General features: G+C 40.3%; 4 protein-coding genes and 1 long non-coding RNA gene across 5 annotated transcripts; 3 read left to right on the top strand and 2 right to left on the bottom strand.

Annotated features, from left to right (window-relative positions):
* Positions 1-11821: 11821 nt before the first annotated feature.
* On the top strand, positions 11822-17589 carry LOC143845782 (uncharacterized). Its single transcript, XM_077354195.1, has 3 exons — positions 11822-11978; positions 12186-12256; positions 17008-17589. Exon 3 carries the CDS (start codon positions 17020-17022, stop codon positions 17461-17463), a length of 444 nt encoding a protein of 147 aa, XP_077210310.1. The 5' UTR covers positions 11822-11978; positions 12186-12256; positions 17008-17019; the 3' UTR covers positions 17464-17589.
* Positions 17590-23940: 6351 nt separating this feature from the next.
* On the bottom strand, positions 23941-29554 carry LOC143845504 (uncharacterized). The gene is made up of 4 exons (XR_013234446.1): positions 29417-29554; positions 29122-29196; positions 28884-28934; positions 23941-24532 (listed from the first exon to the last, which is right to left on the bottom strand). It is a non-coding gene; the product is annotated as an uncharacterized LOC143845504 (long non-coding RNA).
* On the bottom strand, positions 29285-39634 carry LOC143845503 (casein kinase 1-like protein 3). Its single transcript, XM_077353881.1, has 15 exons — positions 39445-39634; positions 39303-39343; positions 38175-38244; positions 37936-38084; positions 37333-37428; positions 37184-37254; positions 36495-36556; positions 36353-36416; positions 35378-35462; positions 35146-35272; positions 34601-34683; positions 34411-34468; positions 33146-33261; positions 30110-30310; positions 29285-29644 (listed from the first exon to the last, which is right to left on the bottom strand). Exons 1-14 carry the CDS (start codon positions 39518-39520, stop codon positions 30113-30115), a joined length of 1296 nt encoding a protein of 431 aa, XP_077209996.1. The 5' UTR covers positions 39521-39634; the 3' UTR covers positions 29285-29644; positions 30110-30112.
* A 6513-nt stretch (positions 39635-46147) lies between these two features.
* LOC143891870 (uncharacterized) lies at positions 46148-49027 on the top strand. Its single transcript, XM_077396374.1, has one exon. The coding sequence runs from the start codon at positions 46148-46150 to the stop codon at positions 49025-49027; it is 2880 nt and encodes a 959-aa protein (XP_077252489.1).
* Positions 49028-49062: 35 nt separating this feature from the next.
* On the top strand, positions 49063-54024 carry LOC143891871 (uncharacterized). Its single transcript, XM_077396375.1, has 8 exons — positions 49063-49464; positions 50167-50270; positions 50364-50626; positions 50732-51256; positions 51344-51961; positions 52097-52235; positions 52374-52791; positions 53902-54024. Exons 1-8 carry the CDS (start codon positions 49063-49065, stop codon positions 54022-54024), a joined length of 2592 nt encoding a protein of 863 aa, XP_077252490.1.
* The last annotated feature ends 18065 nt before the right edge of the window (positions 54025-72089 follow it).

Here is a 72089-nt window from a genome sequence, read left to right on the forward strand (position 1 = left end):
GCTTACAGGATGAGTTTTGCATATTTTTACATTAAATTCACATTTAATCTTGATTAAACCATTAAATGTCCAGATTGCACAATTAACACATAAACTAGTAGAAATGTAACTCTAAATTCTATGAAATTTCTACAGAAATACTATATGAATCAAAATAGCATGCAGTGAGCTTTTCATGAATTGTAGAAATTATTTACGACCAATTTCGGATTTTACAATTTCTAGACCAGATTATAAATTAACACTACATCCCATATTAAAACAGATCCAAATAATACGAAACTTTTACAGTAACAAGTAATATGGAAGATAAGACTACTGTAAAAAATATATGAATTTTAATGATGATCTGATGTTAGTAAAAATTCTCCTAAAATCTGATAAGTTTCAAAGCAAATATTAAATAATATACCAAATAAACTCCAAAAATCTTTATAAATTCATGGTAAAATGTATCAGTAACATATTATTTTCCCACGAAATTTCATTAATTTTAGAATCTGTTTGGTATATAATTTAATTTTTCTTCGTCAAAAGATGTTTTTTTTGAAGAGTTTTTCATTTTTAAAACACAATTTGCGGAAAAAATCAGAAAAATTCGGAAAAATACAGAAATATTTTGAGAACAATGCACCTACCTGTGGTGAAGATCTCTGCCCAATCCAAAAAAATATAAAAAATCCTGCCGCCGCCGATCCGCTCCGCCGTCTTTCGCTTTCTCTAGAGTGTTTAGAGGGAGTGATTGAGGGAGTGAAGAGATAATGGAAGAAGAATATTAGGGAGAGGGATGGAAGAATATATTGAGGAAAGGGATTGGAGGGAGTGATTAGAAGAGATAATGGAAGAGAAAGAGATAATGGAAGATAAATTTCTTTTTTTTTTCCTCCTCTCTTATGGATGGGAAGGGAGATATATATAGGGAGAGAAAGAGAGAGAGAGAGATATGTTGGTGGAGAGCTCATCATGTTGTCCCTCTTAGTGGAGAATCCATCATTATTGTTCTTAGTGGAGGGCCCATCATGTTTCTTAGTGGAGAGTCCATCATTATTGCTCTTAGTGGAGGGCCCATCATGTTTCTTAGTAGAGAGTCCATCATTATTGCTCTTACTGGAGGGCCCATCATGTTTCTTAGTGGAGAGTCCATCATTATTGCTCTTAGTGGAGGGCCCATCATGTTTCTTAGTGGAGAGTCCATCATTATTGCTCTTAGTGGAGGGCCCATCATGTTGTCTTAGTGGAGAGCTACCATCATTGCTCTTCATAAGAGGCCTCACAAGAGGCCCCACTGAGGCCCCACAACGCGGGCCCCACAATGTGGGCCCTCGGTTGATTCGATTTTAAACAAATGTTCAATGCGAGTCCAAATTTAATCAAAATGCATCATGCGGCCCCACCAAATGGGTCCAACTTTCTCGATCCAAATTTAATCGAAGCACCCAATGCGGGCCCACCAAACGGGTCCCAATTCTCTCTGGTTTAGATTTTTCTGAATAATCCTTCTCAACATTTAGCGGGAAAATACGAAACACGACGGAAACGACCAAAAATATTTAGAAATGTAACAAACGGATGCGGGAAAGAAAGACATTGGAAAACCGACGGAAAACAAACCCTAATTTCTTTATCGATTAAGGTAGAGCAAAATGGGGTGTCTACACTAAAAATCAGACCCATGTCCGCAAATTTGCGGGTGGGTCGGGTCGACCCGCGGGCATGGGTCGCTTTTGCCAGGTCTAGTATACTCTTTCTCTGTAGTTAGATGGGTCCCACGTTACATGGTTGAATGAAATGGTCCCGATTAATTTATTTTGTGGTGGGGTTCACTACATGCCTATGATCCAATCCATACGTTCAATGGGCCCGGCATAAATAGAGTGGCACGTAATCAGAGGGTAGGGTCTGAAATGGAAGAATCTTGATATATTTGATGGTTGGGATAAAACAAAAACACAGGATTTTCGGGGCATGGCCTGTTTACATTGGGCCCCAACAAAATTCTCTTTTGGGTGGACGCCACTGCATTTGGAAAATCATGACGAACTTATACGAACATTATTTTCTACATGTAAAGGGTAGACAGTTTATGAGAACATAAGAACGTTGTTTATTTATATATAGAGTGAAGGGAACAATCCGAAACATATTTACAGGCAATACACATGTGCTCAAAAAAGAACTGTACACCAGCACGACGCATAATAACCATATCTAAGTAGAAGAGGAAGTTGAGCCGACAGAACTTGTTGACGCTACTGGATACCCTTGAACGCTGGTCTCCTCTTGCCCATGTTGTGTGCACCTACTAGTAGCAAGTAAATACCCATGAAGGGCAACATCTGCCTCCTGCCTCGTCCCATATGAGCGGTAACAAGCTCCGCTAAACTTGTTCACCTGAAGATGGCAGTCCTGCCAATTGTCAAAAACCCCAACTTGCCTTCCCTTGAAAACCACGTAGAACTTCTGTTTTGCCATTCACCTACAGGAACGCACAATAAGATTACAAGTAAACAATAGTTTCCATAGACATGCAACAGAGAAAGGGTTCATAAACATAACCAAATTAAAAGAATGTTGAAAGACTTGAAGCACAATTAACCTCCATAAGCATTTTGCTCATCTAAGTAGCCACCACCTAGAAACACTTAGATCAGTAGAAGACTCACCTTTGCTGCACTTTCGCAGGAAGCCATTTGACATACGATTACTCTCCATCACAGAGTAGCCACATGATATGAATTAAATAACAATTGTCACAAGTACCCCATGTGATTGTTCTGTAAATTACATGGTAACATCTACGACAATGTTTTATAAAGCATGGTCATTAAAGCAGGAGGCGTAGATAACACTTACATCAGTAGAAGGAAATTTAATAACAATTGTTTTGCAAATTAACATGCCAACCATATTGTCTAAGTTCAACCAGAGTACCCAAATAAAACCATAGAAGCAACCACAACCACAGCACAACAGTAACACAACTGATGTCCGAAGGAGATCAGTCACTCTACTCACTCCCTCCCAACTGACCGGGTCCGAAAGAACTTGGCGACATACATTTCTCGGAGGTCCTTCGGACGGCGAACAAACGATCGCCCCTCTGCCAGGTGTGTGCTCAGATAGTCATATATGTCAGCGAGCGCTGCACGATCAAGACCATCAATTTGTTCCAGTGCCTCCATGATCTGGTCACACATAATGTTCTCCTTCTCATTATGCTCTTTAAGAACAGCGGTATTCTCTTTAATAGCAACCGCAACCTCGGAGACACTGGCGGCGAAAGTGTTTATAGTCGAATTCAGATCAGTAGAACCTCGCCTCTTGCGTCTACTAGGACCACCTTCCCTACTTCCCTCCTCGCCCATACTCGTGTCCATTGGACTTGGTGCCTGACGAGAGGTCGACCTACGAATATTTGGCCTACTCGATGAAGTGTGTGTCATAGGGGTCGGCATCTGAGGAGCACTGAAATCCTGAGAATGTTCACCCAAACAGTCATCATGGGAGAGGAACTCTGTGAAGCAATCGTCTTCGGTAGGTGGCATTTGAGGAGTGTAGAATTCCTCGACAACTGGCCGTGGCGGATCCCTGTTATTTCTCCGAAATCCCCCATCTGCGATGTCCTTCCCAAATATTTCAACCCAGTCATCATATAGCTCATAAGGTTTCTTGAAGAATTTACCTGTATCGGGGTTATCCTACACATTAAAGGAGACTATATCAATTAACAAATATATTGACTGGTGGGAAGGGAAAGGTTTAAGTAGTGTAGTTAGGCACTTCTTACCCTCACATAAGCCTCACCAACGTCATTCGTAACCGTGAGCCTCTTCAACTGACAGTCCCAGCCGAACCCACTCCTGTTTACTAAGCCATGCAGGATCTTAAATATTTTCTTCATTTGTTTGACATGATTCTCGACCTGTGTGCGCTTCATATGGACGCCGAAAGTCTCATTCACAACAATCGTACAGTATACATAGGCACTCTCTTTGAATCCGTTGAGGCATGTCTGCCCCTCCGCACATTGATGTTTCAATGCTGCAAGTAAGACCTTATCCATCTCTGTTGACCATCTCGCATTCTTACCTTTATCGGTGTCAGCTTCGGCATCCATAACCTGAAAAGATATCAGTTGGGCAAAATGCAAGAAAACAGAACATGATCAATGCTTTTACAATGTTCTCATAACCATGATTTTCGAATTGCAGCGGCTCATCTTGTCATTCTGTATTACCACAATTGATTCACCAACCCATGCTCACCAACAGGCATACAGATTAGGCAAGCACGCATGACTATAATATAATTTCAATACAACAATTACCTAACAGCCAACAGCCAACAGCGAACAATATATCGTATTAGAAGATACAGAGTTCTGTATAAGTTGATTATTCCATAGCCTTCACATAGAATATGTTATTAGCTTGCCCTCTTCTTTCCCTGTATCGTAAAGAATGAGACATTTGACAGACGAGAGGAGTAGTAATATTTTCATTACAAGCTAAAAAATTACCCTAGCATTAAAGTCCAACTGTCATAGCTCCAACTATCAGATGTTAGAAACAACTAAAAAAAACTAAACCAGTCAGATGAATTGTTGAAGACGCCTACATTATCCCTTGATTTCAAATTGGGAAGCAACATTCCCAATGAAGAAAGAGATTTCTTCTAATGCATTCTATTCTAACTAGAAAACTCCTCATTCTACGAAAGCACAAAGGTGACAAACGGCAGTAGAAGAAAGTCCCATTGTTTTGTCCGAATGAAAGACTCTTGGGGTTTTAGTGCATAACAATCCTCTCATTCTCTAGCAATTTCACCTTTTGCTGAACTGTAACTCTAGTCAGAACTAGAAAAAATATTAATGTAACCAGGATTTTTTTATCAGAGATAAAAAATAAACTTTCACCCATCCTATCAGCCAACCCCAAACTAATAAGCATTGCCCAAAAGTGAAACAATATGATGCACAGTTTTTCTTTTTCTTTTTCTGGAAAAGAGATATAATATTAAGAAAGAAAGAACAATGAAAAGAGTAAAAGCCATAGGGGTACACAAACAGCCACATGAGCAACCAAGATACTACAAAATCAGCTCTCATTCCACAACAGACACAATATGGGCATTCAGTCTGCAACTTTCAGGTTCATATACGTTAGGCCCCATTTATGTGAGATGAGTTCTGATGATTTTGGCACCTGTGTCAGATTCGACCCTCGTACCCGTACCCATGCAACATAGGGCCCCATTGCTAAACATGCAATCTACAACTTACTCAGTGCACATAGGGGACCATGATCACATCGATTTGGGAAAAAAATGACTCATTTATATTTTTCATCAGGTAGTGTCCATAATCTTGAGGAAGGATGATCCACTGATCAATGAAACCTTTCACCATTCAAAAAAGGATAATAACTTTTTTGAGGAACTCATCAAACAAGAGGAATTTAGTCCTATTTTCATTAATCAATTAAAAGGATCCAGTAGTTGATTTCCTGTAAGATACAATTCCTACATTAGGATAAATCTACTACAAAAGCCTTCATGGGATGCATGAACCAATTTTATTGACAAAACATCCCATGGCCAGTCAATCAACAATGTTCTCACTGTGCTGTACAATTAACATGAGCAATCCAAAATCCAGATAAATATGACAGGAATGGTTCATGAAATGATTCCCTTCAAAGCCCCAGAGGCCCAGAGTGCCTTTCAGCATAAACTCCTTTAAAACTGAACATTGTTATTACTCTCATGGCATATTCCCCTAGGGGGTGAAAAACCCAACATCCAATAAGGCTAGAGCACAATCATACTGTTTGGTGGCTCCTGTCTAAGGTGTGGTTTGCAGTTCAATAAAAGATTTTCTAGATTTTGATGTGATAAATGGAAACAGTGCGACAGGTTCGAAAACACTTACACTTCAAGGTTACAAATGACACAATTCCTCTCCATGGTAACATCCAAATTTGAAACAATAAATAGACTAAAAGAGCATAATTCAGGGCCTACCAAAATAAGGACACTGAACATTAGATGCACGATTTGTAGAGTACACTAACATGTGCCAGTCCTAGAATAAAAATGACCTAGGGGAACAGTGAATAAATGTCTCTCAAATGACCTAGGGGAACAGTGAATAAATGTCTCTCAATCGAGAAAATGAGTGGCAAACTTTTCTCAGCTCTCCATTCACCATTTTCATTACTCTCAAAGCCTAATATGTGCTTTAGATACATGATTTGGACAGCACAACAACATGCACCAGTCCTCTAGAACTACAAGGACCTAGGGGAACCGTGAATAAACTTCTCTTTAACTTTATTCAAAGTAATGAATTGGCCAACTCTTCTTTGCTCGCCATTCACCATTCTCCCTACTCCCAAAACCTGACATGTAATGAATAATAGGAAGCTACTTTAACAACAATTCAAGTTTGTTACCAACAAACAGAAGCAAAACCTAAGATGGATAACATTTGTACAAAGCCCATTAAATCTTTTAACAAACAAGACAGTAGCCAAACATACAACATAACATAGGCTCCATATAACAAGGTAAAAAGGATAAAACTATTCAAAGTAAAAACAAGATTTGCAAAGTTTGTTTAGTAGACCTTATACGTGGCATACGAAAATATGTGCCATACAATCCAACCTCAGCCACCATACATGAACCATACAAATTTCAGAAACAAGAACCATATCAAGCAGAGGGTGTATAATCTCTCCACATAGCTGAACATATTTCTGTCCTAATTCTATCTCCTTCTATCCCATCCTGAGCTCTACTTAGCCATGGCTCCCTACGCAGTTCTTCCTCATGTAATTCCTCCTCATCTTCTGCTCGTCCACCTTGCCTACTTGTGGAGGCTAATTCACTATCGCCAGACGCAGCGAATTCACGATCGACAACACCAAGAAGCCCATCCCGAGGCATTACGCCTCTAATGAAGTTGTGAATACAACAACAGGCTATCACTAAATCAACCTGTTTGGGGAAGGGGTACATTGGTTCCCCGTGGAGCACGGCGAAACGCTTCTTAAGCACACCAAATGCACGTTCAATTACATTTCGGGCTGAAGAATGCCTATGATTGAATAGTTCGTCAGCGGTCCGTGGCCTGTTGGTTCGAAATTCATTCGGATGATACCTCGTCTTACGGAACGGGGTGATGAAATGACTGAGCAAGGGAAACCCGGCATCCACAAGATAATACTTCCCAGGGTGGCAGATAATTCCCCTCTCGTTAGCAAGCGTTTCCGCCAACAGTCTCGAGTCAGACGCAGATCCTTCCCAACCAGCTTCGACGAATGTGAATTTTAAGTCAAAATCACATGCAGCTAGTACATTCTGGCTAGTCCACCCCTTACGACATAAAAATCGACCTCGCGTATCAAATGGCACTTTAGCCGGAATATGTGTCCCATCGACTGCCCCAATGCAATTCTATCATATAGGAAGGAAAAATGTTACTGCCATAGTCTACACGAAAGGCATAATTATAAGGCTACAAAGTCAATACATTGAAGTAAGGATACAATCTTCCATTCGCTCTAATCTGTGCCGGTGTATCCTGTGGTGGAGGTTTTATGAGTACGTCTGACAAACTCATAATTGCGTCGAGAACCTTACTGAAATATCGACTAACAGTTTCCCCTGATCTTCTAAAATATGCTTTCATACAGCGGTTCCTCAGGTCATGTGAGATGATGTGTAAGAAAATCGCGAACTGCTCTTCCACTGAGCAGTGGAGCGTATCAGTTAGCCGCCCGGTACCCTTTAATATATGGACAAATCTTGTGAAACATTCGACATTCATTCGAAGGAGATCATGGCAGTGCTCGTCTGTTCGCAGAGCGTAGGGGAGAAATGTACGTGGGGTGAGATAGGTGTTCTCATAAGGAGAACATTGAAAGAACGCTTGTTGTTCTTCGATCACTGCCGCCAAGGCTACAGCGGAACCAGCTGCAACCAAAGCGCACCCCTGTATCGCCAAATTCATTCCACCATCATCTCCATTACCATCGTCTTCGGTTGGTAGTAAGCTCATTGCAAATGAATAAGTATACTCAAGCAATGAGAAATGAATGTATCTATTAATGAAACAAGGATGTAAGTATGGGTCAGTATTCCATTTCAAAAAAAACAGTATGGGTCAGTATTATGAGTGGAAGATTCACTCTACAAGGATGTATCTATTCATGAAAGAAGGATGTAAGTATGGGACCCGTATTATGACTGGAAGATTCACTCTAGAAGGATGTAAATAGAATATACAATATTCAAAACTCAAATGTCTCTCACTAACCCCATGAACTGATTTTTAGGTACCAACATGGGTTAGTCAACAATATTAGCTTCTCATTATTCTCCAATGGGAAAAGTTTATTTGAGTCTTCAATGAAGCCATTGAGGGTTAGTGATTAGTAACTGTGTGACGTATATATCCAATAATTAGAGAGTAAATGTTTTTTTAATTTTGAACACTGCTCACCCAAAAAATCCTATTTTGTTTGTGGAGAAAAAACTTATATAGATAGCATCCTGTCCATAGAAGGAAATTATCTCTTCCGTCATCAAATTCATGCATTCTTAAACCAGGACATATTTGGACAATCAAACTACCTTACTGAACCATGCATTCGTTGCCCTTAATTACAATCTAATAAGATTGATAACAGATTATGACAGATTCAAGCAGAAAATGACATCAGATTCCTTCAACGCACATTCCAGAAGCATATAATGACAGATTGAAGCACATAATGAGAAGAGAAATTGAGATTGGGTTCTACCCATTCAGAAAAAAAACCCATTAAATTGAAGCAGCAAATGCTTAATAATTCTCATCAAGCTCTACCGTTTGAGGACATTCTCATCTTCTTACCCTAACATAATATTTTTCCACTATGATTTCTAACCAGAAAATGACAGATTCAACAAGGGTTCTACCTGTTGAAGATTTGCTCGAGCTCGCTTTCCTCTTCGGTGGGTCGATTTTGTCGAATATAATGGGCTAGAAGCTGTGCTCTCCTCCTCAAATGCAGCAGCAGATCTCTTCCCTTTCCCTTCCATACACTTGAAAATTTGTTCATCAACTATCTTCTTCTTATACAACCGTAGGACGTACGACGACCACGAATTTGTTCAGGTGAGACCTCTGTTTTGCAGGATTCGTTGTAGATATTGTTCTCTGCTTAATTTTTGTGGCTACAGACTATGGTGGGAAAGAGCTTCTGATATGGAAGGGACGGGTTAATCAGAGGGTAGGGTTTCATTGTGGTGAGGAGAAGAAGCCAAAAACATGGAGGGGACAGATTATTCGAGAGAGACGAGTGGGTTTTTTGATTGTGGTGAGGAGAAGAAGCCAAGAACATGGAGGGGACAGATTATTCGAGAGAGACGAGTGGGTTTTTCTACCCTCTGGGTTTTCTCCTCCATCGATCGTCAGAATGGGTTTTGCTGCCCTTCTGGGTTTTCACGGGTAAAAAAAGCGAGCAAATTTTCGTCCCGTCGTCCCCCTTAAAACCCACCAACCAAACATGGGTTTTGTGCGGAAAACCCTCGACTCTCCCCGGGTAAAAAAAAAACCCGTGAACCAAACAGAGCATTAGAGTCCAAGCTTTCTAATGAATAGATTTCTGTTAAGAGTATAAAACATTAGAAACGCCTTTCTCCAACAGCTTAAGCTTTTGGAATAACTGGTAGTTTCGCATGGTACCAAGGCAAATACCTGGGTTCAAACCTCCTTTATAGCAAAATCCACATGCAATGGACCACGTGTAGACCGACCCTAAAAAGAGGAGCCACACATGAGGGGGAGTGTTAAAGTATAAAAGATTAAAAACACCTATCTCCAACAGCTGAAGCTTTTGGAGTAACTGGTAGTTTCACAATTTCCAATAAAAGATTCAGACCATAGATCACCTCCATCACTACCAGATGCTCATTATTGATCATTGTGCTCTGTGTAGGAGCGGGTGAATCGGTGGATCATATGTTCGTTCATTGTAGGTATGCCATGGAGGTCTGGAGAGAATACCGGACTTGTTTGGGATCTTTTGGGTGTTCACGACCTCCTTGAAGGATTTTCTAGACAACTTATTTTTTATATCGTGGACTAACAAGGGAAGGATTTTATGGAAGATGGTTTTGATGGCTTTCATCTGGATCATTTGGAAAGAGATAAATGCGCATAATTTTAGAATGTAGTCAAGAGTGCTCACATATCTTTCTCAATGAACCTATTTTTAGTCATCTCCAGTGCTAAATCCCTTTCCTAGTTTCAGCACCAAGATGGAATCCCCTTGACCCCGGATGGGTAAAATTAAATTTTGATGGATCTGTCTTGGGCAGCTCGAATCAGGCAGGCATTGGAGGGCTCCTAAGATTCAAACGAGGTGTGAGTAAAAGGTGTTCTTCAGAGTGTAGACTTATGGTGGGGAGAGGTGTCTCATTGTGAAAGGTGACTTTCTAAACGTTATAAGTTGGTTGAAAGATTCAAACGAGGTGGGGAGAGCTCTCTCCCTCCTTGGTAATTCTCAGAATTTATTGACGAGATCCTTGATCGTGGGGTAGGTTTCTCTCCAACATAGGAAGATCACAAACGGAGAATTGGATCGGTTAGCTCGTGAGGGAGTGTCCCAAGCAGTTTTACATCATGTTTTGATAAAAGTCTCACAGCCTCAACTGATCAATCCCATGCATTGGGTGGAGCCCATCATTTTATTTCATCACCTCATCATATGATTGGCGGTGATAAATTCATCCCCTCTAAGGATGAATTGACCCCTTTTTACCGGTTGTTTAGTGCAACACCTACACTTTGCAGTTGTACATTACAATCCTCTCTCTCTCTCTCTCTCCAGTGAACTTTTGGACAGCCGTGCATGAGTAGCCCAAAATTACCATGTGGCCCACATTGTTTGGGTGATCCAAACCATTCATTTGTTGGCCTGACGTAGGCAGGGATGCCCAGAAGGTGGCTAGAAAATCTTCTTAATTGAACCATTGAACCCCCCCATCCATAGAGGATTCTATACTCTGTCATCCATTTTAAACCTTCACAAATCGGACAGTTAGGATCATCCTATCAAGAACATTTTCAGGCACAACCTATCTACTTCCCACAAATTAATGGTTTGGAACACCCAAATAATATGGGCCCCACTGTATTTCTGGGTTGCACACGACCGTGCACCATATAATATATTTCTCACCCAACAGGTTATGGATGCCACTCGGGTCGGGTTGGGTCATGTTAAGGCCAACCCGACTTGAGCCAAGGAAGCCCTTTTTCCCAACCCGAAACCGATCCAACCTGACGAGGTTCAACCAGACTCGAGGAACCCTTTTTTCCAACCTGAACCCAACCCGAGTTTTTAAGCATATTATAAAAAAAAATCCCATAAAAAACGTCGAGTTTCACTTGGGTCAGATTGCCCAAACCCGAACCCAATCCGACTCTTTTTCGGGTTGGACCCGAGCCGAGTTGCACCCCTAGAACTAAAACCAATATAGTGTTTTTTTTTTTTTTTTTGTATTTTTTTTTATAACGTAGGATGTCCCCCACCCCCTTCGGGAGTAGGAGTAGTCCCCACGGAGACACTCAACGACCCACTCACCACGTGTATCAGGTCCGTCGGGGCCGGATTCTAACACTCGTCAACAGAGAGCAAACTAGTATAGTGTTTGATTAAAGTGGTCTAATGACTGCCACAGCACGTTTGTCACCCACCAGAAGTCAAGTCAAAGTGCAAAAGCAGAGTAAAATCCAAGAGTCCGAAAAGTGGTCAAGTAAGATAACCATCGGAAGCATCATCGCCGAACCTCTAACGCACGCTCTATTCCGTGCAACACTTCACCCAGGTACGAGAGAGATAGCAGCAGTCCCCCGCCCAACGCTCAACTTAAATGCTCGCGTGCCTCTCCAGCGTGTATTATTATCAATCTAATCCTACACCAAGGTGAGCTGCAACACATCTTTCTTATCACCATCATCATGCATTTAACGTCTCCCTCGTCCTCGTACATGCGCGCGTGCCTCGCGCAGTTAAGTAGAGAGGCGGTAAAGGACCTATTCATTAGACACTTTGTGTTTCCGTATTATGGGTTGAAATGACCTACTACTACTACTCCTACTCCTACTCGTTATGATTTATTTTGTCAAACAGATGGTGGTCATGCCAGTTTAATCTTTGCAACAACAGACACAGGACCCTCTTCACACCTTCTTGACAAACAGGTACACTTTCTTCATCTTCCTCTTCCTCTTCTTATCTGTAAGTATGGATTCACAAATTTGTGTGCTTTTCTTTTGTGGGCTTTCATCCAACTCTGCTAAACCTTATTTAGATTAAATCATATGCCTGCATGCATTACCCTCTCTTCTTTTTTCTTCTTTTACGATCTGCTGCTGTCACTTACAAGTTCTTATTCTTTCCTCTTTAAATCTTTGGTATTTCGTATTTGTAACCTTGTGAAAAGATTTTGAGTTCTTTATTATGGGTTTTGTTTCTCTACACACCCTAAACTCATGTAGATACCTACCATCTTCGCCATTCATCTTGTGTGACCATTGGATTGATGGCCTAGCTCTTGAATTGAATGGCCTATTATGGTAGGCCCCACTGGATACTCAATTGTAAAACATTGTTTCCTTTTTTAATGAGCAGTAAGGAAAGTTAAGGATCAGACGGTAGGCTCATTTGTGTGTGTGTGAATTTTATGGTAGGTCCCACTGGACCCACCGGATGGAATGCCCCATGTGGCATTTAATTCAATAAGTGCATCATTCCCCTTTGAGTAACACACAGACAAAGAAGGGGAATGATATCAGCACAACCTTGTTTTGATATTTTCACTATGACGTCTTGGCTTTTAGTTTTTACTTTTTAAAGAGCTCTCAGAAGGTTATTACAGTTCCCAACAAGCTCTCACAAACCAATTAAAAAAGAAAACACAAGCTGGGACTGTGCAATTATTAAAACATGGTTGTGCTGATATCTTTTCCCAAAAATTAAAGAAAAAAACAAAATCAAGTTCTTTATTTTGATTTAGATATAATTTGATAATATTGGCATAAGTGCTTCAAATTTTAATCTAATGAGCTTTGGCATCTTAGAAAAAACAGGTATAATTACCATTAGCTATTGACATTTGCACTAACATGTTATGATAATCACACTAACTCATCTTGTCTTTTATTATCTAAACAATTGGCAATGGTTATTATAGTTCCCAAAAAGCTCTCACAAACTAATTAAATAAGAAAAGACAAGCACAGTTTGTGCAATTATTAAAACATGGCAGTGATAATATCAGCGGCCTTACCGTAAATTAACGTCTTGAGTAAAGATTGCTTAAGAAATGCCCAACTCTAGGGACATTTTCGTCCATCGCCCTAGTCGGACATAGTTGGAAATTTGGAAAATTGAATGGGTAATTAAGTAAATCTACCTTAAATCTAGGGTTAACAGCTATAAATACCCTCTAATCTCTAGAAAAACTATAGAAAGAGAGAGAACTGAAGGAAAAACCCTAGAAGGAGAAGTTGCTGCTGAGAGCGATTTCTAGCGAAGGAAGCTCGGATTTAAGGTAAGATATTAATTCTTGATCACTAATAGCGGTTATTAATGGTAGATTTTGTTAAAGATCTGTAAAATCAATGATGTAATGGTAAGATCTTCAAGGTGTGACCCAACTTTCATCGTTGGCTTCCCTTCGGAAGGATTTCCAACGATTTTTACGGATTCGTAGGGATCTTTCATTGTAAAGATTCCCGTGAAAGATCGTTTAGGGTCACTTAGTCGAAGAAGGGTGGAAGAGTATTGAATACAAGGATTTTAGGGTGATTTTTCCTTGAAGAAAGTTGAGGGTTTTTGGGTGAAAAACCATAAAAATCGGGGGACCTGCGGGATCTGGAAAAACTTCCCAATCGCCGCATGCATGACCGTGGGACCGCGACATTGATCGCTTTTGGGAGATTTGATCCCAGGGAGATTTTGGAGGTTGTTTTAGGTTCCTATTAACCCTATGATGTATGTTAGACATCGATTTAGCACTCTTAATGTCTATTAGGAGTTGGATCATCCCGATTGTCACATTTTCACTTGTGAAAGAAGTTGATCAACATTCATGCTACGTACTTATCTCTTACCAGGGTTTTCGAACCCATGTTGTTTTACATGTTATTGTGTTTTCATGATTACGTTCAAATGTTGTATTTTGATATATATTCATGAAATCGTGTTTTATAAGAAATCATGTTTCTTGGCATATTGTACTTCTGAAAATTGGATCAAGCATGTGCGCATGTTTCTGGGGTGGGAAGATTTATTGTTTTCATGATACTGTTGATTCCATGGAATTAATTTGGCCTTTGGGTCGTGGTTTTGACCATGGTTTAAAATTTTGGTTTCGGTAACCGTTTCGGACATTCGGAAAACCAAAATTTCGAGGTACTCCCGTTTGAAATTCCGAACAGAAATTCCGAAATTTCGTCCGAAATTTGGTAAATGGCGAAATATTTAATTTCACCAAATACCGGTTTCGGTCCCCACCGAAATTTAAAACCATGGTTTTGACCATGTGTTTTATTAGACGTCATGTTCTTGGTATAGTTCTCGTGTTACCTTTGGTATCGTTACCTGCCAGTGGAGTTGTGGCTCTAGTACGTGGTCATGTAGATCGGTCGAATGCGCAGTCTTGAGAGAGTTTCATTCTGGTTGGATAGTCTATTCTTATGTTGGTGGTCAGCAGGGGTCATTCCCTCGCCCGAAGGCAGTTACAGAGCTAAGGGCTTCATCACTTATATTTGTTTATGGTTGGTGATTCCTTCTTTCGTAACATGTCTCTCTAGTACTATGCATTCTTTCCTGTCTGGCCCAAAAAAATGATCAATTTTCTATGCAGATCGAGACATGTATCATTTTTTTTTTTCAATGTCTCTTTCCCTTAACTTGAGTTGGGTAATTTCCGGATCCCGAAAACAAATTAGTGGAGCCATGCTGGTACGACAGTATATGTGTTAAAAAGCTCAATCACTCCCTTACAAAAAAAAAAATAGGGCCGAACTTCTAAAAAGCAGCCCACCCACTTCCATGGAACAATATCGTGGCAACGTAGACCTAAGTGGTAATATTGGATCTTGGTCAACTATCACAAGTACGGCTGGCGAAAACAACGACAACAAAAAACCGGACAAGTAACCCTCTCGTCCTTCCTCATGATTAGCCGTCGACGTCAAGGTAACCGTCCTTTGAAACAATTTGGTATTGCTCCGGGATCAGAATACAAATAATGAATCCATAGCACATGGAGTCATCTCATTATCTTTGTGTCAAGAAAAATATGGTGGACTCGCTAATCTTTCTATTAGTTGATGAAAGAGCAGAGTCCCGTGTTTTTAATAAACAGTCGTTACTCCCTGGAATGTGACGCTTTCCTAATCCAAAGATAGGAGAGCACCCCTTCTCCTGAAGTTACGGGGTCATTTTGCTGAGTTTCTTCGCCTTGCCTCACCTCTCCCCTTACCATGGCCAAACACATGCGAAACTGATTCCCTTTCTTAGGGTGATTTACATGCCCTATTTGACCATGGCCTTTTCCCGTGGTACCTTGGGTACCAATACCTGTCAGCTGGGGCTGCAGCACTGACCGTAGTAAAGCCTAAGCGATATAATGGGTCACGGTGTATTCTTGGGTGCTTGTTGCATTGTGGTTTAACTTACTGTTGGAAAAAGTTGTTCTGTTTCTCTTTCTATGAAATATGTTTTTGATACATGTATGTCTATAATGATTCTTCATGCTTATGATCATGTTTTACTTGCATACTTGATCTACCTATTATAGTGATTTGGTGCTTAGTGGGCGTATATATATATATATATATATATATATATATATATATATAGAGAGAGAGAGAGAGAGAGAGAGAGAGAGGAATATGTTCGTGCGCTCAAGCTCTAATAAGGAATAGTGCGCTTGAGTGCACCAATCATATGGGTCCCACAATTTCTGTGAGGATCCAAACCATTCATTTGCAAGGGCCTATCATAGATAGGGTGTGTACCAAAAATCAGCGCCATTGAATCATCCTAACCTCTCCAAAAGTGGAGGGCAAAAATGGGCAGATTTGTGGTCTGTCCATTTTGACCTCCACAAATGGATGGGTTAGGATGATCCTATGGAGCTGATTTTTTGTACACACCCTATCTATGTAAGGCCCTTTCTAATGAATGCTTTGGATCATCCTAACAATGTGGGCCTCAATGGTTTTTGAGCTCAAGCTCACGAATATGTTCCAACGCTCAAGCTCACAATCTTTTTCCTCATATATATATATATATCTGTGTGTGTGTGTTTTTTTTTTCCAGATCATGAGGAATAAACATGACATATGACGCAGGATTTGGAGTAACGGGGTATAGTTTATAAGACCGTTTTCATATTCATTTTATTTAGAAACTTTAGCACATATACTTTATTCGTTATTTTGTTTACTGTTGACAACTATTAGTTGAAGTTATTTGTGATGGATAGATGTAAGACTTAGCAGCATTTACTTTGGAATAAAACTTTTTGCTCTGCATAGCTGTTTTGTGGAATAGGTGATGAAATTGATCTTCTTGGCCTGGTGTGCACATGCGGGTGAGAGATAGGCGCATGACGTTGTCGCAGACCCTGGTCTGGAGCGTGACAACTTTAAAAAAAACCATGGAAAATAAAATTCCAGGGTCTAGTAGGTTTCCAATATTCCTTGAAAAATACGGAAATTTTCCAATAAATAATTCAAGTGTACCCAAACAGCCCTTAGTTGTGTAGTTTCCTTATTCTCATTTCCTACTATATTTGGGTAACTAATTTCCCTTCCTTCCTGCCGTTTTCTAAGCAAAATTACAAACTTTGAACATCTTCGTAACGTCTGGCTTTTGCGTTTTTTCATTTGTTTTTAAATAATCATTACTTCATCACTTGCATTTTATTTCTTGGCAGGAATCTGTGACAATGGAAGCAAAGGGATATGTGTTCTTCGACTCTTCTAGCTCTTCCGTTACAGCTTTCAACCCAAAATCCGATACCCATTTCCAAAATCCAGATCATTTGAAGGTTTTGGGAGTACAGGCCCTTGAAAAAGCAAAGGCTTTTAGATCCCATTCTATGGGAATCTCTGTGGAGCATTTGCAGAGCTCGGAAAGTGAAGGCTCAGTTGCAACTGCTGACATTTCTGAAGAAAATTCTTATTGCAGGACTAGTGATATTCAGAGTCCCAATGGGGAGAAAGGAGAGGATGAGTTGATGGATGATATTTTCTTGTATGATGAGGGTGTGAAGAAGAAGCTGGAGGTGTTAGCGAGGATGGTTGGCGTTGAAAGTGGTCAGCCTGTGGAGATTTTGACCCAAGTTGTTAGGGTTTTGAAGGACTTAGAGGAGAAGAGGAGGAAATGCTGATTTGAAGAAAAATAAGGCTTTGATGTTGTCAACGTTATATGGTTGAGAACATTTTATTAATAGGGGACTCTTTTAAATTTGATAATATTTTCTCATGGATTGTATTCCTTTATATGGATGGCAACTGGCAACTGCCTTTTTGGCTTTTGGAAAGTGAAGAACCATTTAAAAGTCTTCTTGTTTCGGCAACTCCTCTTTTCATTTCTTTCATTAGACCCGTCGTCTCCTTGTTTTTCTCCCTGTCACATACTAAGCTTTCCTCTCTATGTTTATTGTTTTCTAGGGGCGTGTTTCTTCTCATGGTGCCGGTTTTCAACCAGTGTATGCATAGCTACTTTTTATTTAGGCTCCGCTTCTATCGACGTAAAACAATTTTTATGCTCAGTTTACTTCGCAAGAAGCAGACCTAGAGAAAAGAGTGAAGTTTTTGAGCTTTTCTTCTGTGCGTGTGTGAACACATTGTGAGGGTTTTCATTTTTCATTTGAAGAGAGCTTACAAGTTGCGGGTTTTTCTTCTTCTCAAGTTCTTCTCAGATTTTATGTGTGATTCTTTGTAGATGGAGTTATTGTGTTGCCGCCTTTGATAATGAAGAAACAAGAGATTTGCACCCTCCTCTAATCTAATGAAGAAAGAAGAGACTTGCACCCTCCTCTAATCACGTAAATGTACCATGTACCTGTATATATATATATATATATATATATATATATATATAATTTTTTATTTTTTATTTTTTTTTTTCATGACTTGTATTTCTCTGCCTAAGATTTATTTTTTAACCATGTTCTTTTGTATTGACTCCATATCTGAGATAACTACAATCAAAGACTTGATAGAACAAATTTTCCATTTTGAAAACTAAAGCTAGATTGCGACATTAGTGAAGGAAGTTTATAGCATAACTGTTGCAGAAAAAGAAAAGAAATTGATAATGATGAAAGGTGATAAGTTTGAAAAATATTGGTCGATGGTGGACCTTTTTCTTACATTGGACAATTTGATATTATTCAATGTTTCTTTCAGAGAAAACTGAAGGGTTTGTAGGACGATTTGAGAACAGTTATTCGGAAAGCCATTCGTAAATCAAATCTTTCTGTGTCAATTATTCTGATTTTTAAGGATAAAAGAGAGCATCTTTGAAGAACACCTATTAGCTTTTTGGTTGCACAAACGCTCGGCATTCATTGGAATTTCAAATGCCACGCATCGATGTTTAGTTGCCGATATTACATTGAAGTTATTGGTAGAAGAATGGTGGAAGAGGTTTGCCTTTTCTTCCTTTCTCTTCCCTATGTCTCTCTTCACTCTCTTCTTTTGGTAGTGACACCCCTACTTTTTCCACTACTCTTCGAGAGAACTGCCATGCAACCAGACACTACTTACCACTATTCCAACATTCTTCTAGACAGACCAAATGCTTGTCTCCTTATTTTACTTTGTTCGATGCCCTGACTCATGAGATGGTTTGTTAATAAATTTGAGCCAACTTAAGTTTATTGAGATGAACCCAGTCGTAGTGTCATTTCCTACTAAAGAAACAGAGAAATTCTGGTAAAAGACCTTCAAGTGATGCAATGTTCATGTGGAGTAGATCCAATGAGAGGAAACTTAATGAAATAGGCACAAGCAAATCTAAGTCCAAAAGGTGAAAATGGGGAAGTTTGCAGATTGAAAAAAAAAATGTGGTGGTCAGAAAAACTAAATTAGTTTCCACTGATTCTCAAAGGTATTTTGGTAGAAGGTAAAGATTTTAATTTATCTAAAAAGGATGTGATTTCTGTGTTAAATGTCGTATGTGTTAAAAGTCTAGGTTCTCAACTATGATGCTTTATGACACCCCGTAAGAAGCAGTTCAACAAATACGGTTCGTATAAGGATAATTTCATCTATATAAGCATCAGCAGTGAACATCAAGCAGTAGGAATTAGATATGTGAAGATAAAGGTGTTCAGTAAATGTGTGAATACCCTATCTGATGTTGGACATGTACTATGTTTACACAAGAGCATTCTATCATTTAAAATTTTTGATAAGCCTGTGTTAAAACTAGGGCTGCAACAGGGTCGGGTTGGGTCGGGTTTTTCAAAACCCTAGCCCAACCTTGGATCCCATTATCTCAGCCCTGGCTCGCCCTGACCCTGAGTCAAGGCCAAAAAACCTCAACCCATTGCCCGCCCTACAGGGCTCAGCGAGGCCCTGGCCCGCCCTGATTGGGCCGGGCTGGCCCTGATTGACCCTAGTGAAAATATCTGTTAAGAGTTCCAAAAATAAAGCAACTACATATCATATAGAACAAAATGATCAATAAACAGAGAAGGGGAACAAAATAAGACAATATGAAATCAACAACATGACAGGCAGCAGAGACTATTAACAATAATAATATAAAGAAACATCAATCCAAGATAATAGAAAACATTAGCAAAAGAAACATGCACAAATGGTTCAATTCTATAATAAAAAACTTAGGGTTGGGCTGGGTCAAGGTGACGCGAGGCATTAACCCGACCCTGAGTCAGGGCCTAAAAAATGAACCCTGACCCGCTCTCAGGGTTTGAAAATCCAGCCCAAACCGGGTCAGGGCTGACACAGCCAAACTTGCACCCCTAGTTAAAACCATTCTTGGTGACAATAAATTGGACGTGGCTAAAGGTAGTAGTTGTGGCAATGAAAACTAGTCAATCGATATAAGCTAATTGGAGAGAAATTAGTAAAAGAAGCTATTGTTGGATGGCTCGAGATGGAGCCTTCAATGGTGTGGCACCTACTTTAGTCTTGATAGACATATTACGTGACTTAAACTTTCATAAGTTTTTGCAGGAATTTGTATGTGGTAAATATGACATACGCTATCAGCCTACTAAAGCACTACGACACTAAAAATTAGTCTTGCTTTAAAAACGACAAAGCAATTATTTTGGTGTTTGTTTGGAAAGGGATCAATATTAACCCGGGAAATGAAAGGGGAGTGGGAAGGGTGAATCTCAACTGTGTAAACCTTAACATATGCCTCGGCCTAGGAGGAGATGACTGTATCCCAATCTTTTCCGTTACTTTCGAAACCACATGATATAGAAATCTCAATTAATATATGAGATTTCATTAACCCCGTTGCTGTTCTCTTCCATTCCCTTCTCCCACCCACCAGAAACAAGCCAATATTTTATTTTTATTTTTTGAATGATGAGAAATCAGCCGATAATCGATTGAAGATAACTGGAATCCGATAATCGGTTTGGATGCAGATAGTTACCTTGTAAATTAGTGGTATATTAGTCAACATGGAGGAGACAAACATTTGTAATGTGTGATCTGTCTAGGATTTACCTGGTATAAGAGTGATAAGTAGCAGTTGGTTGCCAATCTCATAAGAGTAATGAGAGGGGCGTGCCTTTAGGAATATATACAAAGAGAATATATATATATATATATATATATATATATATATATATATATATATATAGAGAGAGAGAGAGAGAGAGAGAGAGAGAGAGCAAAAGGAGAGTGATAAATCGCCCCCATATATCTTAAATCGACCCCCTATGTGTTTCTCCTATTTCTCTCTCTAACCCTGAGGAGAGGAGAGGAAAGAGAGAGAGAGAGAGAGAGGGGGATTTAAGATATTTGGGGCGTAGATTTAACACAGCCCAAAGCAAAATTCCATTTCAAATTTCCTCTCTTTTTTTTTTTTTGAGGAAAATGGCAAGGTATAAATAGGGAACATGAGTGTCAGTCACTAGACAAGCAATAATTAGCTTTGAATCTTTTTTTTCTTTTTTTTTATGGGTGGCTAGCTTTGAATCTTGTCTGGTAGTCTCTAGGTATTGTAGTGCTAAATTGGCTACAAAACACCATAAAAGTCACCAAAAAAGCACTTTTCTACTTGGGACATCCTTGAGGATGCCATGCATGTGGCAACCAAACGGGCCTAAAAAGGATTCAATTAGTTTAATAGTTCTTATGCCATAGTCGCAAGAGTCAAAAGCAGAGTCAAAAGCGAGTGCAGAAGGCAGAAGTGATACGAGAAACAAGAGATTTGGAAAAGGGAAAAGAACAGGTGCAGCAGAGAAAAGCTTATAAGAAAGTGGAGAGACCATAAACGGAACGTCATAGAAAATCGAATGTAATAAGCCCCATTCAAAGTGAAAAAAAAAATTATACAAAAACTAAGATTATAGTAAGTTAGCGAGAAAAGGTTCACACAGGTAAGGATTACAAATAACAAAGAAGATTTCGCTACTTATTAGAATTACAAGTTTTAAGGATTTATGTCTCACAGTTCATGTAGATTAAAATATTTAGAAAAAGATCTACAAAAATTTAATTTGAAAATTACGATGAGTTTTTAAGTTTTAAATAAACTCAATTTTTTTTTCAAAATACGCCCCTACAACATCAACATTATAAAATGGAGAAAACTCTCTTCTAATAAAAAAAATAATCTCCTAAATAGAAAATGTACTCTTAATTAGGAGGAAGCATGGGGACTCGTTAGGAAGCAAGCTTTCCATCCATCTAAACAGTTTCTGATTACAATGACTGCTTAACAAAGACTATGCCCGAACCTCCACGGAGGCCTACGTTCGGGCTATTCACGTTGGCATGAGCATATTTAAGGAGCAGGTGGAAGGTAAAATAGAGGTGGAAGGTGATTCGTCAAATGTGATTTCTTGGGTTCAAGGTAAGAGTGTAGGTCCTTGGAGATTAGCTAGGTTTATGGATGAAATTCCTGCCATGTATGATGAGAGATTCATTTCTTCTGTCCATGTTCCAAGAAGTGCCAATGATCTTAAGATTGATCGGCCAAATCAGGGGCCTGGCAGGATTTCCTCTATGTTGGGTAATCTTTGCCTGCTGCCGTGCACTGCTCATGCTAGATCTACATGGTAAGATCCATCAATCGCACTACGAACCATGTCTTCCTAAATGCCATTGAGAACACCTTGATAGGATGATTATAGCTCCATAAACAATCAAAATTGGTGTCTAGCGTTTAAGCAAGAAAAGCTCAGCTCAGCTCAACTCAACTCAACTAAGCCTTTGTCCAAACTACTTGGGATCAGCTAATGAATCCTTTAGAAACTTTTCATGAAGAAGGTGAAAGGATCTGCCCAGCTGAACTTAAGTCTAATCCTGACACTAGTTGAGTTCGCCCACATGGATCATTTTCTTCCTTTCTATCCTATCCAAGGTCATGTTTACTATTATGTTCCTAGCCCTCAAGTCTTTTCTCACTCTTTTCTCACTGTTTCTACCCAAGTTATTTTCAGTTTGCCCCTACCACTTTTTACTCCATCAACTTGGCACGAGTCACTTCTTCTCACTAGAGCATCCAAAGACCTACGTTGGATATGCCCAAACCATCTTAAGTGGTACTATCTCATCTTCTCCTCAATTATGATGCATGAATGTTGATCCATAAAGGAACTAAAGGCTGGTGTATCTCTGAACTTATCTAGCTAGGACTTACATACATGTGAAAATGGATAGGCCTGCCAGAGGGTCTTCAACCCAACAAAACAGCAAAACCTACCCACTTCCATGTAAATGAGAGCTTGAGGCACATCATCTCTATCTAGTATTCCACTTGAACACTAGGACTGTTTGGATACAAGGATTTTATAATCCATTTTTCAAGCTAAAACCTTAATTTTATAAGCTAAAACCTGCATTTTATACGTAAACCTGAATTGTACATTTTTGGGATTGTAAAATCCATGTTTTCCCCTATAAAATCGAGGTTTTAGAATATAAAATTCATGATTTTACAATCCTGCATTATAAAATCCATGTATTCAAACGGCCCCGAGTTTAAAATAACACAGCACTATCAAGGAACATGATTGCAGCAATAATGGGCTTTATGACTAATAATTTTAAGGATAGAAGACATAAGATAACAGAGAGCTTAAACTTGAAAGTTAAAGAAAAGTTTTCAGACGCTGCCAATGCTGGGCACTGGTTTTACCCCTTAAATATTGATCATAAAAGCACATGTTTTTTTTTTTTTTTGCATAAATCATTTCACACAGCCTCTTCTGTTTTTGCAGCTCGCTTTTTCAGGAGAGAACGGCCTCCTCATAGGAATTAAATGAATAAGACTAAATCTACCACGAAGGATGGATGATCCTAGCCCTCCGATCAAGAGAGGTTTCCAAAGATTTTTTTGGGCACAACCTATTCACGTTATGGGACGGTTTGGATCATCCTATGGTGTGGTCTGTACAGTACTTTTTGAAAAATAAGGGACTATAAGGGCTTACACCATATAAAATCTCCTTCATAACATATTCATGTTTTCGTCAGCATTGGAGAAATAATGCCATCAAATGCTTATTTTAAAATCTTCACCACAAATCTTAGAGAGATAGAGACCTCAACAACAATTCAAGCAACATATTTAACGAATTCGCAAGAGTTAAGACATGTGGTGAACTTTAATGGCAGGGATCTCATTTTGACATGGCAGAGGCCTAAATGCAAATTAACAAAACACATTTTATTTGAAAATCGTGCTTGAGACTGACAAAAAATCAGGTCAAATAAATCACCAATGGTGTGTACAATGACAAGACAAAGAGAACCGATATCCGCACTACCATATTTCGATAATGGCACTACTCACTTTGTTTTACGCTTTTCTTATTGGATGTTTACAGCGTTGTAACAGGCGTGAGAAGCTAATTAAAAAGTGTAAACCGAGTACTGCTATAATCAAAATATGGTAGTGTAGATGTACCGAAAACAAATATAGTTAAGACCAAAGCCAACAATTGGAGGAAGAACACAAACGAAAAGAAATAAAGGTTTAGTACAGAAGAAGAGGAGAAAAAGTGAGACTGGCGATGAAACGACGTGAAACGAGTACAGAAGAAATGGGGTAAAACGGCATCAGACTACCAAGCTTTATATATATATATATATATATATGTTAATTAAAGAAAATAATTTTGTGGCGGCTTGTTTCAGTAGAGGAGCAAGTACCTGGATGGAAATGATAACGGAAGGTAGGAATTGGCACAGCAGGAAATTTTCCCTCTTGCGCTTCCAGGCCAATCCCAAAATAGCCTGAAAGTAGAGTTAAAAGTTTCAGAAACAAAATGAGCAATGATAATGTATATCGCATTAGCATAAACATATCACCACAAGTTTTCTACCATGACCTATAAATCATCCAGGTTGAGGAGCAACGATATCAACTGGCTTAGCCAATACATATGGCAAGCCAGACAAATCTGTCTTGGTCTAACCAAGCTAGATTGGCATTTTCCTTTGCTTTATTGCATGATCATACACTGTAATTTTTTATGATAAGGGCGTGAATGACCCACCACAAGCTAAAGTCATTGGTTTCATTCAACTCAACTTAGGTCAACACACATTCAAGCTTCTTAGGAGGCCAAATGGCTTTAGATGATAAAATGTACAAAAGCGTAGTCAGGAATTACTTCAATAACTGAAGTGTTTGCATCAGTGCTCGCTCGACACTCTTCCCGTTGGTAAAAGACGAGGCGATTCAATGAAAAGGAGTTTCAGGTATACATGAAAGTGTGTGCACTAGCGGGTTAAATAAGTCCTCGGGGGTAAAATTCTCGAATCACCAGGAGGAAACCGAAGGCTACTACATTCCATGTAGTGGGGAAAGCTATTTTACATGGATTCTTCTGAATCGATGAAGTGCCCAAGTCAAGCACGTGACGAATTCCAATACTATAGGATTTACTGCGTCACTTCTAGACTTCTTTAATCTCTTTTTATATAAGTACTATAGAAATTTAGAATAGTAAGCTTTTATCTATCCTAATTTTATGTTTTTAAATAGAAATAAAACAATATATGTATTTAATCTACCAAAATTTCCCATATATAATCATATTATCATGTAAAAGAATTAAAATTTGCCTAATCGATAAATCCTTATTTTTTGGATGTTAGCTAGATCTGACACTCGATACCTGTCTCGGAACCCGACATTCGTATCTGTACCCATGTAACATAGGAGATAAGCATCTCAGCCACATCCAAAGCACAAGTGGGTCATGAAGTCCACGCTATGTTTTGATCAGCACTTCCATTTGGCGGAAGCAATGGTACACTATACCAAGAGGGGGTTACATATCATTCATTTCCACGAGTCTAATGGATTCCAACAAGAAGGCAGTTAAATAAAGTCCATAGAGGCTACTGACCTTTTATACGGATAGAATGGATTGCAACCTTTGTTATCCTCACCAATGCCACTGCCAAGGTTTTAAATTTCGGTTTCGGTTTTGGTCACCATAGAAACGGAAACGTTTCGGTGTCGGTTGGAAATTTCTACAGAAATCTTGTAAAATCATGGAAACATATGCAAATGATAAAACTTTAAGATGAAACTTCATGAAATGCTAGAATAAGCACAAAAACACACTTAGAAACCATCAAATAAGCAAGACAGTCATCCATAATGGTTTAATAACATTAAACACCTAGTGACGTGTTCTCGCACATGTCTGATAGTTCAATACCTATCACATGTCACATGTACTTTATATAAATATTTATGCATAATTCATATAAATATTTATGGTTTAATAACATCTACACCAGATCACGTGAAATTCATATAAATAAAATTATACAGGATATTGAAATAGTATATGTTTCAATATATGTTTCAGTATATGTTTCAGTATATGTTTCAATTTTGGTATAGTTTCGGTGGCGATGGAAAAGGAAACATTTGGGTCGTTTCAGTGAAAATTTAAAACCATGGCCCTGAGCTCCTCACTGGTCAATCGGACACTAGATAAACATACTCGTTAGTAAAAAAGATATATAAATACTAGACCTAAATGTATAATCAACGGTGTCCTACTGCCAGTTTGTAGCAGACAACAGTTGCTAGACTGGATGCCCAAGCTAAAAAGTAGCAGCACTAGGAACTTGGCAAGTCCATGAGAAAACATACATAAATAACTGCATCCCAAAACCCTGTGACACTTTTGCCACTTCTTCCAATGAAGCTCACCCTACCGAATCTCAATTCAGATCATCATAAAAGATATCAGGAAGCTTTTCTCGTTATATACCAATTCTCAACTGTTAAAGCACAACTTGAGGCAACATCTGAATTGGTTGGACATCCTTGGAAATAAACCCCATTTACGGGCGAGAGGCTAACGTACACCAGTGATCTAGATGAAATAACTAAAACATCTTGTTGACGATTACCTGTGTTGTTCCAGGAGATAAACCAAAAGAACACCATACACTGTCCACAATGATTTAATGGCTCAGCCGATCTTAGCAAATCCTGCAAATTATTGAAGACATAGAACAAGACACAGTACCAGCCGATGGCTTCAGACTCAGTCCAATGAGGAGGTTTTCTGGCAAACACAGGTGGCTCAATCCCCTTGCAATTCACATTATTCCAGCCATAATGGCACTAGTAGGGCCACTCTTTCAAGCACAGTATGGACACATATTTTAATGAAGATTCATCAAACAGATCAGCAAGTATTACTGGAATAGATCTTTCTCCATTCCATACCTCCCTTCTTTATTGGCTTGTCACTGATATGCATTTGGCTGGACATGCTCATTTGCAATCACATGTGATATGTAAGCACAAAGTTCTGTGTTTTTGGCATGGGCCCTCAAAAGCTTTTTAAAACATCAATAAGAGGTTGGTGGCCTCACCCTCCCGAGGATTTTAGTACCAACAAAAAACAAATTCTGAACATATAGAATCCTGGATGCTCAGTCTAGCAGAAAATCCCTGCAAGCTTCATGAATGTCTTAAAAAACTCAAATCAACATTTCAAGATATTTGTGGAAAAGAATAAAACACATCCATGAGAAAACTGAACATTACTTGGTTATAGCGGTTCTCAGCTCTTTTGCATGTTCTGGGATCAATAGCAATGAATGCTGGCAAGAAACTCGACTACGGAAGTAGACAAGAACCTCACCATGTCTCACTAGTCATAAATTTCCATGATTTATGAGCGATTTGTCCACTTATCATGGATGAGGATACCGAGGTTTCTAAAAGTAAAAAATCTGATTTAAAATGAAAATAATAGCAATATCCATTAACACAAATTACTACTCATCAAAGTTATAAATTATTGACTCTTGGCTGCAGGAGCAAAAGATGATGTGATGTAAGAAGAGCAGCAACAGGAAGAAAATACGATATTGTATGGCCTCAGATGCCAACGACCACGTTCTTGAGACCAAACATGGAATTTATCGTTAGTCTCATGGTTTTTTTTTTTTTTTTTTTTTTTTGAAATGGCAAGATCGTTAGTCTCATGAGCAATTTATCGTTAGTCTCATGGTTTAAATGCGTGAAGTTTCAATACGTGAACCACATTGTCTAAGGTGTAGTGCATTTGAACATAGCGCTCCCCCATGAACTAATATTATATCATGGAACTGTACGGGACTACAGGACTGTTGGTGAGAAGAGATTTTGAGGGCTTCTATGGGTGGCATCTCATGTCCTTGTCTAAGTTAAGTAGAGACGCAAAATACAATGTTTTCTAAGTTTCTACCTCATGTTATATTTCTTGCAACGACTCTCCTAACATGCAGATTTGGTATTGAACCTCCTTCCTAGGCAGGATATGTCAAAATGCTAACAAAAAGCGAAGATTCTGTTGGATGTTATCGAGTATAGTTCTATGGTACAAGATTCATATGGTAAACCACAGATATTGCATTAGAAGTCAGGGCCCATAAATGAATGGTTTGGATCATCAAACCATGTGGCCCCTACTGTATTGTTTTAAATATTTGCACCCACATGCGGACACCATTCAAAAACTCATAAAATGTGATGCACTTAATGATAATATGGAAGAAAACAAAACCTGTAACCCTTAATCTTTTTTTCCGGATTAAAGGGCTGTTCTAAAGATGATGAAAAACTTCCATTTTGATTTCATAGTTTATAATCCATGTCACATGGATTCTTCTAAATGGGCTAAGAATCCGTGTCGGACAGATCTCGGATCCATTACTTCAGGATTCTTTGAGACACTTCTAGATCTCTTTTATATGTTTTTTTTTTCCTGAATACCACTACCACAAATTTACAATTACCGCGTGTTTTTAGTTTTACCCATCCTAAAAGTTTCTTAAATGGAAATAAAATATTACGCCATATTATTATGTAAAAAATAATAAAAATTGAGAATTGATTAAAATATTTTGGCAAATCCACGAATCCTTCTTTTTGAGGTTTGGCGAATCCGACACTAGATACCCGTGTCAGATTCCGACACCCGTACCTGTACTGATACAACATAGTTTCTAATAGAACGAAACCATAACAAAAGTTCACGGAAGGGATTCTAGCAGTAATCACCACTCTTCAATCTTAATCTAAATAACTAAAAACTAAGTCATTTTTATGCAGAGAAATAACCTGGGATGAGTAATCAGAGAAGGCAACTCCAATAACCAGGCAACCTCTGTACTGCACTCCACACAACATGTAGCATGACCAACCTTTGTTAGCTATTCATAAGCTGAAACTCTGAGATTCACACACTCAGATGAGATACATGGATGAAATATAACCAGGCAAATGCCAGTCGGATAAAATGTGTAACTGAAACCCATATTAAAACAATAGTAACTTACAGGAAATAATGTATTGGTACCTGAGGGAATCCTCCCGTAAGAAAGCAGAAAAGATTGGCACTTGAAACACTAGATTACTGTGTTTAATTCCGATCCTGAAGGAGTTGAATACCTAAGGTTAAAACTGTTTGAGGCTAACATACACTGGTTTGATCCAAAGAATATAGCAACAAAAAAATCATATACAAGAAATTCTGCATCCTTAATCAAAAGAAATATAAACACTGTTAAGAAACAACCATATAGCACAATGAAAACTGTATGATCTATCAACATAAGAATGGAAGAAAACACTTCACATATCATCCATGTTACATGGAAGAACAAAACAAGAGGCTGGTGTGAGTCATCGGCAGCAACTATGAACGCAACAGCAACCAGCTCGGAGTACACCAAGTTTTAGCACATCCAATGTGTCTGTAGTCACCTTAAGAAAAATACAGTGAATGCTGATATCCATGAAGTGACTCGCGAATTGATAATATCACACTTTCTCGGCCTCTGTAATTGTTTTCCGCAGAACTTACTTGTCCAGACGCATTCCTGAGAAACAAAAATCTGGTGTTCAACTAAAACAACAACCTAACAAAGAACATGCTAACATGCTACATATCATATGCTTAAAGGAGTCCATATGTGCAGGTAATTGCGAGCAAGGATTTAAATTTTGGTTTCAGTCTCGGACATAGCCGAAACCGAAATTTAGGCCAAAATTCGGTAAAAAAATAAGCAAATTTCATTAATGTGCCGAAATTTCAGTAATTTTGGACAAAATTGTGGGAAAACACTTAAAAATAACATTTTCCTGAAATTTCGACCGAAATTACCAAAATTTCCAAAATTTGGGACTCTTGCCGAAATTTTGGATTTTGGTTTCGGTCCCACCGAAATCCGAAATTTCAGTATTACGGCTGAAATTTAAAACCATGATTGCAAGGTTTTCAAGTAAAATGGAGACCAAATGTGCAAAGGCAGCTTATATATATCAGATAAACATCTTTCACATACCAATCATTTGGCAGATGAATTGCGTTGTAATGATGTAATCCAGCTGTTTGATGGACCCACATTGCTTCCCAGTCCATGACCAAATGGTGCAATTTCAGTTGGCAACACTGGTTTTGTGCTTACAGCATTTCTCTTTGAGGCACCCCCAAGAGCAAATGAAGTAGAAGAGATGTGCACTTTCTCTGCAAGAGTCCTGACTTTCTGTAACAACCAAAACCCAATTAGCTAGGATCTTTATGTACTGAAATTAAAAATTAATCCAGCTTGTCATGCCTGAGTAACAGAATGGAACTAAATTAGGTAGTCAAAGTATCTTTCTGTAACAATCAATCAGATAGGATCACTATGTAATGAAATTTAAAATAAATTTAACTAGTCAGTCCTGAGTAACAGAATGGAACTACAAATCAAGTAGTTGGAGCATCGTTCCATTTATACCATCAAAAGACAACAAATGGCATATTGAATCCATTTGTACAAAAATTGGACTCGTCAAAATAATAATCAAATGCCAATAAAGGGCAATAATTTGCTTTGGGCAGAAACAAAAAGTGATTTATTCACCCTGTAGAACCACAGTACAGGAAATGAGTTAGGGAAGAGCTGCCCCAGAAATATTCCAAGAGTAAAAGAACATAAACTAATTTGAGATAGAAGGAGCTACTATTAAACCTTCTTGGCTCAATGGAAATAAAATAAACGGAATTTTTTCAATGTATGGCCAATGCTAGGAGGCATCCAGATGGGTGAGATCATTTAGAATAAGGACAAGGTACAAGGAGCCAAGAAGGTTGTAAAGTTGTTTGAGAAAATTTACTAGAAGAAAAGGAATTTGAGAGGCAACCTAGATGGGATGAAAATTTAATCTATTGCAAGTAAAAGGACAGGATGGTTGGAAAGATAATTTGAGGAAGAGGTGGGATGGAAAGAAATGATATACTTTGACCGGATGGCTCCCAATGGCATTTATAAAGACTGTTCGAGATCTTCTAAAAGAGTTTCAACAATTTTTAAATACTTACTAGAGAACTGTTTGCAACAAATTTTATTCATGAAAGGAAAATTATACACATAAAATACATGAGATCAAATTTTCCTTTTGAAAGAAGAGGTAATTTGACCGACACTTTGGATTTCTTGTTGACACAAGTGTCGTGTCGGACACGACACGACACCCGTGTCCACATGAGTCAAGACTCTTTTCGACACTTTTAAATGTCTGCTAGAAGTGTAGGCGACTTTATATGTATGTACTTGTATGGACGTGCCACTTTTTCTAGATTTTTAGAGGTTAGCAATGTCAGACACCCCATATCCACATCAAAACTCAGCACACAAATCTATATATACATATCAAGATTATATATACTTTCTATTTTAGCCGTGTCCCCGTTTCTAGATTTTGGCGGTTTGCCGTGTCCGACACTTCGTGTCCGTGTCCACAAACCATAGGGTTTTACTAAATGGTGGGGTATAGACTTTTTGATCTAATGGCCATTAATTACATTTCTCAAAGAAAGAAAATACCCTTGATTATTCATCAAGCGATTCCTGAACTAAATATAAACTTGACAAGTCGTTGAGTTAATATTTTTCTCACAAACTCATTTTGTAAAAGAGGAGCCCCTTTTGAGTTATAGACAATCTTAACAAAAAAAAATTTTAAGAGAATTTCTACGGAGGAAAATCTCTTTTGAGTCATACTAATCATTTTGACTCTTTTTTTTTTTGAGGAAATTCCCTCCACTTATTTTAGAAAACATGGTATTTGAGTCCCTGTGAAAAGCAGTCCCTTTTTTTCCGAAAGATCTTTGTTAATCCATCTTCAAGATCCAGAGATATACAGTAGTGATGACATGGAGATTGATTAGCGCTATCAGTTGAACATCTACCATAAATACTATCCAGATATCAAACGGTGTAGTGAAATGGACTTCAATTGGAGAGATCAACCGCACATCTTACTGTTTGATGATTTGAAAGTCAATTGGTGTGGTGATCTGCAACGTGATCAGCTTTCATTGATCTAAAGACATAGTTGTCAAACTGTTACGAGTCGTACGAGTCAACGCTCAAGTCGAGTCGAGTCGTTGGGCTTTCGAGTGGAGTCGCATGGGTGACTCGCCTCTGTTGAAGACTCTTATGAGTCATCTGGTAACTGGTACGAGTCGCTGCAGGTCGAGTCGAAAAAATAAGACTCTTACGAGTCAAGTCGATTTGTGGTCTGTCCATTTTGCCCTCCACAAATGGATGTGTTAGGATGATCCTATGGAGCTGATTTTTGGTACACACCCCATCTATGTAAGGGCCTTTAAAATGAATGCTTTGGATCATCCTAACAAAGTGAGCCCACATGTGATTGGGCACTCGAGCGTACCATAAGCTTGGTACGCTCGAGCGTACAATCCTTTTCCTCTCTATATATATATATATGAGGGTCGAGGCATTAGAGTTTTTATTAAGAAAGTCAAAGAAGAAGTGGGAACTGAGGATGGGGGTCCATGTTCGAAGGTGGATAGTTGAGGCTCTAGGGTTACGATGACTTGATGAGTAGTGCTTTTAGTAAAAACAATTAAGAAGAAAACGCGTTTAAATAAAAAAATACACAGGTTTCGAATTGTAAATGTGACAAAGATGTGTCAGATTCAACAAAAAAACAGGATTAAGCGTGGGACACGGTTATGACAAGAATCAGCAGTGTCCCACGCGAATCCATGTCTGATTTGCGTGTCGAAATGTGTAAACACAAATTCGGCATTGGGGGACAAAGAATCCAAGCAACACCGTGAGTAAACTTAAGATGTAGTTAAGGAAGTATTGAGACATCTTGTACTCAGACGTCGGAAATATTGTTTCTATAACACATGCGCAGGTTACAAAAAAACGGCTGTATCCCCATTTCTAAACATGTCCCGTTTCTAAATTTGGGGGGATTGCCGTGTCCGACACTCCACGTCTGTGTCGACACGCGACAATCGTGTTTGTATCCACATCATATGTTATAGGCGGAATATATGAGATCATTAAAAAACTTACAGTCTTCTCGCCACGAGGATTGTCAGCGCTAAATTTCTTATCAGCTGATGATTTGACTTGCATGCGAATTCCAGGGCGGGCAGCATTACTTGATACTATTTGATCTGTGGTCTCAGCTGAATAAGAAACATCATTTCCATTGTATTAGTGAAGATTACCAGAATCACGACGATAGTACCCAGATAAGACTTAACATAAAGTCAGTGCAGAGATGTAACAATTAATGAAACTCTCAAAAGGAAGTTGTAATTATTACCCAAAAAATCATAAAGTTACAAGAGGAAGTCATTGTTTGATGAAGCCACGAAAGTATAACCGTAGGAAATAAGGGTTATTTCTTATATGAGAATTAGATTGTATTTGGGGTAGTTATGTCTTTTCCATGTCATGTAGGGTTTTATAATTAATATACAAGAATAGCCCATAGAGGGAACTATTCCTGTTTAATGATAAAACCCTACATGACATGGAAAAGACATGAATACCCCCCAAATAGAATCTAATTTCAATACAATAAATAGACCTTATTTCCTACAATAGCACCGGCGCTATAGAGTTATTGCAAAGAAGAAACAAGTGATGAAGGGAATGCGAGCAGAAAATTGTAATTATTACCAAAAAAGTCACTAAGTAAAATGAAGAAAGTCCTTGTTTGACAAAGCCACCAAAAAATACCACACATCCGCCCCTTATATATGGTTATTTATTTATATATTATAGAAAATTGTTGAGTAAGAAATTGAAACTTAATTAATTTACTAGATAATGGCGACTGAAAAACCACTTTTCAAGAATTCCGCAATTCACTTTATAAAACTCTGAACATCACAAAATAAAAAAGAGGATGTCCGTTTTGACAGACCACAAAATCATACCAACCTTAGAAGATTAGACTCATGATTTTTCCACCCATGATTGTGTGTGCACACACACACATACGTATTAAACATATATAGTTATTTCTTTATGATATAAATTAAAACTATAGAAGCATGTTCAGAAAGATATTGAAACTCCATTAATTTACTAAATAATGAACACAGCCATTGGAAACCCATTTTCAAGAATTCAATAATTTGCTGTATAAAATTTCATTTTCAACTTTAGAGTTTTAACAAAGAAATAGCTAAGGACTTGACCAGACACAAGGGACTTCCAATTGCCTTTGTGCTAGTCATCAACATAGATCCCCTCTTCACTTCTAGAGGAGAACTGAACATTTAGAATATATTTTAGAACAAAGTGTGCAAGCAATTAGATATTACCTTGATGCTTGTCAGCATCCATTGCCATTGCTTGGCCGCTAGTCCCTCCAGAAACCGGCTGCAAAGTAGACAACAAGTCTCATCAACACATACAAAAATAACACAGTATATACTAATCCCAACATGATAAATCATACAGTTTAGCTAAAGTGAACAAAAATTTAGTTTAAGTTTTGGCTAGAATACGAACAGAATATTGAGGCTGAATCTTTGTCCTTTGGGCTTGCTGATATTTTAAGATGGTCCAGTCAAATATGTAGTCGAACTTGTATCCTGCATTTAATGGTGAAGACAATGTAAGGACAAAACATAGAATGAAGAAATAAACTTAGGACAAGAACGCATATTCAGTTTGGCTCGTGGATTTCACTTTGAAACAATCCTACAAAGAAATGTATACTAATTCAGCAATTATATTAAATTATATGTTCGTGAAATTCCTGGATGCTAGGTGATGATTACCAATCTGCAGGCAGTTTCGTCTGTGGGTTCACAGTTCACTATAATCCCAATGAAATTTAAGAGATAAATAGCAGGGTTTTTTTCACAAGCCACTCCAATATTAAAGAGAAAAATCGCATTGAAACACCCACTGAGAAATATCAGCCCTTAATAAAGAATCACATCAAAATAATAATATTGAAGAATTCTATGGCCAGCCATACCCACAAAGAAAACACAATTAAGAAAAGTGGGTCTCACTACAAAACAGATCAAAGTTCTGTAGAGCAATACCTTCACGAGTAAACAAGTCACGAAACAGGCGCTTCAAGAATCCATAATCAGGACGCTGATCAAATGTCAAAGAGTGGCAGTAATGGAAGTATGATGCAAACTCCACCGGATGGGACTTGCATAAAACCTTTCAAAAAGGGTCAAATTGTCAGGGTCAACCAACTCATTAAAATTTACAAATTTATGATCAAAGAGGATTATGAAAACACTTGTTTCAATGGAAGGTACATACTTCAATAGGAGTTGACAACTTCTTCTCACATATCTTATCATATTTTTGCTTCTTTGTAGCAGCTTTTAAACCCTGCCATGGAAGGCTACATAAAGCAACATCCATATCAATTGAACGGACATAGCAGTGTATTCAAGAAAACGACAAATGTTTAATGTGAAGGCACAACAAAATGTTGAAAAATCTGTGCCATTTTTCAGGCATAAAGTTACACAGATACGTCATGACCCGCAATATTAACACTAAGAGCCCAAAGCAGACATACGAATTTACTATGAGAAACAATACAAATTTAACCATCACCAAAAAACATAACAAATTTTGTTGCTTTTTTAATCAGGGCGGATCTTCCGATTGTGCATACTCTATAACGCAGGAACAAAAACCATCCAAATGGAGTCATTACATTGTAAATACTCACTAACTAGCCTAACTCCCAAGTTACAATCTTCATATTACTTGCATATATGAACTGTGACATGGGAGCTAGACTAGTCAGGTAATATACTCACTAACTAGCCTAACTCCCAAGTTACAATCTTCATATTACTTGCATATATGAACTGTGACTTGGGAGCTAGACTAGTCAGGTAATTCCAATTGAATATTATATATATATATATATATATATATATATATATATATATATAATATTCAATTGGAATTACCTGACTAGTCTAGCTCCCAAGTCACAGTTCATATATGCAAGTCTATTACTTATTGAAAAAAAAGACCAAATATAAAAATAAAGTCTATTACTTGAATTTTAATCAACATATGAGAACTAGAGAACGTCTTGATGCAACAAGAACACTTGTAGGGAGTATTGTAATAACAGGAAAAAAGACCAGTTTTTAGCCAAGCATCTGAGAAAGTAGAGAACATTTAGATTGTAATAATAATATTCGTAGGGAATACTGTAAAACAAAAACAAAAAAGGTAAAAAAAACAGAGCAGTCAAGGGAAAAAGCATACCTTCCTCTCAAAAAATACAACAGAACATAGCCGAGAGACTCCAAATCATCCCGCCGGCTTTGCTCTATAGATAGATACCAGAATGAGAAATAATGCATTGCTTAATTAAATTAAATAAGTCAACAGAACACTATTTACCTACCAATGCCTATATGAGTGTTGCAACTTGCATAACGTGCAGTGCCTGTTAAATTTTTGTTCTCCCTGCATTAAATAGATATAAAAGATAAAAAATTAAGACTATTCACCTTATGATGCTCGTAATAAGATACCCGAGCACGTTAATGAGTCTTATTTTGTGAATAATATACAGAATACTAAAATTTTAAGAATCAATTAATCTAACACGTGACTCATTGATGCAGTATATAAAGCATTCTTGGCTCATGCAGTCATGCTATGCACGTGTAATGGGCCCAACCCATCAAAACATGAGATGTAAAATGGTGGGTCCCACCCTATACAGGGCTTCTTCAGTAGTCGTATTACCTTTGATTATCCTAACACATGTACCGGACTTATTCGCATACCCTGTTTTCCATTTTGAGGTTTGCACTTGACCACTTTGGTCATCGGGCTTTGGTCCTTTAATAAAATTTAATAATCATTCAAATATATGTGTGTGTGTGTGTGCGCACGCGCGTTTTAATATTGTCAGAATTTAAATAATTGATTGTGTGCCCAAGTCAGATTTTTACACTCGTAACCGTACTAATGCAACCTAGAAGATAAGATGTTTAATTTTAGACCACTCGCGACTAGATATGTCAGATTGACAAAGGAAACAGAGCCTGTCTGCCACAGAATTACCAAGAGAGATAGAAACAATACCTGTAAGGAATATGGCAATTGGTCGTAGAATCCCGATATCTTTTTGCAAGTCCAAAGTCAATAATGTAGACCTGGAGTCAGTGGAAGAATCAGAGTATCAGTACAGGTCAGCCCATAATGAATACAAAGGACATCATGATCATCATTACCTGGTTCGCTTTCCGACCAAGACCCATTAGAAAGTTGTCTGGTTTGATATCCCTGTGCAAGAACCCTTTCGAGTGCACACACTCTATTCTTGTAATCTGGAAGCATAATGACACAACATAAGGACAGTCACTTTATGCAGCTTATTGCCATGAATAAGTGGAATTAATAGAGGCGTTCTAAATCAATGCAGAAACAGAAAACATTGTCTGAGACAAAGAGATGTGAACTGTAATCTCCCAGACATCAACAGAAAATGCTGTCATAATCTGTTGGTTTCCCAGTGGAATGGTAATTGACTTCCGCAAAAATGCTACCTCAAAAACACCATTGACCCCCAGTCTTTAAATGGTAACTTACGAATACATGGAATAATAGCATTCTTCTAATGAAACAAGAGGAACTACTTGGATAGCCATATGACAGGCAAAACATAAAATAAAATAAAGGAATATTAATCATCAAACAAATTAAAGCTGCAAGATATTGTCCTTCATACAAAATTATCATGGCTTTTGACCAGAAAGCAATAACCAAAACATGCCAGTGATTCAGCTCAAGAACAGCAGCTCGCATAACATTTCAAATTACAGTATGAAATTTACCATCTGATCAGCCAACATTAACACTGACTTCAATGAAAACTTTCGTCCACAATAGACAAACAGATCTTCAAGACTAGGTCCCAGCAAGTCAAGAACAAGGACATTGTCCTCCCCATCTACCCCACACCATTTGGTGTTGGCAATACCACCTAAGCACAAATGAGTTTCAGAGTAATTAAACCAGAACATGAACAGAAAAACAAAGAAGAGAAACAAAATTAGGCACTCATTGTACGTACTTCCTCCCTGAAGAATATTATATAGCTTGGCTTCATAGAGCAATTGTGGATGTTTCGTCTTACCGTTTTCCTGTGCCAACAAAGTAAGATGACCACTATCAAATTAGCAGACTGATATCTGGTATTCCACTGTCAGTGTTGAGAACTATAACATAAAGAAATAAAAAGATAAGCTCAGATTTTCTTTCCTAACACCCATTTGACATGTGCCCATTGAGCAATATAAACATTTTAGCTCAAAAACAAGCCACAGCAAGCAGAAGGAAATATGAAACATCAATTGTTGAAATTTATGGTTATATTATCTAATAGAAGGAGAAAAACATGGATATACGACTCTTATGTTGTTTTTTCAACAGTACTTCCATTAATTAGACATTGAACAGTACTATTCATAAACCCTAAATGGAAAAGCTAGGGCTTTGCAACAAATATATGATCAAAATCATTAAGCCAGAATCACCTATAAGAAAACTGTCACAGCTTGTATTATCTAACAGAAGGGGAAAAAACATGGATATGGAACTCTTATACTGTTTTTCAACTGTACTTGAATTAATTAGCCACTGAAAAATACTATTCATAAACCCTAACTGGAAAAATTAGGGCTTTGCAACAATTATATGGTTAAAGTAATTCAGCCAGAATCACCTATAAGAAAATTATCAAATGCTGTATTATGTAATAGAACATGGATATAGAACTCTTAAGCTGTTTTTCAACAATGCCCGCATTAATTAGACATCGAAGAACACTATTCATAAACCCTAACTGCAAAAATTAGGGCTTTGCAATAAATACATGATCAAAATCATTCAGCCAGGGCCACCATCGCAACAAATTCGTAGTCAAAATTAACCTATCAGAAAATTATCGCGGGTTGTATCATCTAAAACATGAATATAGAACTCTTATGCCATTTTTCAGCTATACTTGCGTTAATTAGACATTGAACAATACTATTCATAAACCCTAGCTGGAAAAAGTTAGGGCTTTGCAACAAAAACATGATCAAAATAATTCTTCTTTGAAAAATAACATAAGAGAACAAACAAAAACATGATAAACAACTCAAGATCCATCAATTATAAACGAATTACAGCAACAACAAAAAAAATGTGAACTTACAATCTTCACCGCAACGATCTCATACGTGTCGATATGAGTAGCTGAATGGACAAAAATTCAGCGAATTAGATGTCAAAAACGAACGATCTTGAACTGAAAATCAAATCAAAGAAAAAAAAGAGTAAAAGAATCGAAATCTGACCGAGATAGATTTCTCCAAAGGATCCGCTACCGATCTTGCGACCTAGCTTATATTTATCACCGATTATCCTCTCCATGCGCTAGATCTAACTCGATTTTCTAAGAGCAATGGAAATCTTGGGTTTTGTTAAATTTTCTAGTTAGGGCAGATGATGGCAAAAGAAGTTCAGAACATAAACAGATGTAAGAGACCTTCGGGTATTTGTAATTTCGGGCAAATCTGCTATTTGTTGAATGACGAAACGGGGCCTGAGCTGAAAGGAGGGAACGGCCGGTGCTGAGTGTGGTTTTTGTAATGAGTTTTGGGTAGTTTCGTAATTTCAGGTGACCGTGGGGCCAAGTACCGGCTATGCGTGTTTGCCTGTACAGCATATTAGTCAGTTCTGGCGGCACGCGGTGAATTGTTTGGTAGATGATAAATTCGCACCCTCTGTAGGATAATTCGCAGTACTGAAAGGAGGACTTTAACGCTTTTTTGGCGTCAATTCACTTCAAAAGGAGTGTGAATTATCATACAGTGGGCGCGAAATTATCATTCGTACTCCTTATAAACTGAACGTGGAGGCGTCATCGATCGAGTTGCACGTGCAAGGAGAGGGTTTTGCACGTGCGATTGGTCTGGTAGAAGAGAACTCCGAGTTGAGGGTAATTTAGTCAGTTTGCTGTTACTTTCTCTCCTTCAAATCCTCGTTTGGGTTTGGTTGCACAAAAACCAAAATAGTTTAGGGGTTTTGCTTTGCATTTGGGTGCCATGTCAGCAAAATCTCTTGTTTGATTGATAATGTAGCATTGAAATCTCTGGAGACTACCAAAAAGTTTCACAAGTAATTATTGCATGTTTGGTGGCATGGCATTATACCTTCGAAGCCAAATTTTCAAAAAATTTGGAATTTGGCTTGGAGAATGGTGCTTTTTCCTCTCAATATCTCTCTTCCCTCTTCTCTTCTCTTTCTATATTGGTAATGACACCCCATCCCTCTATTGTACGAGATTGGCAACCAAACATTGCTTATCACTATTCTACAAAGTAAATTCTATGTAAATCAAATGTTTGTCTCCTCCCTATTGACTACTTATACCTGTAGACACCCCATTTTGACCGGACCATTTTCGCCAAAATCGAATAAATTCTCGAAATCAAATAAAATCCCAATCCCGAAGTTGAGTCGAGGTCCCGAACCGAATCCCGAAATTCCTGAAAAGATGTGCCTGTACCAGTTGGGTAACCACCAAGGCCTCCTCTATTTGCCCTTCGTTTTCACCAGGGACCACCCTATTGTGTGTAAGGATTGGTAATAAGTATACTAGGAGGGGTTGTCCATGGAAGAAAGAGAGGGCAAATATATGTTTCTCTTTATAAAAAAGGGGGGTGGGATAGCCGAGCATGGGTGCCATTAAAGTGAATAAAAAAGGGGGGTAATGGGGATGTTGATAAAAGTGTAAAATCCTCCTCTAAGGAGGGCATTTTTGGAAGCTTGCATTTCTTTCTCTACAAGCCACAAACATAGGCCATTAGATTAAAGAGATGAGGTGTAGGGCTTGGATCAGCTAGGCACTCTAGGTGTTAGGGTTTCTAGGATAGAATTAGGGCAAGAGGGATAAGGAATCAAGGGTGGGGATGATCCAATTCATCAAAAAGGGGAATGGATGGTTGAGATTAGAAGAGGATTTCAACCCTAGCTATAAAAAAAAAATCTTGTGGGTAGAGTGAAGAGGCTAATTTTCCAAAAAAAAAAAGGGGCAGCAACAGAGAGAGGGAGAGGAAGAAAGGTATTGGCAGCCACCTGATTTTCTCCTCCTTCTACCACCACCCTCCAACCTCCGGTCACCACCGCACCTCCACCATCTCCCCAAACCCAAACTCAAAAAACCTGCAAACCGCCACCACCCTCCAACCTCTGGCCACCACCGCACCTCCACCATCTCCCCAAACCCAAACCCAAAACCTGCAAACCGCCACCACCCTCCAACCTCCGGCCACCACGGCACCTCCACCATCACCCTTTTCCACCACAGACATCCACCACCTCCAGCCACCATCCTCAACCTCAAACCCGAAACCCAAAGCCCATCTTCCACCTCCATAGCCGCCGCACCACCACCAGCCACCACCCTCAACCTCCAAACCGAAACCCAAAACCCATTTTCACCCTAACACAACCCTTCGAAAATCCCCTCCCATTCTTCACCTCCACCACCCTCAACCCCAAAACCGAAACCCCTTTGTCTATACCTCAAAAAAACCGAAACCCAAATCCACCTTCCCCGTTCCATCACCTCTGCAGATCCGAAAACCCACACCCCCACTCACCTCCACCGAACCACCACCACCACCACCCATTCGAAAACCCTCTCTTACCTTCATCTCCTCCAATCCCCACCTCCAAAATCGCAACCCACCTCCACCCCAAACCCACTTCGAAAACCCAAGTCTATAACCTTCAAACCCTCTTCCATTTCAACCATTAACACCATCAGAACCACCACCATCAGCCACCTCATCTACCCTTTTCTTCATCTTCTACCTTCGTCTCCCCCACCAAACCCACTTGGATTTTCTCCCAGTAGCAGCCACCCTTAAACCCCTTTTCCATTTCATCTAAAAAGAAAAGAAGAGAGAGAGAGAGAGAGACAGAGAAACAGAGAGAGGAAGGGAACTCGAGCTTCACCGCGCCACCACCAACCGCCGTGCCACCTCCTGCCGGCCGATCTTCCCCTTCACCACCGCTACCTCCCATTTTCCGACCTCAACCCATTCTTCTCCGATCCCATCTAAATCCGACCAACCACCACTTATTCCAGTCATTTTGACCTCTAAAATCCAAAGACCCAAATCCATCTCCACCATCTAGCTCCTCTGTTACCGCCATTTCCACCTTGCTTTGACCCATTTTCTTATTAAACCCTCTCTTCCCCATTTCAAAACCCACCACCATCTTCTATAGATTCCACCCAACCTAATCAAACCCAACCCGATTTGTACCCCTTGGTTCGCACCCTGGCTAGCCCCTGGTTGTACTCTGGTTCGCACCCTGGTGCACCCTGGTCCGCACCCTGGTTCGTACCCTGTTTCCCCCCTGGTTAGACCATGGCTAGTCTCGGGTTTGCTCCTAACTTAGACCCGACTCACTTGACCCTAACCATTAACCCAATCCAATCCAACTAAGTGGGCTCCCAACCCAATTCCAACTGAGTTAACCCTAGCCAACCTCCCTAGTAGAGTTGACCCAACTCTCTAGTCGAGTATGCCCAACCTCTTTAACCGATTGGACTCTCCCCTTAGTTGACTCAACCCATTTCCGGTGCCGACACTAAAGTTCCAAAGAATCCTCTGCATTGGCAATTTCCTCTCCAAACAGGTAATACTCTTCCTTTGCCTCGCATTCGACTTTCTTTAGAGTTTGGGATTTTCTTTCATTTTGGGGCTCCTTCCATTCCGTATTCTCCTTCGGGTTCCTGCGTTTTGGGATTTCATTCGGTTTTCGAGATCTTCATCGATTTCGGGAACCTCGTCGGGTTTAGGCGACGACGGACGGCAACCTCCTGAGCCAAAAACCCTTTTTTTTTTAATCAAAAGGGATAAACAAAAACACATAAAAATCAAATACCAAAAAATCCAAAAAAACATAAAAAAAAAGCACTCAAAGCGTATTTTGAAAAGCTGTTTCGAACTACGTTGGCTTGATCCCTTTTCACAGGGTACGTAGGCAGCTTGGGATCGTCATCCCAAGTTCAGTCAAACTTTTGAATAAAATCATTTAAATCCCTCAAAAAAATCGTTTCAGCATCTAAAAATATCTTTCAAGCTTTTTCTTAAAAATACAAAAAACCAAAATCGGCAAGGATGGTGATTGCCAGGTCACTCGGAGCCTTCTTTTCCTTTCATTTCCGATTTTGATCGTGGTTTGCCGGTGTTATCGGTTTTCCGACGTTTCATCGGGTTTTGGGACGGGCGATGACGTAGCGTGGCCCCTTCACAGGGACTGTCCTCGCTGAGCCCAACGATAGGCTATGACGATCGTGAGACTTATCCGATCTTTAGCGGATCAGGATCGTTGAGCTTGATTCATTAGAGTCGCTCCCTGAGCCTATCGTACGTTCCCTTTTATTTTCCCTGGCATTTTGGGGCCTGCGCGTACCGTCTATTTTCTATTTTCTGATTCCTTTATTTCGTCGCATCTTTTAGCTTATCGTGTGTTTGTCTTTGATTCCTTGTGTGTTTACTTTCAGCTTGCTTATTCCTTGTGCGTTTAGTTTCACATGCTTAGCTGTAGATGTTTACTGCTTTTCTGCTTACCATATCTGATATTGCTTGCTTAGCTGTAGCTGTGCATGCGGATGTTACTGCTTTCCTAGATGTGATGAGTTAGGACTAGATGCGATGAGTTAGAATTTCGATGTTTATCTTCTTTTGCCCATCCCCGGGTCATGCATGCTTAGATAGACGTTTTCTCGGGGATACTCGTTCCCATTTCACATGATTTCAGCCCAAAACTCTTCAAAATTAATTAAAAATGGCATAAGAGACCAGGTGCTTGCACTTGGGCGAATTGGGGGCGCTTAATACCTTCCCCATTCGTCATCAGGCACGGACTTTTGTATCTCTGGTTATCCGTTGCAACAGAGCATTTCATGGGATCCAGGGCCTACTTCCCTGGATGGCGACTCTTCTTTGTTATAGGTACATCTGGGTTCCGGGCCGGTCCTGGAATCGAGAGGTATCTCACTTATATTGCCACCCATGCTGTGAGTGGCACCATTTCGAGAGTTCCTTGGTAGAGCTCTCCTTCACATTGTGGAGATCTTAGAGGATCGACGGGGGACCTCGTGTCCCTCGCCCATTCGTCCTCGGGATCGGGGTCCACAGGCTGGCGACCCTGCTGGGAAAATCTTGGAACATTGCCTAACTCTGTAAAAATGTCATTTTTACTAATTTTGAAGAAATTTGGATTAAAATCGTTTTAAATGGGAACCTTTTCCGTTAGAATCCAGGGGCACCAAGTAGGTGCGTAAATAAAACGAGGGATTCACACACTGCACAACATGCATTATCATATTCTTTATTTCTTTCATTGTTTTTTTTATTGTTGGCTCCATGGGATAGATACAGTACATGCCGGAGGGTAAGTCATTACCTGGATGGGATTATTGTATCTATTACCAAGCTATGCGCCGGTGCTGCAGCCGTAAACACTAGGCGTACTTGTGTTTACAGCAGCCGATGAGCAATGAAGCATACTATGTATAACATTGGGCGTACTTTTGTTATACATATTAAGTATGGTTCATACGCATAGTACCTGATAGATTGAGTCCGGAGCCCTACTTTGCTTTATATATTATGTATATACATACTGACTTAGTGAAATCCAACTAGGAAGTGCCCGTGTTTATATATATATATATTGCATTCATATGGGGATGAACATGTGTTGCTTACACATGTGGAGCCTAGAGTTAGGAGCCTTGACCCATTTATAGACTAGGGTAGTTCACCTCGTGTGGCTACAAATGCGGTCCGAGTACACTCACTTGTCTGTCATGAGTCGAGACTTCCTTGACTCCGCTAGATTAGACTAGGGTTGGTGCCCCTGGTTAGGGTGTATATATATGTACATATATTTATTACTAGATTAGGGTTTGCTTCATAGCTAGGTTTTCTTTCCTAATCTAATCATTTTTTCCCGTCCATCCGTCTTTTGGATTATGATCAGATCATTGGTTTCACATCATTATCTTTATAGCCATGATCTCTTCCCTGAGCTTGATCCTTTGATCGATCTTGATCAGATCGCTCCGCATGCCAATTATGAGTCTACTTTGCCATTATCACTACCAGAGTGTGCGTTCTTGCTGAGAGCCCTGTTTCATCTTGACCTTATCGGCATATTCTTTATGCTTGGTTGCCGAGACCCTCCTTGTACAGTCGTTATGCTGCCGGATTTTCTCCAAAAAGCCTTAAGCGTAACCATTATCCTTTAGGGTTATTGATAAACCATGTGCTTACCGTACCATATCTCCTAGTACAGCTGTTATGCTGCCGGATTTTCTCTAAATGTCCTGAGTGTGGTCATCATCTTTTTAGGCTGGTAGCTAAACCATGTACTTACCTTATCACATCTCTTTGTACAGTCGTTATGCTGCCGGATTTTACCCAGAATATATTGAGTGTGACCGGTATTCTTTAGGGTTATTGAGGAACCATGAGCTTACCTTCCCATGATCCTTCTACGGGGCTGTTATGCTGCCGGATCTTATTTAAAACCTTCTGAGTATGACTTTATGCTCTAGTGTTAGTGATAAATCAGGAGTTTACCATGCCATGATCCTTTTGTAACGCCGTTATGCTGTCGGATTTTTATCTGAAACAACATGAGTGTGATGGTTATCCGTTTAGGTTTGATGGGCCGTCATGACCCTTCTTACAATTGTTGTACTGCTGGTTTTTACCCAGAGGGGAGATGTGTTTGTATTATCCCTTGTTTCAATTTGTGCATAACATTCTTTCTGATTATCTTAATTTAAATTAGTGTTCTTACTTCCATTTCAGGAGTCTGAGTTAAGCAATAGCCATTGCTTCGAAAAAAATTACCATTTCACAGCCTACTTGGTCCCGACAATCTTCTACGTCGAGACTAAGTCGTAGATCTTCTTCACCTATCTCACCAGCTGTATTTCCACTTGTCTCCCCTTGTCTTAACCAAATGGCCGAGTCAAATGAGATGTTAGCTGAAATGAGGGACATGATGAGAAACCTTACAAGAGAGGTTTCTACCCTAAAGGAAGAGGTTACTCAGTTGAAAAGTGAGAGGACCGCTACCTCGAAACAACCTGTCGTCCAGAATCCTCCCAATGTGATTCCAGGCCTTGTTCAGTCTGTCATTTCTCCTGAAAATGATTTCTATGACGAGCAGTATGTAGAGGAGAACTGTCTCCCGCAATCAGTCAAGCCAGGCAAAGAGAAGGAATTGGTTGATAGAGTTGAAAAGTTGACTCAGCAAGTTGAAAGCATGCAAGTTAAGGGCCCAAAGAAGATAAATATGTCTGACTTTTCCCTCTTCCCTGGTGTCACTCTTCCTCCAAAATTCAGAATGCCGGATTTTGATAAATATGATGGGACGGGGTGCCCGTGGAGTCATCTGAGGTCGTTCATTGCAAATCTAGAAGGGTATGGGCTGTCTCCAGAGCAGATCGCTAAGGTATTTCCGATGTCTCTGACAGGAGTAGCCAAGAAGTGGTTCCTTCATCTGAAACCCGAAGAGCTCGGAACCTTAGACGAAATTGCTAACAAGTTTGTTGAGCAATTTTCAATGGAAGAAGGAATTGAAGTTACGAAGAGGGATCTGAAAGCGATCAAGCAAGGACCTCAGAAAACGTTTACCTCTTTTGTAAGAAGATGGAGGAGAAAAGCGGCTCAGATGACTAACCGCCCTTCTGAAGAAGATCAGATCAAAATTGTGGTCAAGAACCTGTCTCCGCAGTACTACCACTTCATGGCGATGCAGTATTATTCTGATTTCAATCACTTGATCAAGACAGGAACCATAACTGAAGATGCGTTGCTGAAGGGTTCTCTGGCGAAGTCATCTTTTGATCCGAGGAATGGAAAGAAGCCAATGGTAGTTTCGAAGCCTGAAGTTAGCAATGTGGTTGCTGCGCGCCCTATGAGAAGAGTTGTAGCAGAAACAGAGCAGCCAATGAGGAAAGCGCCAAGGCATTTTGATCCGCTACCTTACCCTTTATCTGTCGCTCTCAAGAAGTTACTAAGAGACAAAAAGATCACTCTCTTAGAACCGAAACTTCCACCACCTATTCTCCCCAGATATTGGCATGAAGATCAGCACTGTGCATATCATCAGGGAACAGGGCACCTAACAGATAACTGTATGGCCTTGAGGCATAAAATTCAGGACATGATAGAAGCGAAAAAAATTGTTGTATTTATGCCAAACACTACCCGGAATCCATTACCAGCTCATGCTGCGCGCCCTCCACCTACAGTTGGGGCAGTTTTTACTGAAGAGCCTATCCTTGACCCTGCTTCCTTGATTTGTGCTATCGCTTCCGATTCACCGACTGTCTTGGCATTTGGCGAGGAAGTTGAAGAAGTAGAGGAAGAGAAACCTTATGTGCTGGGTGGAGATGAAGATGACTATGCTGAGTCTTCTGCTGGTCCCTACATCCTTCAATGTGATGAAGAGGAAGTGCAAGAGGTGGTTCCGTATGTTCTGAGCTTTGATGACGATGACTTTGATTTCTTGAACGATCAATGTGACGAAGTCCGCCATGTTACTCGAGGTGGGCGAATTTTCAAACCCGCCGAGTTAAGAGCTGAGAACCCAGCTGAAGTTGTAAGAGCCGCAGAAGCGCAGAAGCAGAGCAAGCTGAGTTGCGAGGAAGAGGATGAGAGTCTTTTACGCCAACTCAAAAAGACCCAGGCTAATATTTCAATTTGGGGTTTGCTTATGGCTTCCCCAAAGCACCGTCAAGTTGTTCTAAGAGAGTTGAATGCTGCACAGGTCTCTGTAGATATCACATCTGATGAGCTGGTTGGTTTGGTAGCGATGGCTAGGGTGTCCAAGACTCTTTCTTTCACTGATGAAGATCTGACATCTGAGGGTCACAATCATACGCGTCCACTGAAGATCACTGTTGTCTGTAATGGTAAGAAGGTTCCAGATGTATTAGTTGACAACGGGTCCGCACTGAACGTATGTCCGTTAGCCACTGCTGCTGTCCTTGGATTTGGGCCGAATGACTTCATCCCTTCTGAACAAGGAATTTTGGCGTATGACGGTACCAGACGCGATGTTATTGGAACACTAGCAACTGAAATTCTGATAGGAGGAGAAATCTTTGAAGTAGAGTTCCAAGTGCTCGATATCAAAGCATCTTTCCTTCTCTTGCTTGGCCGACCTTGGCTCCATAAGGTTGGAGTCATCCCTTCCTCACTGCACCAGAAACTGAAGTTCATCAAAAACAACAGGGTGATAACAGTCAAGGGTGATCCTGATTTAGAGGTAGGCCAAATTTCGCAGGAGGGTACCTCAGAAAAGAAAGATGATGTTAGTCTGACCGGGTTCTCTGTAGAAGTCACAGCCATATCATTTGAGAAAGCAAAGAGTGAAGAGATTTTGTTCCTCACCAGCACTAATCCCCGGGTTGTAAAGATGATGCGTAAACAGGGGTACCTTCCCGGTGCAGGTCTGGGTCGCAATCATCAAGGGATAGTCGAATGGCCTGTAATGAGAAAGAATGAAGGGTTGTTCGGACTCGGATATGAACCTTCTCGTGATGAGATTAGAGAAATGAGAAATTACATGCGGAAATGGTCCGAGCTCCGACGCCGGGGTCTAGAGCTGCCGATGAAATCATTCAGTCTGATCAGAAATGGTAAATACCGCAGAGAGGGTGATGACTTTGCATTCTGTGGGTTCGCAGAGCCGTGGGTTGATGAACTGACAGGGCAGGAGCTGCCGGGGTTTGAGATATTTTTCGATATGGAGCTGCCAGATGAATACCCGAGTTTGCAGATTCATGAGATCGAACCGGAGGTTGATTGGGCTGATATCGGCGTCTTCTGAATTCCCTGTTCCAGGTTGAGTTACCGATTGTAGCCATGATCGGAGGAGATGCGCTGATCCTTGATCCTGAAAGCCTTATCACCCCAGCCGAGGGACCTCTCACGAACTGGAGTTCCCAGGTCATACCCCGAGTCGTCATCCAGTACAGTCCTGTTTCTATCAAAGAGTCTGTTGTCTCTAGCTATATGTCCATTTCCGAGTCAAAAATAGAGTTTGCTTTATCTGATGTTTCTTTTGATGCAGGTACAGTCGTGATCGAGCCCGTTGATGAGGAGTCTTTCGATGCCGTTGTTCAGTCCGATGCAGAGTCCATTGCATCTTCCGTTGAGTCTATCGAGTCTGTCGATTCTGTTCATACGATAGTCCAGTCTGATGATGAGTATGTAAAGATTTCTAAAGATTTCAATACTGAGCCCATTGAAGGCGCGTCAACAGATGTAACTTCGATTTCTTTGAATGAAATAAAAGACTCTTCTTTTTATTCGCCTGTCTCTACTTCAATTTCTGCTTCTTTATCTGATCAAATTGATAATAATAATAATCAAAACTCCCCCTCTAATAAGGATGCCGACGAAACTCCCCCTGAAATCAAACACATGATTAGGCAGGAGGAGCAGCGTCGAGCAAAACCATTCGAAGAGGAAATCGAGACCATCAATATTGGTGATGAAACCCTAATTCGGGAAATTCGAATTGGCAAAACATTAACTCCCAAAGAGCGTGCGGAATTAATTGCCCTGTTAAAGGAATTCAAAGAAGTTTTCGCTTGGTCCTATGATGACATGCCGGGATTAAGTGAAGACATTGTTCAACATAGACTTCCCCTAATCCCGGGTGCCAGACCGAAAAAGCAAAAACTCCGAAAAATGAAACCAGAGTGGGACTTGCTAGTCAGAGATGAAGTTCAGAAACAATTGGATGTTGGCTTCATACAAGTTGTTGAATACCCTGAATGGCTAGCCAACATAGTACCGGTGCCCAATAAGGACGGAAAAGTCAGAATGTGCGTGGATTTCAGAGATCTGAACAAAGCAAGTCCGAAAGATGATTTTCCTTTGCCACACATTGACATCTTGGTGGACAACACAGCGGGCCATGCTCTCCTTTCATTTATGGATGGATTCTCGGGATACAACCAGATCAAGATGGCTCCTGAGGACATGATCAAGACGGCTTTCATCACTCAATGGGGGACATATTGTTACAGAGTTATGCCATTTGGACTCAAAAATGCTGGAGCAACGTATCAGAGAGCTGCTACCACTTTACTGCATGACATGATACACAAAGAGGTCGAAGTATATGTTGATGACATGATCGTTAAAGCGAAGACTAGGGAAGAGCATGCAGGGGCATTGAGAAAGTTCTTCCAGCGAATCCAAAAGTTCAAGCTCCGTCTCAACCCGAATAAGTGTGTATTTGGGGTTACATCAGGAAAGCTGTTGGGATTCTTGGTCAGCCAGAGAGGGATTGAAGTAGATCCGCAGAAAATCAAGGCTATCCAAGAAATGGCGCCTCCAAAGTCCGAAAAACAGATCCGTGGGTTCTTAGGCAAGGTCCAGTACTTGAGAAGGTTCATTGCACAGTTGACAACGACTTGTGAACCGATTTTCAAGCTCTTAAAGAAGAATGCTTCAAAGAAATGGAATGAAGAGTGTCAAGAAGCTTTCGAGAAAATCAAGCAGTGTTTGGCTTTACCACCAGTTTTGTCACCAATCATACCAGGACAACCGATGTTGCTGTACTTGTCTGTTACTGACATAGCGATGGGGTGTATGTTAGCGCAGCAAGACCCGGAGTCAAAACGAGAAAGAGCCATTTACTACATCAGCAAGAAAATGTTGGAGTACGAGCAGAAGTATACCATCCTCGAAAAGACTTGTCTAGCCCTGGTTTGGGCTACTCAGAAGCTGAGGCATTATTTGTTATCGAATAGGGTTCTTCTACTCTCACGGATGGACCCATTGAAATACTTGTTCGAGAAGCCAGCCCTCACCGGAAGAACCGCCAGGTGGTTGTTGTTATTGTCTGAGTTCGATATCACTTACGTCACTCAGAAGTCAATTAAGGGGCGCGTGATAGCTGAACAATTAGCCGATTCACCAGCAGAAAATAATGAATTTTTGAAAGCAGAGTTTCCAGATGAGGAGATAATGACTGCGGAAGATGAAGTTCCAGACACAAAGTGGTTGATGTACTTTGATGGGGCAGTCAACAATCGAGGTCAAGGTGTAGGGGCGGTGTTGGTATCACCAAGAAAAGAGTATATCCCTATATCCATCAAGCTTCAGTTCAAGTGCACAAACAATATGGCAGAATACGAGGCGTGTATCGCAGGTTTGGAAGCAGCCATAGCCTTGCGCATTCAGGACCTAGATGTATTCGGGGACTCAATTTTGATTATCTGTCAAACTAACGGAAACTGGAAAACAAGAGATGATAAGTTAATCCCGTATAATACGTACCTAGAGTCTCTGGTCAGAAAATTCGGAAATATCACATTCACTCATTTGTCCAGAACAAAGAATCATTTTGCGGATGCATTAGCTACTCTGGCTTCAATGCTCGATATTTCTACAGCAATGGAGGTTCAACCATTAGAAGTGCGACTTCAATGGGCCCCGTCACATGTTAACGCTATTGAAATAGCAGCGAGGTGTTCAGATGGCAAGCCTTGGTACACGGATATCAAAAACTTCATCTCAGGCAAAGGACATCCGCCGGAAGCTTCAGGAAAAGAGCGAAGGTCTCTTCAGAAAATGGCCTCTAACTTTGTCATCTGTGGTGAAGAGTTGTACAGAAGGTCGTTCGATGGAATCCAACTTTTGTGTATAGATGAGGATCAAGCAGCTGAGCTCATAGAGCAGACACACGAAGGAGTCTGTGGACCGCATATGAACGGAAAGATGCTGTCAAGGAAGATTCTCAGACTTGGTTATTACTGGCCGACAATGGAAGCAGATTGCTACGCCTATGTGAAGAAATGTCACAAATGTCAGGTCTACGCCAATCTCATCCATGTGCCGCCTTCTCAGTTGCATTCTCTTACTTCACCGTGGCCGTTCTCAGTATGGGGAATAGATATCATCGGGAAGATAAGTCCGAAGTCTTCTAGCGGCCATGAGTATATCCTGGTCGCCATTGATTACTTCACAAAGTGGATAGAAGCTGCTTCGTATGCATCATTGACCTCGGCTTCTGTTGCGAAGTTCATCAGAACGAATATCATTTGCAGATATGGAGTACCACATGAACTAATTTCAGACAATGGGTCCCATTTCAAGAAGGAGGTAGCGCGCTTGTGTGAGGAGTTTAAGATCAAGCATCATAAGTCTTCGCCATATAGACCCCAAACAAACGGAGCTGTTGAAGCTGCTAATAAAAACATCAAAGTAATCATCAGCAAGATAACCGAGACTTACAAAGATTGGTCGAGCAAGCTCCCGTATGCTTTGTGGGCCTATAGGACGTCGATCAGATCCTCTATAGGTGCAACTCCGTATTCTCTGGTGTACGGAATGGAAGCTGTCTTGCCTGTTGAACTGCGAATTCCCTCCCTGAGAGTGATGATGGAAGCTGGGTTGCCAGAATCTGTTTGGGCTCAAGCTAGATATCAAGAGTTACAAATGATTGACGAAAAGAGGTTGAAAGCATTGTACCATGTTCAGGGGTATCAACGCCGTGTCGAGAGAGCCTTCAACAAGAAAGTTCGAGTTCGAGACCTCAAGAAAGGAGATCTTGTTCTGAAATCCTTCCGGGCACCGGTATATGATCCCAGGGGTAAATTCAAGCCAAAATGGTCAGGTCCATACATTGTTGACGAAGTCCTGCCTGGAAAAGCCGTCAGACTCCTCGATGAAAATGGAGAAAAACTAACAGAGCCAACAAACCTTGACCAACTCAAGAAATACTATGCTTAAGGCACCAGAAGGCCTTCCTTGGCCGACTAGAGCTTCAAACTAAAAATCCTTACTTAACATATCAAAAGAATCCTTTGCAAAACCCTTTTGAGCTTACACAAAATCAAAACATTCTATTTTCATAACCCATAAGCTAGGGGCATTTGTGCCTTGAACTACGCGCGACCTGATCCTCATCCTTTGGGGGTACGTAGGCAGTCTGGCTAGTCCGGATTCGGTCGAAACCTTGGAAAACTTACCAAAACTCCGGTCCTTCAAACCCTAACCTACCTAAAAAGTCCTTTTGGTGCAATAGGCAAAGGTTTGTGGCTAAAAAATAATAATAATAAAAAAAAAATGGAGTCTGAAGGCCCGTTAGATTGAAAACCCGCAAGGGCGATCTAAGCAAAAGCTAGGGTCATTCACCTGCTAAGTTGAAAACCCGAAAGGGCGGCTTAGGCAAAAATCAAGGTGTGAGCCTGCTGGATTGAAAACTCGTAAGAGCAATTCAGGCAAAAATTAAGGCAAGCGGTCCGCCAGATTGAAAACTTGAAAATGGCAATCTGGTCAGTGGCAGTGACTTCTCAAGGAGCTGAACAACTGGAGGCAGACAAGACTGGTAACCCGATAATGGCATCATCAAAGTCTGAATAGTGCCATCATGGCTTACTTTGATATTTTTCTAAATTAGGGGCATTTAAGACTAAGCAATCAAAGGGGTTTAATGCCCATGACGGTAATAACGAACAGGGAATGAATCACTTTTAAGCATAGTATTCGATTCACTCTAAGAGTGGTTGACCTTCACCATTTAAAATATTTGTCAGGTCAAGAAGCAAGTGGAGTCTTTCTTGAAATCCAAGTCTTGTGCTTGTCAATGTCTTTTACTTGTCACTTGTCGATGTCTGTCGCGTGTCAAGTCAAAATCTCCCCGGTCTTGTATGGTCTGTACCTTTCCCAGAGCTGGGGTGGCAGGCACCAAAGCAAGAAGTTGCTTCTCCGGAAGACAGATTAAATCAGAGCAAGGTTCAGAAGAATAGCAAGCTATCAGGCCTATTGAGATTTTGTCAGCTGGCAGATTTGAAAGAGACCTTTTAGGCAGAATTGATCTTATGGTTTTCATGTTTCCTCTACACACAGAGTTTTGTAAATCCAATATTCATAAAATGAAATATTTGTTTCCCTGCATTTGTACTGCTTTATTAAGACTCTAGTAATGGAAGTATGAAATGCACTAGGGGCATCTTTTATGACTTGGCAAATCACGCCAAGTCATAAAAGCTGTCAAATTCACAAGGATAATCAAAATAAACCAATGTCTCCAGCAAGTTGAGATGAGAGAAGCTCGAGCACATCTCGAGTCAAACCTCCAAATTCCCCGGCTAAGCCTACTCTATAGTCAGCTCATCAGCAAGGCTAGTCCCCAATGAAGTCTAGCATCTACCTCCCAGAGAGTTCGCTGTCAACTGCTCAAAGCATTCAATCCCCAGCAAAATCCAATTCTTTAAAAAATGGTCAATATCCAAAATCCCAGCAAATCATGAGAGTTTGGTCCTCAGCAAGGAACTCGCACTCCTATTTTCTCGGCAAAAGACAAAGCAATTCCCAAAGGGATCAATCTGAATCAATCAATCGATCCAAATCAATCAATCAATCCAACAAGCATAAAAAAAAAGTTCCCGCTTCTTTGGAGAGACAAAGTAATCTCCAAAGAAATCAATCCAAATCCATCAATCCAAATCAATCAATTCAAATTAATCAATCAATCAAAAGCAGGAGAGTATCAATCTTTTCATAAGAGTTTTACTCCTCGATCAATTTTCCATTGCTTGTTACTGCGTGAAGGTTCCGCATAACAACGCTTTCCCTTTTGTTACTGTGTGAGGGTTCCACATAACAACTTTCCGTCGCTTGTTACTGCGTGAGGGTCCGCATAACAACGCTTTCCCTTTTGATTAGTGCGTGAGGGTTCCGCCTAATTAAAATTCCACCTTTTGTTACTGTGTGAGGGTTCCACATAACAAATTTCCGTCGCTTGTTACTGTGTGAGGGTCCGCATAACAACGCTTTCCCTTTTGATTAGTGCGTGAGGGTTCCGCCTAATTAAAATTTCACCTTTTGTTACTGTGTGAGGGTTCCACATAACAAATTTCCGTCGCTTGTTACTGCGTGAGGGTCCGCATAACAACGCTTTCCCCTTTGATTAGTGCGTGAGGGTTCCGCCTAATTAAAATTCCACCTTTTGTTACTGTGTGAGGGTTCCACATAACAAATTTTCTTGCTTGTTACTGCGTGAGGGTTCCGCATAACAAAGCTTCCCTGTGGTTAGCGTGTGAAGGTTCCACCTAACCGAATCCCCGTTAGCGCGCGAAAGTCCCGCCTAACTAAAAATTCTATTTTCAAGGCGTGAAGGTTCCGCCTGATTATCCCAACCTCATTTCCAGTGCGTGTGGGTTCCGCCTGATTGTTCGAAGTCCAAATCGCCATTCAATAAAAAAATCCAATCCCTTTTGTATCTTTTCATTTGAAGTTTTGGGCCGATCAAAATATGTTGTCTCTTCAGCTTTGGCATTCGTGCGACAAGCGCCCTCTGCCAAAGAGGGGCATCTGTAGACACCCCATTTTGACCGGACCATTTTCGCCAAAATCGAATAAATTCTCGAAATCAAATAAAATCCCAATCCCGAAGTTGAGTCGAGGTCCCGAACCGAATCCCGAAATTCCTGAAGAGATGTGCCTGTACCAGTTGGGTAACCACCAAGGCCTCCTCTATTTGCCCTTCGTTTTCACCAGGGACCACCCTGTTGTGTGTAAGGATTGGTAATAAGTATACTAGGAGGGGTTGTCCATGGAAGAAAGAGAGGGCAAATATATGTTTCTCTTTATAAAAAAGGGGGGTGGGATAGCCGAGCATGGGTGCCCATTAAAGCGAATAAAAAAGGGGGGTAATGGGGATGTTGATAAAAGTGTAAAATCCTCCTCTAAGGAGGGCATTTTTGGAAGCTTGCATTTCTTTCTCTACAAGCCACAAACATAGGCCATTAGATTAAAGAGATGAGGTGTAGGGCTTGGATCAGCTAAGCACTCTAGGTGTTAGGGTTTCTAGGATAGAATTAGGGCAAGAGGGATAAGGAATCAAGGGTGGGGATGATCCAATTCATCAAAAAGGGGAATGGATGGTTGAGATTAGAAGAGGATTTCAACCCTAGCTATAAAAAAAAAATCTTGTGGGTAGAGTGAAGAGGCTAATTTTCCAAAAAAAAAAGGGGCAGCAACAGAGAGACGGAGAGGAAGAAAGGTATTGGCAGCCACCTGATTTTCTCCTCCTTCTACCACCACCCTCCAACCTCCGGTCACCACCGCACCTCCACCATCTCCCCAAACCCAAACTCAAAAAACCTGCAAACCGCCACCACCCTCCAACCTCTGGCCACCACCGCACCTCCACCATCTCCCCAAACCCAAACCCAAAACCTGCAAACCGCCACCACCCTCCAACCTCCGGCCACCACGGCACCTCCACCATCACCCTTTTCCACCACAGACATCCACCACCTCCAGCCACCATCCTCAACCTCAAACCCGAAACCCAAAGCCCATCTTCCACCTCCATAGCCGCCGCACCACCACCAGCCACCACCCTCAACCTCCAAACCGAAACCCAAAACCCATTTTCACCCTAACACAACCCTTCGAAAATCCCCTCCCATTCTTCACCTCCACCACCCTCAACCCCAAAACCGAAACCCCTTTGTCTATACCTCAAAAAAACCGAAACCCAAATCCACCTTCCCCGTTCCATCACCTCTGCAGATCCGAAAACCCACACCCCCACTCACCTCCACCGAACCACCACCACCACCACCCATTCGAAAACCCTCTCTTACCTTCATCTCCTCCAATCCCCACCTCCAAAATCGCAACCCACCTCCACCCCAAACCCACTTCGAAAACCCAAGTCTATAACCTTCAAACCCTCTTCCATTTCAACCATTAACACCATCAGAACCACCACCATCAGCCACCTCATCTACCCTTTTCTTCATCTTCTACCTTCGTCTCCCCCACCAAACCCACTTGGATTTTCTCCCAGTAGCAGCCACCCTTAAACCCCTTTTCCATTTCATCTAAAAAGAAAAGAAGAGAGAGAGAGAGAGAGACAGAGAAACAGAGAGAGGAAGGGAACTCGAGCTTCACCGCGCCACCACCAACCGCCGTGCCACCTCCTGCCGGCCGATCTTCCCCTTCACCACCGCTACCTCCCATTTTCCGACCTCAACCCATTCTTCTCCGATCCCATCTAAATCCGACCAACCACCACTTATTCCGGTCATTTTGACCTCTAAAATCCAAAGACCCAAATCCATCTCCACCATCTAGCTCCTCTGTTACCGCCATTTCCACCTTGCTTTGACCCATTTTCTTATTAAACCCTCTCTTCCCCATTTCAAAACCCACCACCATCTTCTATAGATTCCACCCAACCTAATCAAACCCAACCCGATTTGTACCCCTTGGTTCGCACCCTGGCTAGCCCCTGGTTGTACTCTGGTTCGCACCCTGGTGCACCCTGGTCCGCACCCTGGTTCGTACCCTGTTTCCCCCCTGGTTAGACCATGGCTAGTCTCGGGTTTGCTCCTAACTTAGACCCGACTCACTTGACCCTAACCATTAACCCAATCCAATCCAACTAAGTGGGCTCCCAACCCAATTCCAACTGAGTTAACCCTAGCCAACCTCCCTAGTAGAGTTGACCCAACTCTCTAGTCGAGTATGCCCAACCTCTTTAACCGATTGGACTCTCCCCTTAGTTGACTCAACCCATTTCCGGTGCCGACACTAAAGTTCCAAAGAATCCTCTGCATTGGCAATTTCCTCTCCAAACAGGTAATACTCTTCCTTTGCCTCGCATTCGACTTTCTTTAGAGTTTGGGATTTTCTTTCATTTTGGGGCTCCTTCCATTCCGTATTCTCCTTCGGGTTCCTGCGTTTTGGGATTTCATTCGGTTTTCGAGATCTTCATCGATTTCGGGAACCTCGTCGGGTTTAGGCGACGACGGACGGCAACCTCCTGAGCCAAAAACCCTTTTTTTTTTAATCAAAAGGGATAAACAAAAACACATAAAAATCAAATACCAAAAAATCCAAAAAAACATAAAAAAAAAGCACTCAAAGCGTATTTTGAAAAGCTGTTTCGAACTACGTTGGCTTGATCCCTTTTCACAGGGTACGTAGGCAGCTTGGGATCGTCATCCCAAGTTCAGTCAAACTTTTGAATAAAATCATTTAAATCCCTCAAAAAAATCGTTTCAGCATCTAAAAATATCTTTCAAGCTTTTTCTTAAAAATATAAAAAACCAAAATCGGCAAGGATGGTGATTGCCAGGTCACTCGGAGCCTTCTTTTCCTTTCATTTCCGATTTTGATCGTGGTTTGTCGGTGTTATCGGTTTTCCGACGTTTCATCGGGTTTTGGGACGGGCGATGACGTAGCGTGGCCCCTTCACAGGGACTGTCCTCGCTGAGCCCAACGATAGGCTATGACGATCGTGAGACTTATCCGATCTTTAGCGGATCAGGATCGCTGAGCTTGATTCATTAGAGTCGCTCCCTGAGCCTATCGTACGTTCCCTTTTATTTTCCCTGGCATTTTGGGGCCTGCGCGTACCGTCTATTTTCTATTTTCTGATTCCTTTATTTCGTCGCATCTTTTAGCTTATCGTGTGTTTGTCTTTGATTCCTTGTGTGTTTACTTTCAGCTTGCTTATTCCTTGTGCGTTTAGTTTCACATGCTTAGCTGTAGATGTTTACTGCTTTTCTGCTTACCATATCTGATATTGCTTGCTTAGCTGTAGCTGTGCATGCGGATGTTACTGCTTTCCTAGATGTGATGAGTTAGGACTAGATGCGATGAGTTAGAATTTCGATGTTTATCTTCTTTTGCCCATCCCCGGGTCATGCATGCTTAGATAGACGTTTTCTCGGGGATACTCGTTCCCATTTCACATGATTTCAGCCCAAAACTCTTCAAAATTAATTAAAAATGGCATAAGAGACTAGGTGCTTGCACTTGGGCGAATTGGGGGCGCTTAATACCTTCCCCATTCGTCATCAGGCACGGACTTTTGTATCTCTGGTTATCCGTTGCAACAGAGCATTTCATGGGATCCAGGGCCTACTTCCCTGGATGGCGACTCTTCTTTGTTATAGGTACATCTGGGTTCCGGGCCGGTCCTGGAATCGAGAGGTATCTCACTTATATCGCCACCCATGCTGTGAGTGGCACCATTTCGAGAGTTCCTTGGTAGAGCTCTCCTTCACATTGTGGAGATCTTAGAGGATCGACGGGGGACCTCGTGTCCCTCGCCCATTCGTCCTCGGGATCGGGGTCCACAATACCACTAATCTACAAAGTAACTACCAATGACCAAACAGATCATTACCTACAATACTTTGTTGTTATAAGGAATGTATCAATTCAATTAATTTAGAAACAAAAAAAATCTTTTTAAATCAATGGTTTGTAGGGGTGCAACTTGGGTTGGGTTCAACCCGATTTTGGCTCGGGTTGGGTTGGGTTAGGGTTGAGAAAAGCCAACCCTATCTAATTTCAAGTTGGGTTAGGGTTGAGGCCTTGGCAACCCAACCCGACCCGAACCCGACCTCCGTCCACTAATTTTCTCATGATTTTCTAGGATTATGCTATTTTTTCTTGTATTTTTCTCTTTGGCCGTAGATGAACCCGAAACCAACCCGACTACACCCGACCCGATTTGGAGGCCGGTTGGGTTAGGGTTGACCATCCTCAACCCGAGGCTCATGTTGGGTTGGGTTAGGGTTGAGAGAATGCTATCTCGGGTTGGGTTAGGGTTGGCCTCAACCCGACCCGAGTTGCACCCCTAATGGTTAGGACTGTCTATTGGGCATAAGATTGCACAGTTTGTGTGCGCTCACATGGGCTTCAGCCTTTTGCACTAACCATTCCTTGCCACATGTATAATGGCCCCCAACTACATAAAATTAGTGGGGCAGAATTTTGGGATTATTTAGATATTTGAACAAGCAAAAAAGGCCCCACCCATACTAATTCTCACAACCAAAACACCCTCTCTTCTTGTAGGATCGGCGCTTATCAGCTTATCCCAAAAGCAACTGCTGAAGGTAAAGGCACAACCAATATCTTTATTAAGATGGTAGCACAGAGCCCCATACTAAGCGAGGGACGGACATAAGGCGTTAGGGGTGGACATGGTTCCGGTTCGAACCGAGGAACCGAACCGAACCGGCACATTTGGTTCGGTTCGGTTCGGTTCCATTTCTATATGGTTCGGTTCCGGTTCAGAAATCCGAGAACCGATGCAAATTCGGTTTGGTTCTGGGTTTGGGATCTCGGAACCGAGAACCGAATTGGTTTAATGTAATCTTTGCTTTGGATATTAGGGCCTGTTTGCTTTGGATATTAGGGCCTTATTATTTCCCAAATTTGTAGTTCATGGCTTCATGCATTGCCGAAATTTGTGCATTATTATCCCATCTGTTTGTACTTCTTCATACTTCATATAAGTTTTGCATTGCCCAAATTTGTGCTTGTTACTGTTACTATTAGTGCTTGTAATTCATATATAAATAGGGCCATTGGTGAAGGTTGGGTAAACCCATAACCGAACCGAACCAAACCAAACCGATTATATATGGTTCTGGTTCGGTTCGGTTCCACACATATATGGTTCGGTTCTGGTTTCAATTTCAGGGAACCGATTATATATGGTTCGGTTCTGGGTTTAGCCCAAAACCGAACCGAACCATGTCCACCCCTATAAGGCGTTGCACACCACATGGGTGCACCCCAGGCCCGGCTGTCAAGCCCCTCTTCGAGCCCATGGGAGGTTCTGGTCCCCATAAGCCAGCCCCCAAGGAGGACGGACGGCTCCCATAAGCAACACTTCTATCTAACATGAACCCTTAGCAGGGCCAACAAATGAGTAGTTTAAATCTCTGAACAAGGTGACCATAAAAGGTGTATTTAAAAAAAAAGAAAAAGAAAAAGATAACTCGAGCTCACTTTGCTCAAAGACTCAGACCGTTCATTTGTTGCAACCCAACGTAAATACGCCTGGCCCCAAAAATCATCTCCATAGGATGATCCTACCACTCCAATTTGCAGAGAGATTTATATCTGGTGTTGTCATATTAGATAGGATGGTTAGGATCATCTGATTAGAATGATTTTTGGGCACAACCTACTTACGCCAAGGCTCATCAAGTGAATGGGTTGGATCTTCGAACAAAGTGGCCCCAATGAATTTTATAAAAGATGTGCACGTAGGTGCTACGTAAGTCTAGTGTTTATTGTGTCTATTAGCAGGTGAGCATATATTTTGGAAACATACAATCAAGCTCACCTTGTACGAAGATCCAATCCATTCATTTTTTCCACCCCAACGTTGCTAGATTATGCCCGAAAATCATCTCTACCGGAGGATCCTAACCCTCTAATATAAACTACACCATATAGAAATCTCTATAGATCGACGGGTTAGGGTCATTGAGATGATTTTTGTTGTACAACTTATTTACGTTAAGCCTAACAACTTAATGGTTAGATCTTTGAAAAAAGATAGCAAGTTGAAGATTAGTGTAACAAATGTTTTCATGTCGGAAAGTACATTGAACAAATATGCTTGCTCATTTTATCTATACACTCCCTGACAAGAGTATGTGCATGGCCTAATGTAGAGTTAACCAACACAATCTTTCCACCTCATACCCGTAGACTTCGAGGAAGGCCGAAGAAGAATAGAAGACGTGATCCTAATGATACGCAAAGTAAGATCCAAGACCTGTCAGATGTAAACGATGTAAAAAGTTTGGTCATAATTCTCGAACTTACAAAGAGGCTATTCCTAGTCAATCATCAAGTGTAAGGTGGTGTGTATCTACATCGATGCGACGGGCTTCGACTCATACAGGAGAATCTACCACCATATCCAGGGAGGTTGGAATTAACTTGACTAGTATGGCATCAGGTGACAACTTGAGAACATTGAATTCATAGTCAGGGAGGTTAGAATCGTAGTTACAGACTTTGGATTTGAGACCAATCTAGCGAGGCAACCTTTCGTAGATTTTTCAAAATGTTTGAAAAGAGAGGCCGGGGCTGACAGTTTCAGAACTCATATTAAGCTTTAGGGCGATGATATTTTCACTCCCCCGGCAGTACGCATTCGCTCCCCTCATCGTGTATTCAATTATCAAATTTTGTCTCAAGTACCAACATTCCACTTTCATTACTAAAAGATTAGTTGGGTTGTGGGAATCTCATCCTTCATCACACATTGTAGTGCAATGTAACTACCTTACTACAACATAGTGAGTCTCATCTTTGATTGGTCCAAGCGGTCCACTTATAAATAGGCCTTTGGATCTCACTTTCCCCAGAATAAGACCAATAATCCAATCCTAACACCCAATATTATGTTATTTTTATTGTTAGATATGGACAATGCAAAACTATCATTGATTGAAGTCAACTAAGGGTGCAACTTGAGTCAGATCTGGTTGAGCTTTTGCTAAACAATATTGAACCAGAATCAACCCGAACTGCTCCAATTTTAAGGTAAAAGCTCAACCTGATTTCCTACAAATCGACCCAAGTGGCACTCGCAAAAGCAACAACAATATTTGGATGTGGGAGTTACAAAGCAATTTCAAGCAAATGAATGGTTCGGACCAACCAAAGTTATGTCGTATCAGGTTTTGGTTGTGCTGGATCGGGTGCGCCACCTTACATCAATGCATGCTTCTCAATGGGTGCCATTATAAAAACTAAGGGTGTGGGAAGATAGTAGTATCTCACATAAGTGAAGAATTTGAGCGCCCAAGTGCAGAGTGAAAACAGTACCTCTAGGGACAAAATTATATTAGTTGAAGAAATAAAATTTATGTGACCCCGTTTGGATTGCAAGAAAATCTTTTCCGATGGAAAATTTGCTCTTTCCACAATTTAGAGGGAAATAATATGATTATGGTTAATTTAGAGGAATATAATGTTTAATTGAAGGCCGCTCTAAATAAAAATTGAACAAGATTTGTTCAAGTTATTTTTTCATGGGTAAAAGGAGCGAGCTATTTTACAAATTTTCTTTCCAAACTTTTCCACAAGATTCCATAAATCCCATAGTTAGCAAAACTTCGTTTTAAATGGCGTTTTTTTTAAAATGCGTTTTATTGGTGTGCTGTTTAAAACTGTTACAACGAATAAAACTCCGTGTCTTTTTTAGGCAAACATTTTAAACAAGTTTAAAATGCGTTTTAAACACCTTTTTTTGGCCAACTTTCCAATTTTACCCCACCATATTTTGCAAATGACAGAATTCTAAACTCATTTTCTTGTGTTCGTGTTGTTTTTTTTTTTTACTACGTTTTATTTTTTGAACCAGGAGGTTTTAGTTACATTAGTTGTAAAAAGAGCGGTCCACTAAGCCTCCCTTTCCGTAAGCCGTTCGCCGTGCCGTCCCCTTTTTTTTGCCTAATCACGTTTTGCTAACTATGAGAAATCCAAAGGAGGGGTGGGAATATCATAATGCAAATAGTAAATAGGGGAAGACTCTTTTTGCACAAAAAAAAAACAAAAAACCCATGGGCTCACCTTATTTGAAATCCAAACCATGCATTTGCTGGGCCTAGTGTAAATAGGTCTTGCCTTTAAAATCATCTCCATAAAATGATTTGAACCCTCGGATCTATAGAGGAAAGACAACATATAATAGATCGGAGAGTTAGACTCATATATGGATGCTTTTATGGGAAATACTATTTGCACTGGGCCCACAAATGAACAGTTTGGACCTCTGAACAAGGTGGGCCCCTGATGAATTTTCCAATAAATATGCGTCTTATAGTGTCTGTATGTAGGTGCGCGTATGGTACCTACATATTTGAATGATCCTAACCTTCCAATCTATAGAGATTTCTAATGATATCCTAACCTCCTTATCTTCGAACAGAGTGGGCTCTAAGTGATTATTTTATAATATGTGCACTTAAGTATGTCTACCGTATAATGTGTATTTATTAGAAAATTCATTGGGACCACCTTGTTCAAAGATCCAAACCGTTCATTTGCTGGCCTCGATGTTAATAGGCTTCCCCCCAAAATCATCTCCATGGGATGACCCTAACTCTGCGATCTATTACAGAGATACCTTCCTCTATAGTTCGGAGGATAGGATCATCATCATCCTATTTACATTGGGGCCCAACAAATGAACGGTTTGGATCTTTGAATAAGATATGAGCCCAAGTTTTTTCTTTTTTTCTTTTTTAACATGTGCTGCTGGGGCTGAAATCAAGCACCGACCGTATCACAACAGGTAGCCCCTAGGATATCAAAGAAACCCCAAGCAAACATGATCACACGGCCAGACATGCCATGCCATGCTTTAGGCAATGTTGAAACCCTCCGATCTGCATGGTAACTCCGCCTGGCACGGCACCTTCAGAGATCAGGCGCTACCACACTCACCAACCAAATATCGCCACGTACAGAGCTTTTGGGATGGAGCGACATCAGTGCCAATAGTCAGAACCAGCATTGCAATTAGACAAGCCGGCAGTACCAACATAGGCACCAATGGCAGCCACAGCCATGGCCTCACGCCACCTTCACCGAGAGTCATGGAACCTCCACCTATAAGAAAGGAAACCCACACTCTAAAGAAGGGATTAGAGGTACGCACCATAAACTACACATAGCATATTTACTTGTGTTTAGCTCCATATGTTTTCTCGAACTGACTTGAGTGTCGAAGGGTTTTCCGGAGTTCCAACTCCGGTTGTCCTTAACTCCTGTCTTTGAGCGCATGCCATTTCCTTGAATCGTCCCGTCGACCACCTTTTTTTGACGTAGCTGGAGCACAAGGGATCAATTTGCACACTCGGCCGGTTTTGAGCCAAAACATGTGTTCTATGGTCTCCGCACGTAGGTGCACTTATTCTTTAAAATACAGTGGGGCCAACCTGTTCAAAGATCTAAAACATTCAATTGGTGGTCCCACCAATGAGTTGTGTTGAGAGAAAATTGTAAGGTGGGCGCACTGTATGGTTTGTGAGGGGAGAGAATGAGGGAGAGTGAGAAACTTGTGAGGGTGTGTACAGTTTGTGGGAGGGTTTGAGAGAGAGAGAGAGAGAGAGAGAGAGAGAGAGAGAGAGAAAGAGAGGCGTGGATGCACATTTTGTTAGGAATTAACAACGCAGCAGAATAACGATGCAAAGATAAAATGAAAGATCACACACAGAACACACAAATTTACATGGTTCACCCGACCAGTTTGGCATGGGCTACGTCCACGGCAGAGCGACAAGCCAACGATTCCACTATTCTGAAGAAAAGATTACAAACCCTCACACCTCTCTAGGGCGTCTCCTGATATTACATCATTTTATATGGTGTTCTAAGACGCGCTACAATAAAGAGAAAAAAAAACCTAATTCATGAAAGTATGAAACTACCCCCAGTATAAAAATACCCTAAAAAATTAGGGTCGGGAGCTACCGCCCCCGAACCCTCGCCCCCTGCAACCCCCTGGCGTGCTTAGCAGCAAGCGAGACAGTCACAGTCGGGGTAGAGTGTACAGTACTTTCCAGATTAAACTGAGATCAGGCTTCACCAATAACACAGTTGTACCAGTTGTAGCTTCACAGCCCAGTAAAAAGAAGGTGAATTTCTTGTGAGAGGGACTGCCCATTTTGAATTTATTACCTTTTACGTGTTCATCTTCAAAGATCTAAATCGTTCATTGGTTGCCCCACCAATAACAGAGGGGAGAGAAAGAGTGTACCTTGTTCAAAGATCTAACTAATTCACCTGTTAGGTTTCATTACCTTCTGTTTTAAAATTGTGAAGATAATTTAGGCCCTGTTTGGATTGCAAGGAAAAATATTTCTAATGGAATTTTTTTTGTCGTCTTCCACAATTTAGAGTGAACTGATATGATCATGGATAATTTAGAGGGATATAGTAATAAATTGAAGGTCTCTCATAACTAAAACTTGAACCGGGTCGGTTCAAGTTAACTTTTTTGTGTTAAAAAAGTAGGAAATTTTATAAATATTTTTCCTCAAACTTTCCCTGAGAATTCCTCCAATACAAGCATGGCCATAAGGAAGTGATGATGGAAATTGTCTGGGTTCTTGATTGTGAAAAAGAAGCGTGGAGTGGTTTCCAAAGGCATTTTGGATTTTGTTTCTAGTTCAGTGATCCAGGCTAGCCTTATGTCAAACTGGGTCCTTATGGTTATTAGTTTGTGCATTTTAGCTTTATTTGGTTGTTTGTTATATTCTACCTTATAACCACAATGTGGGCACTGACGTGACACACGACGTCCCCCTTGTCCTGAACCATCCTGACCTTTGTAGGGTACTTCTGCGACTAAAACCACCACGTCTTGAGGAGACCAAGGTAGAACATGCAACAAAATCAGTGGTAGTACTCTTGCCAATGGAAACCTGCTGAAGGCGAGCATAAACTTCTATAACGGTTGGCATATCTCGTCCTCTTCCAATTTCTATGCTCGCACCTGTTCATATTCTGGACGACGCCCAGGTATCAACTTAGCAACTCGAAACTCCTCACGTTGTTGATATTGAACTTTTACATCAGGGGTGAGAGGTTGATAGAGATTAAGTTGTTCGACAACCATTCTCCGCCCTCACTCTTACATGTGTTGAATGAGAAATCTCGAAAATCTTTGAAGATAAAGTTCAACATCTCGGCCCGTTCCGCCCGTTTCTATCTATTCCATTTTTTGAGGCTAATTGATGCGGATTTATGAGATTTTCCAAAGCGACTCTGATCCACATCGGAAGATTCTCAGTATCTCGTTTCTGCCTGATTATTCAGTCGAGAATGAGAAACCTTGCCGAACTCGCCCCAAGTTCCTTCCACATTCCTCACAGGGAAGAGTAATACTCTTCATCTGTAAAGAGAATATTTCTTGAAATATTTGATATGTTTGATTAATGTTCTCACCGGATGGATACATTCCCCGTAGGGCCTCCCATATTTCTTTGGTTGTAGCCAAAAAATCACTTTGGAGCTTACTAATGGTTCCATAACCAAGTCATAATTTGGGCATCATCAAGAATCCATTATACAAGGAATCCCTCAAAGTGGCCGATTTGGCAAGCTGATCAACCAAACCATTGGCACTTCTTGGAATATGAACAAAGGAAAAACTCCTCCCACTCTGCAACTCTCTGATCTCATATGAAAAAAATCTAATCTCCATGGGCCATCACTGTTTCCCTTATTCCTCAACTCAACATTGGCGCTTCTTTGATTAAATAAAAAAGTCTAATATCGACGGGCTTTGGCCCTTATTGATCAACTCAACATTCTATCTAAGTCCCATTCTTTAGGTTGTTCACCTCCTAGTTTTGTACTCTCACTTGGAATCTTGAAAATAGACATTAATTAGGTTGTTATGTTTGCTAATGATGCTTTAATATGAGTTGTTCTTTTTCCAAAAGAAAGATAACCCTGCTTCCATGATGTTGAACCTCCAATACTCTTCACGAGTTTTGAGGGTTCCCTAATATTCTTTATGAGTTTTTTGAGGGGTCCCCAATCATATTTGTGTTTTTTTCCTTCAAAAATATAGTTTTTTTTTTCAAAGGCATAGAAGCTAACATGCATACAAAAATATTATAGCTAGCATGCATATATGATACGAGGTACAGTTGTTGCGCTCGAGCACAGAAACAGAGTGGGGTTACATTTTGGGTGGGATCCAAAGCATTCATTTTATGGGACCTTTCATGGGTAGGGCGTCCACCGAAAATCAGCTCCATTGGATCACCTTTGGGTGTTCATTTATGGGGCAAAAAATAGACAGATTTGTAGACAAACAGTATCTGTCCATTTTTTGCCCCCACAAATGGACACCCATTCCTGATCCAATGGAGCTGATTTTTGGTAGGCCCCCCATCCATGATGGGGCCTTCCAAATGAATGGTTAGGATCAACCCCCCCCAAATGTCTCCACCCTCCTGTTTCTGTGCTCGAATGCAACAACTCTTTTCTCATATGATAACTCTTTATTTAAAAAAATATATACTTTTTCCTGCTCCTAAAGAATTTTTTAACAAAAATCAATTAAATAATTAATTTTTTAAATGAAAAAAAATTGAACCTGTCAACTGTTAGTTCGAACAAGAACTGGCATCTAATAAAATTAGAAGCTGACATGCATACATGATTAGTTTTTTATTCGAAAAATATGCTTTTCCCAATTTTGAAGCATTTGCACAATGGGAAGGATTTCATTTTTTAAGTAAAAAAAAAAAAAAAATCCTTAAAATAAGTACTTTCCAAGCAAAAATTTGGAAATTAAGGCTTTTTTCTATGCACTTTGGTCGAAATTTTGATATCTTGACCAAATTTCTGAAAAGGTGGTAGCATTTATGCCACATGACCAAAGGATTACTGAAATCTATGCATGTCAACCAAAGGATTTCGTTTGAGTGTGGATCAAAACGTAAACATGTCGGCTGTTTTGTGTTGGTTTCGGCCTACATTTAGAACCATGCATGAGAGAGAGCTACTGTGACCTCCATTTTTCCAAAAGTTGTAGTCAACTTTTTTTTATCTGACCTTATTCTATGGGTATCAACAATTAGCTTGAAAGGGAAAAAGGAAAAAAAAGAGAGATTCTTAATTTCTCTTGAAGGGGGGGAATATCATTGACCATTTGAAATTGTAAACATTTGCTCGGTAGATAACTTGATCACTGCTTTTTCAATAGTCTAAGGCACTGACCTGATTTTGAAATTTCAACAGATTACCCTATTTCAAAAATGATGATAGGACTACCTATTTTAATTACATTGAAGATTTCCTCCTGCTATGAACTCAGCTATAGTTCGTCACATCTCTATAAGTGGGTCTTTTGCAATTAGTAAGCATTGTCATCTTGTTTCACACTTGTTATTTAATATGGCACACATGGTTATGTTCAACCACAGGTTTCCTGCCCGAAGAACTCGTAGGCAATTATTTTTGCAAGCTATTGGCACTGGTTGCACATTTTCCTATTCGGATATTGTCTATATTATTTCCGAGCATGAGTGATCATCAGTATCTATCTGTGGTCCCTCTCATTGCTTGGTGTGGTGCTGCCCAAATGCCCCGAACATAATTGAAGGGCAATGTCCAACCCAACTGCTATAAAGTAAATTGTCCATTTCCTACTGAGGTGTTTTAAAGTAGCCAAAAGGTATTGTTGAAAATGACCAGATAAATTTACATTTATGATTTCTTTATTCTTTGTTCGATACAACACTAATCCAGAAAATTGTTGACTTTTTATGTGAAAAAAGTATTTTTGTAATTCAAACTTACAATGTGGTGTTTTTAGTCATTATATATTTCTCTTGCTTTATGCTTTTGGGCTTCCCTCCAAAAGGACTAAAGTCATGAAAAAACTTTAGTCCTAGATGGGAAGTGTGAGAGGGTGAGAGTGGCCATATATATACTTTCACTCTCTTAGCCTTGTGAATGAGTAAGAGGTTATGGGGATCATTCGCGCACAGATCGCCCACTTGAGTCTGGCAGGCTTTTGGCTTACCACACACGCACACCGCCCGGCCCTGCCCAGCCGCGCGCGTGTGCCCAAAGCCTTTTAATTTTTTTTATCTTGGTTTACTAATTATTTAATTAGTTTTACCGTTTAAGAAAACGCGTAATCGTGGTTTAGTGACCGTTGGGAAACGTTTCTCACGCACTAAATGAGTGCGACGTTTCAACCTAACGTGTCTCTTAGTGTGGAAAACAGAAAGACATCTTTTGTGAACGACTTTCTGTTTTTCTATTGTTCTTCTCTCTGTTTTTCTGGAACTTCTATTTCTCCTCTAAGCTTTCTGGATCAAGGCGATTCGGCTCATATAAGCAAGTTCTAAGGCATCCGGGCTGCGTGAGTGCACACCCCTGGAGCGAGAGTTGTTGAATCCTAGAGGCATACGCCAAGACGCCCATCTGCACCGTTAATTCGTCATAGTGGGAGCGAGATTTGCCATGAGGACAGCGAAGATTCTTCGTGCCTCAACTCGATAAGTGATCTAACGACTTTTGTTTATTTGTTTACAATTAATTCTGGCAGAATAGTTACTGTTGATTTCTGACTGCACACTGTTCAAGGTATTCTCGAATCCTGAATTACAGATTTGCACACAAAAACTGCATTCTATCTTCCAATACACTGTTTGAAACAGACACCATGGTGGGAAGCGTTGGATATTGAGGGTTATGGTGCATAAATGAAATCTATAATGTAAACCATGTGCGTACCATGTTCATGACCACTACTGCTAATGTATCAACAACCGCAACGTTGAAGATTATGTTGGATGAACCAAAGAAGGGCTTTGTATATTTTGAACTAAAGATTATTTTTTCCATTTCTTTTGATCTTGGGTTTTTGTATATGTTTCTCTTGTTTTGTTGTATTGGACTATCTCGGTATTTATATTAATGAAACTTCTGACCATTCAAAAAAAAAAAAAAAAACACTAAAGAATGGCCCCAGTTTGAAAACTATAGCTGAAAGGAAACTGGAGTCGAGCAGATAGAGTGAACCTCTCTTCTTCACCAGGATAGTGCCCTCCTAAACCTTTGATTCACTTGCTGAATATTTCAGTTTTATGCTGCTACTTCTCACAATTGTTGCCTTTGTCTCTGATATCTTTGTAACATGGTTACTGTCAGAGAAAAAGGAATTGCAAGAAAAATGGAGGTGAGTCATCTGGACTTATTCACTCCTTTTTGTCACTAAAGTTTTGTCCTTCCATAAAAGTATCACATCTTTCTCTTAGTTTTGGGTGGGATTCTCCCAACTTGAATCCATGCTCTCTTATTTGGCAAAAGGTCTGTTTTCTCATGGTGATGTTCAGCATTATTATACATTTGTAAAGTTTCTACATGCCTGTGGTCAGTGGTGAATTCTATCAATAAGAAAGAGCTCCCAACACCGTCCAAGTTAGTACACTTACCAAAGGGGTCCAACGGAAAGTCCCACTATGTCAGTCCCCTCCAGTGTCATTCTCTGGCATTTATTTTGAAAGCCAATACCTGCTATGTGGTCTGTAAACAATTCCCTTTGGTAAATACTTTTGTGTTGCTTTCAATCTATCAGATAACTAGGAGACTGATATTCAATTCCCTTGGGTAAATACTTTTGAGTTGCTTTCAATCTATCAGATAACTGGAGGACTGACATTCTTTCAATCAAAATTTTCAACCTCCTAGTTTGGGGACCATAGTCACTTTCCAGTATCATATCCCAATCCATGTGGAAATTCCGACAAGGACATCTCTCATAAAGGTTACCAGTTTATATCTCCTTAGGCTATTAGAAATGCCAAGTTTCCTGACCATGCCACCACAAGGTCTCAGGTCTGGCCGCCTTCTTAAAAATCTCCATCAAACTTTAGTTTCTGCCTAATTATTGGCTATGTGGGGATTCATCCCTTGATGCCAGATGTAGATACCATCTCTGATTCTCAAACAGTAAATGATTTAAACAGCAAAATCTTTGGGGTAGAAAAGAAATACCATCTATGATTTCTGAATTTTAACCACTATTTACATGGGTTCCACCCTATCATCTAAACGTTGCAATAATTTATCTCTTGTTGACACTACTAAAATACAATTTTAGGGATTCAGACTCTTGAATTCAGAGCTGACATAATTGATCAAGACCACCTTTTTCTTTTTTTTTCTTCTGATAGGATGACACTTTAAACACACCTAACAGAAATCCTAGTCATGGGAATAGGAGCCAGTTGTATATTAGTTTTCCTAGTAGCATGCCATGCCAAGACCTTTGGCTCAGGTTTCTTCTAGAGGCACCTTCCCACTTTTAGTTTCAACCAAATAGGTTTATTCTATAAGAAAGCTTTCATTCATTAAGGTTTGACCCTTCAAACCGAAAGAATGATGTTTGTTTGTGATAGCATACCTGTATGATTAGCTATTCATGAAAAAGGGTGCTCTTTTCAGGCAGTTGTGTTTCTAATGAGCAGCTTTAGGAGCCTGTCTAAGAGTTCAAAATAAAGAAAGGGATGTGTATGTGCCCAAACAAAGGGGTGTATATATCAGCTTGACTT

This window comes from Tasmannia lanceolata, unplaced genomic scaffold (genome assembly GCF_043159265.1).
Source record: "Tasmannia lanceolata isolate RefF3 unplaced genomic scaffold, GAP_Taslan_0.1 ptg000015l, whole genome shotgun sequence".
Classification (NCBI taxonomy): domain Eukaryota; kingdom Viridiplantae; phylum Streptophyta; class Magnoliopsida; order Canellales; family Winteraceae; genus Tasmannia; species Tasmannia lanceolata.

Bases quoted from the DNA above. Each gene is read 5' to 3' on its own strand.
- LOC143891870 (XM_077396374.1), top strand. From the start codon at position 46,148: ATGGCCGAGTCAAATGAGATGTTAGCTGAAATGAGGGACATGATGAGA.
- LOC143845503 (XM_077353881.1), bottom strand. From the start codon at position 39,520: ATGGAGAGGATAATCGGTGATAAATATAAGCTAGGTCGCAAGATCGGT. The intron at 38,085-38,174 runs GTACGTACAATG...ATTTGTGCTTAG, and splicing joins TAATATTCTTCAGGGAGGAA to GTGGTATTGCCAACACCAAA. The intron at 34,684-35,145 runs GTATTGCTCTAC...CATTAAATGCAG, and splicing joins TGACTTGTTTACTCGTGAAG to GATACAAGTTCGACTACATA.
- LOC143891871 (XM_077396375.1), top strand. From the start codon at position 49,063: ATGATCGGAGGAGATGCGCTGATCCTTGATCCTGAAAGCCTTATCACC. The intron at 49,465-50,166 runs GTAACTTCGATT...GGATACAACCAG, and splicing joins TTGAAGGCGCGTCAACAGAT to ATCAAGATGGCTCCTGAGGA. The intron at 51,257-51,343 runs GTGTAGGGGCGG...ACAATATGGCAG, and splicing joins AGTCAACAATCGAGGTCAAG to AATACGAGGCGTGTATCGCA.
- LOC143845782 (XM_077354195.1), top strand. From the start codon at position 17,020: ATGGAAGCAAAGGGATATGTGTTCTTCGACTCTTCTAGCTCTTCCGTT.